Here is a 72089-nt window from a genome sequence, read left to right as displayed (position 1 = left end):
ATATCCACTTAGCCAAACAATGGCAGTAGCTTCCCCGAAGACCTTACAACCTCCACAGCCATAGGCATTTGACTAGGCTTTCACAACCAAGTTGATTTCCCTCCTGTGGAGTAGGCCTCAGATTAAATCAGAGAGCATATGGTTTGCCCCATAATAGACAGGCCACCATTGCACCCATTGGTACATTTTGCCTGGATGTCCAGCCATGTAGCTTAACTGGGACCACCGCTGGTTAAGACAAACAGTATCTTAATGCCAATGTGGAACATGAGGTGAGAATTCTGATCACAGCCCTGTGTATGTGTTCACCAGTCGTTACTTGAGGATCCTTTGGGTAGGTGAGGGAATGTCAACTCTGTGGCACTTCTCATCTCCTCAGAGGGCAGACAAAGTGGCAGAAAAAGTTGCTAGGTAAAGGATCACAGTTTCTAGCACTTACAAAACAAGCCCAGAAACACTGAGTGACAGAATAAAGTGTGGACTCTGCGGACCGCAGGCCTCATAGCTGATGGCTTTCCTTGAAGTCCTTTGCCCTGTTGACCAGCTTCTCTCCCTCTCTCTCAGTGAAACTAGACATACCAGAGAATGATGGAAGATCTTCCTTGATGCTGTAGGAAACCCATGAGCTCTACTTGAATAACTCATTGGCATCGTTTGTTCCTTCATTCTCTCATTTTTCTCTCTTTTGCTTTACTGAGATTGTCAAACGCCACAAATCAAAATGTATGTCTAAAATATATCTTGTCTCTTATGATTGGCTTTGATCATTCACACCCAAGGCTATTGACACCATAGTTTCTCTCCTGTCCCTCACCTCTACCATGTATGTAGTCAGCATATATGCACACAGAAGCTTATGTTGTTAATCCACCAGTGATGGAGGGTGTTTCACAAAGAGGGTTAAATGGCAAGGCCTACTTCATGAGGTTCAGAAACCACTTACATTTGGGGAAAAATTAAGATTGAGTTGTTTTTTCTTCATAAGGTTGTTAAGTTTTCCACATGCACATGCATATCAGATACATGAGTACAATAAGAAATAATAAAATTATACTTATTTCCTTCTGACTCATGAGTGAGTAAGCCTGAAGTCAAAGTAGGGTATGAATATGAAAACCAATGGTATTTTCATTATCATGTTCATCCTGTGACAGGCAGGATTTTGCTTCTGGGTAAATGTCCACTGATATATCCTGGAAAATTAAACATCACACTCTTTTTGTACAGTTTCCACTTGAGTAATAAAAACACATAGCCAGGAGTCATAAATGTTACGTAGCATTTCCAAGTCATTTAACTTCTCCAAGTCTTATTTGCATAAATCACATGGTTTCAAGGATTAAATGAGCTAAGGAACTGGTGAGGGTAAAGTTCATAGCATGTGACAAATACAAAAGTAGGAATCTGACACACATTGCTTCTCCCAGGTGAGTTTTTGTGAGACAATGCATTGAATCTCACAGATTCTACCGAGTTATTGGGGTTATCCACTGAGCGGTAATTCACATGGCTGATGGTCTACAAAGAAAGAGACATGAAGACCACAGAACACACAAGGAGGGTTTGCTCCTTTTATGTGTTTGCTTTAAGAAAATATCTAAAATGCATTTTGCTTCTCTTAACCTGGACATGAGTGGCTGGAATTCTTATGAAAATAATTTTCCAAATGCCTTAGCATTTATCCATTCATTTACTTATACAACAAACACTTATTTCATTTATGTCTCGCCGTGGTCCAATGCATGGCAAGACTCTACCTTGGAAGGGAACTGTAGACTGATGCCGTGTGTTCAGGCTGCATGTCTCTGCGGGGCATGGCCTGCCTCCCGCCTCCAGTGCTACTGCCTGCCCAAAGTATTGCTCACTGCTTTATTACTGACTAACCAGAACATCTCTATCCCAGCAGTGTCTGTCTCCTAAAACCGTTGTCAGCTCCACCATTCAGAAAACCTAGCCAGCAGCTCTCAAGAACTATATGTGCTTTAAGGGCGATGTAGTCACGGCTGATTGTATACAAAACCTATCACAAGGGTCACGGGGCTGCTGTGTTGAACAGTGTTCCAGTGATCTTGTGTTATTATTTGTTTTTGTCTTTAAATTAAAGATTTCTCTCCTTGTTTTAGAAGGAAGGATTGGAAGTGTCAGGAGGGGCAATACCAGAAACAATCCCAGAATAGCAATAAAGCAATCATTGTTGTAATGCTTTGCATCTCTGTGGAACTTTCTTCTTCAAAGGTCTTACAACATTTTTACAAATGCCTCCTTAAAAATTCAAAAGTGTTTATGAAGCAGGAAAAGCAAATACATTAGAATTTTACTCTGAAGTATAATTTAATGCACGCAAAGCAGACTTAGCTGAAATTGAATTTTTGAAACATGCGTGGCTAACTTAACAGCAGAGTTTCGACAAAGGCATGGGTCTTCAAGGAAAACCCTGAAAGTAGAGGCTAATAGATTTTCAAGTAATGGATAGAGGTGCAGGGTACAAAGTTCTTCAGGAGCAGACATAAAAATCAACATCTCCTAATTCTAGCCCAACAAGCTTCTGAGATGTATCTTAAATGACATGACCCCGAATGTCAATAAAATACCAAACCTTCCATTACTCCAACAGCAAGATAGGCTCGATGGCTTCAGGTAAGATGGGAGATGGGGAACAAGAGCCAGATCTCAAGACCTACAGTCTCAGATGGAGTAGGGAAGAGTTGAGCAGGAGGAGAGGCTGCGGCCACAGACGTCCTTCCCTCAGAGCCTTTAGATCTTGACAATTGCAAGCCTCGGGGATGCTGTAAACCTTCAGCAGACATATGCAAATCCAGACAAAGGTTGGAGCACAGTCATCAGAAAAAGGTCGCCTATGCTTTTCATCAAATTTCCTAATGCTCTCTTAGCCAGATAGGCTAGGAGATTCCAAACTAGAGAGACCTCTTTAGAAGTGAGTTTGGGATTACTCCTAGAAATCAATCCCAAATGTCACTTGCTTCCACATGGCTTGGCCCTTTCTGAAAGGCAGCAGAAAGACATGACAACATGGCAGACTTTGGAGAAAGGTTTTCTGAGATCAGATCCCCAGCCTTCCACTTTGTAATTACAAAAACGTCCTACATCAAGTTGAGTGCTCCAGGTATCTGGTGCTAAGCTCTCTAAAGTCTGAAGGCTACCAGTGAGTTTGTGTCTTCCCACCTTGGAGGTGTAAAAAGCCCCAACTTGATCTTCTCCCTTCACACCACATGTCATGTTCCTTCTTACCCCAGAGTCATTAGCTTTTCATTTACTGGAAAGTATTCTCTCCTCATTCTGCCCATTGTAACCACCACTCTCATAGAGCAGGCTCAGTTCAAACATCATGATGTTAGGAAAGTTCTGACGGTCAAGGCTCAGTTCAAGCCCCCTCTGTGATGCTCCTTGGAACCAGTTGGTGTCCTGGAGTTAGCATACCTGGACCGAAGCAAGCCGATTAAGTATTCCAGATTTTGTGTGGTAGCCATAGTTGATGGCTTGAAATCAGCCATTGTGGATATATTTACATCAAGGGGATCAGAAGATTCCTCTGAAAGGGACTTTTAAAAACAGTTGGTTTGGGCTGGAGAGATGGCTTAGTGGTTATGTGCTTGCCTGTGAAGCCTAAGGACCTCGGTTCAAGGCTCGATTCCCCAGGACCCACATTAGCCAGATGCACAAGGGGGCACATGCATCTGGAGTTCCTTTACAGTGGCTGGAGGCCCTGGCATGCCTATTCACCCCCCACCCCCCACCGCCTCTTTCTCTCTGTTGCTCTCAAATAAATAAATAAAAATTAAAAAAAAAAACAGTTGGTTTAAAGAACCAATATATGCAGTATCCTATATCCTGTCTCTTCACATAAGACACAATGTTAACTATGAGATCCTTTCATTGCTTATATAAGGCGTGCCTCCCTTACCAGGCTGGAGGTCCCAAGCTGTAGGTATAGATCTACTTGAGTCAACTTCAGATGAAGTTAATGGGTTATAAAATTGCCTGTGGCATGGTGACCAGGGCAGAGCAGAGTCTGCCACTCTGGGCACTTTGAAGCTGAGAGACGTCACCTGGTTGGTTGTGTTTGTCTGACCTAATGAATTAGGAAGACATAAAGAATAAAGGGTTGGGCTGGAGAGATTGCATAATGGTTAAGGCACTTGCCTACAAAGACTAAGGACCCAGGTTCGATTCCCCAGGACCCATGTAAAATCAGATGCACAAAGTGGCACATGTGTCTGAAGTTTACTTGGAGTGGCTAGAGGTCCTGGCATGCCCATTCTCTCTCTCTCTTAAATAAATAAATAAATATTTGGACTGGAGAGATTGCTTAGTGGTTAAGGCACTTGCCTGCAAAGCCAAAGGATCCAGGTTCAATTCTCCAGGACACATATAAGCCAGATACACAAGGTGTCGCATGTATTTTGAGTTCGCTTGCAGTGGCTGGAGGCCCTGGTGTACCCATTCTTCTCTCTCTCTCTCTACTTTTTCATCTTTCTATCTCAAATTACTAAGTAAAAATAAAAAATATAATAAAAGACAATAAAGGCTAGCTCAGTTGGAAGAGTGCTTGTTTAGCCTGCATGGAGCCCTACTTTTGATCCCTAGCACCTCATAAACAAGTCATGGTGGTGCATACCTGTCATCCCAGAACTCAGGAGGGGGAGAATCAGGAGTTCAAGGTCATCCTCCGCTATATACGGAGTTTGAAGTCAGCCTGTGCTGACTTTGTCTCAGCCCAAATGGCTTCTCTGAGCTGGAGCATCTGGGCCTGTCTCAACAGCCAGGCTATAGTAGTCTGAACATCTGAGCTTCTGCCCTCTGGGTGTCAGTGTTCCAAGTAATCTCCCCAAAGTTCCAGAAACTGATTGACTTCCTTTTCTGTCTGGAGTAGTCGACCTCTATAGGAGTGAGTTTCTGCCACCACTGCATCTCGTGGATCTGCGTAGGACAAACTGGCCCCTGCTACTGCCCAGGAGGTTTGGAAGATCCAGGTCAACTTGGAATGAATGACAAGCTCAGTGGGGTCAAGACAGGAAGCTGCAGCGCACAGCAAGTCATGTCGTCATTGGCTGACAGCTCAGGGGAGACTGAGCCCTAAAACAACCAGCATCTTGGCTGCAACCGAGCATCCTTACTCAACCAGGAAAGAGGACCTCCTGGACCAGGTCCTTTCACACTTCATCTTTTATGAAGTTTTCTTTGCATGTATATTGTTTCACTATGGGCAGGTGTGTATGCACTTGTAGAAACACGCGTGTGTGTGTGTATGCATGCATGTTGAAGCCAGAGAACAGCCTTGGGTGTCATCCTAGGAACAGTGTTCACCTCCTTTGACACAGGGTCTCTTATTCACTTAGTGCTCACCAATTAGAGTAGACTTGCTGGCCAGTGAGTCCCTGGTTTTACCTTTATTTCCCCTGTATTGGGACTGCAGGCACATGTCACTATCTATACCCAGCATTTTTATGTGCGTTCTGAAGCTCAAACTTAGGTCCCTGTGATTGCAAGCCAAGCCTTTTATACACTGAGTTATCTTTCTTTTCATCCCCTTTATGAAGTTTGATACATGGACAGGACCTGGCCCCAAACACCTCACCTTAGGACCCTCAAGTTCAAGGACCAGTTGCAGACAATCAAGGATTTCTAGAGTACATATCTGGAGCTTAGCTTATCCAAATGACACCCTGGAGACTAAGGAGTGATATAATTTTCTGATCATCAGACATTAGAGAATCCAAACAAGATATCCAAACCACAAATGGCTTCAGCCCTGCTGACCATGGCCTCATTTCATCCTCTTACTTGCTGAGCGTATGGGATAAAGCTCCAATCCTCTCCCAGGTGCCTGAAAGTGCGCCACCTACAGGGCGCTCTTCAAGCTTCAATGCGTATACAGGGGGACTTCATTCAGAGATGAAGTTGGAGACTCCACGTTTCTTCCACAGGTTTGGGGGTGTCAAAACTGCCAACCCAGGATCCACCCCGAGTGGCAGGCATCGGAGGTCACTGTCATGGAGATGAGGACCCAGATCCACGATGGCTCCCTGCGCCCTGTTGCGGGGTCTGTCTGTGCTTATAACTTTACTCACCACTGCCTTTTTCCAGAAAATAGAGATCATAATAAAGAATAGAACTCAGAGCTTTTCTTTCATAGCCCACCAGAAATACAAGAAAAAAACACTTAATATCTACACCAATCAGTTACTTTCTCACTGCTATCGGAAGCAACTTAGGGGAGAAAGGAGTTAATATTGGGTTGCATTTCAAAGGGTAGAGTCCACTTTGGCAGGGAAACCATGGCAGGAACAGGAAGCTGGCATCGCATGGTCAAGTCATCATGGAGGAAATGCACAGAGGTAACAGCACATGGGGATCAGGCTATAACACCCCCAGCCTGGCCCACAGTGACACACTTCCTCAAGCAAGGCTCCACCGACCCACAGGTTCTACCAGACCAGCTGGGTACCAAGTCGGAAGGTTCATCACAAACCACCACAGCGGCGTTACATTCGAGTCCAGAATGCTAAGAACTCCTCATTTGCGATAATCTTTTCCTAAGGACAGACAAGCGCTTCCTCATCGTCATCTCATGTCCCCGTCATTGCTCCATCAGACATTATGGTTATTACATGCCACAGCATTCTCCTTACCGGCTCCATTTTCTTTTCTTTTCTTATTAAAGTTATGGTTCAAATACAAGATGTGCGGGGCTGGAGAGACAGTTTAGTGGTTAAGCGCTCGCCTGTGAAGCCTAAGGACCCCGGTTCGAGGCTCGATTCCCCAGGACCCACGTTAGCCAGATGCACAAGGGGGCTCACGCATCTGGAGTTCGTTTGCAGTGGCTGGAAGCCCTGGCGCGGCCATTCTCTCTCTCTCTCTCTCTTTCTCTCCCTGCCTTTCTCACTCACTCTGTCGCTCTCATATAAGTAAATAAATAATGAACCAAAATAATTAAAATAAAATAAGATGTGCAGACACATAGCACACTATCCGCAGCCTCACTGAGAACTGAATTTTCCTTCAGCAGCCTGCCGGCAGACCTGTGGCTTGGCTGATCCGGGCCAGTGAATGTCAGGTGCTTTCCTGATGTTGATGCGGGTTTTCACTGGTGAGCTACATCTGACAGCACAGCCAGTGTGGGACCAAGGGGCCGGGGCGTTTTCGTTTTGCTCATCCCTATCAGCCAGATCCTCTGTGCTGAAGCCGAATTCCTTTCTTACTGCTCTTGGGGGTGCTGGCCAAGGGTGCCTTGCACAGATGGGGTTGCTCTGCTGATTCTTAGGTACTCAACACAGCCTAATTACCCACAGGTCTCTGAGTGAAGAGGCTGATGAGCAGTTCAAGTTTCCTGCATAGAAATCGCCCCAGAATAGTTCCAGTGTCGTTTCTAATTGCGATGGGCCAGCAGACTGGCTCATTAATCCTTCCCTAGCAGTGCCCAACTGGGCTGCACCAGAATAGCCCCGGGCTTAGTTCAGCCAACCCACAGACGGCTTTGGGGCTGCTGAGATTGGAGAAGGAAAGATCTTCTCAGGGATGGACACTCTGTGTTGGGGCAGGGGTGGGAAGGGGACTGAGTGAGGAACAGCGTATGGATTCTGGAGTCTTAGGTAAACATAGGAACATGGTGTGGAAAAGTGTAGGAAACCACAGTGGATTGGGTTAGGAGTGGTTCCCTAAAATTCCTAACATACCTGAAACAAGTCCTTGCTCTTTCTGTGTGAATATTTTCCTTCTCCTTCATTCTTGTTCTTTCTGTCTTTTCTGCCTCTGCTAGGGGTTGAATCCAATTTCAGTGGCTGGCACCTTAATGAGAATGCATCGTTCATGCTTATTTCTTTTGAGACAAGGCCCAGTCTGTCCTGAGCTCACTATGTAGGCCAGGTTGGCCTTGAGCTCAAAGAGATCCACCTGCCTTAGTCTCTCAAATGCTAGGATTATGTGTGGGGGCCACCATGCCTAGCTCCACTGGGAAGTGTGTACATGACTCTAGCTTTGAAAGCAAGCAATGATGATTATTTTCTGTTAGGCCCTCTCAGGAAACCTGAGACAAGCAAAGGCAGGTATTATTCCCACTCTACATGAGGGAACGTGGCATGTTCATGACAACCTATGGGTGTGGCTTACAAGGACCAGATTTTGGAAATCAGAGCTTCTTTTAGGTAGTTACGGGCCCATGGATCCTTGTTGCAGAGAGATGACATCTTAGTTATGGTCACAATGGTGTAGTAGAAGGAGAGTCTGAGATCAAACACATTGGGAGTTTCATCTCTCTCTTTGGGTAAGTTGCTTAAATATTTCAAAGCCTCATTTGTCTTGGCTGGGTGAAGTAATACACATAAATCAGAAGGAAAAACAAAAAGAACACCTTAACTCACTGACAACCAACCATGTTGTACTTTCCTTCAGGGAGGAGCTGAATCTTCCAGAGCACAGGTGAACATCTATGATAGACTGAAAAATCTTTCTTCCCTTTCTCTTTCTTGTTCCTCTTCTCTGCACACAACTATACTGTATGGCAGATACAGTAATTAGGAACTTAATTTTCCCAGAATCCCTAAACCTATTAACTATAATTAACTGTCATCCAGCCACCTCTACAGCATAGGGACAGGGGTAAAGAGCTGAATGGGAGAGAGGAAAGTTGAAGCAATTACTAGGCTGTGGAGCTTGTTAAGTGTGTGTGTGTGTGTGTGTGTGTGTGTATAATTATATTTCACATTCACAAAAACTTGCAATGAACCCTCACATTATGAAGAAAAGGGAAGTCTCTGAGATATTTGCTCAACCATGTTTATAGCTGCTCAATTCATAGTAACTAAGAACTCGAATCAACCCAGGTGCCCATCACTGGATGAATGGATAACCAAGATGTGGTATATGTACAGGGCAGAATTCTACTCAGCAGTAAGAAAAAAAAAATGACACGATGAAATTTGTAGAAAAATGGTAGAACAGATCATTCTAAGTGAACTCACACAATCACAGAAAAATGTTGCATAGTCTCACTCACCTGTGGCACCTAATCTAGATCAGCCCAAGTTGCTAACATACCTGAATGGCATCTCAAGGCTTGGACAATAGGAAGAGTAGGGCTTGGGGGAAGGGGAAGGGTAGAGGAGGACACAAAATTGAACTCAAATTGAACTGGTACATAGAATCCTATATCCTGCAAGTTAGACTAAAAGGTGGTAGAACCCTCAAGAGGACCTTATGGGGAGAGCACCTGAATCAAAGGGCCTGGAGAGGGTAAGATGAAACCTAACATTAAATTTCTCCTGTTTCTCTATTTTTCTCTTTTTCTTTTCCCTTGGCACTGGCCTGTAACTCCCCGTACTAGGATGTGGTCTATATCCACAATGAGCTGTTGATCAGAGAGACCTGCTAGATCTTCTAAAGCAAACAAGACAGACTTATGTCAGAGCACTTGATTACCTACCATAATTTAATGGTAAGACCCTACTGCTGAAGACACCATACACTGTCGGCAAGGTCCATGGTAGAAGAAGCAGGTCCCTATACAGTTAGCCCATCTAGTGCTGGAAGGCACTACATGAGCAACCGGGGGAAAGTGGCCAACATCTGTCCAAGGAACTCACAGTCTAAGCAACTCAGTAGTAAACAACCAGATGTGATGTTCACACAAGTGCAATAGTGGCACACAGCCATGGTGGATAACCAGCTGCTCTTGGATTGGCTAACAGATCTGCTCAGTGGAAAGGTAATTGTATCTAGAATGGAGAAATAAATGAGAATCATATCTAGATAATGATTCTGTTTTCCATTGTCAAGCTCCTACTAATCTTGGTCTATAAGAGGGTCTACAACCTTTAAATTCTCTCTAAATTAACAATGGTTATCCCATTTAACCAGTGCTGACTTCACTCTCCATTGAAGAACCTGCTTCTCTTTTTCAGATAGGAACTGGACCTGAGGAGATAAATGATCCAGCGCTCTCCACTCGGGCCCCAACTGAAACCACAGAGGAACTGGGGAAATGGGCAAGAGCGCTGCTTTCTTAGTGAACCTGATATCAGCACAAGCGTGAAGAAGAGAGACATGGAAGACTAAATATTTACCAAACCAGAGATCCAGAGGCTCCTAAGCACCCTAAGAAGACTTAAAAAGCTCCCAGCATGACTCGGGGAATTTTGCGGGAGAGGAGGCAGAAAATATTGTTAGAGCCACAAGGTGGGACATTATGCACAGAGACATTGCCTCTCCCCTGTAACTGATTCCTGACCCCATAATGCACGGCCCACAATCCCCATGGGGTTTACCTACATCCCCAGTGAGGAGGGCCTATTCGGAAAAGGGGCAGGGGCAGGGGGGAGGGAAAGGATGGTACCAATATGTGTGGTTTACATACTAAGTATGTCCATATCTAATAAAATAAATTTAAAAATTACCAAAAGTATATGGGTTTTTGCCTCAACTTACCATCCAATACCAGAAATGTGAAAAAAAGGAGACATATTTTTCCTAAGAATAAATAAATGGATGCAAATGGAAGTGGGCACATTATCTCTTGTTCCAGACTGCAGGAGCTTGGCGCCCTGTTCTCCCATTCATGAGACACCATGCTCCATTGGCCTACCAGGCCAACTCATGTGTCACTCAGCCATGGAGCTGAGCTACTACGAAGACCAAGTCAATGTGTATAATATTATTTGTAGATGCATGATACGGAACGAATATAAAACAGGTGTGTCTTTCTCACAAGTTAGGACATCATACCCCACAAAGATGTTTACATTTGTGGATCTAGATTTTAAATCTGGAAAAGCTGATCTAGAAATCCTGGGTGTATCTTTCAAAATTCTATTTAAATATTTAAAGCACTCATATACTGGCAAATAATGAGCAAACTGACTGAGGTCCCTCCCATGTCCCCTGATATGATGCACAGAGAAGGGCAGAGCATCTTTGGTTTCACACCCACTGATGCACAAGTCAGTCAGAGTGCATGACATCAAACACATCCAAACTGAGTCATGTTCCACAGAAGAACCATCTTGTGAGAGCTTCAACTATGCCAGGTCATAATACAAAGGCAGGCTGAGAAACCTGCTGATTAAAGCAAACACAAGAAGTAAAGCAACTAAATGAAAGGAATCATCCTTGAGTGTACACTTCAATGGGAAAGGTCTCAGCAAAGGGTCTTTTGGGGGCCAGTGGGCAAAATTTTAATATATATATTTAGTTGTGTAGCAAAGCTCATTGTTTTAAATTTTAATAATTATACTGCAAGTATATGTGGACCTTCCAAGGAAATACATGTGTAAATATTAATCTTGCTTTATGTAAATACTCTAGAATGACTTAGAAAATTGTATATATATGAGAATTACAAAAATATCCCATATATTTTATAATAATTATAAATAATTATAAAATTGTTTCATCTAATATAATGAATTATAAAATTTTGAAATTAAAATATAAATTATACAATTATTCCATATATTAGCCATAAGAAAACTAGTATAATAGTTATATAACTAATACATATGAGGAATGTGATGTATTATAATTACATATTACATTATATAATTGCCTGGAAATATGGGAAAAATTTACTAGATGTTGAAAGTGGATGAAGGACATGTGAAAGTATTTGCAACTTTCCTATAATTGTGAGAGAAGAATTTTATACAAGACTTCCATGTTAGCTTTCTGTTGCCATGGCAAAGTGACTGAGGCAAACAACATAAAACGAGGAAATAAATATTTTTTTTGTTCACTTGAGGTTTAGTTCCTGGTCCGTTGGCTCCATGCTGTGGGCCTTGGTTAAGGCAGCAGCTCCTCATGATGGGGAACTTCAGGGGAGTGCAGATGCTCCGTCTTGCCATCTGGGAAGCTGAGAGAGACAGTCTAGACTGGGGTCCCAATATCCCCTCCATGGGTGCATAGCCAATTAGCTTATTTCATAACATGAGGCCCCACATTTTAAAGGGAGCTGAGCTTCCCATAGGCAGGGGCAAAGCCTTTAGCACAGGAATCTTGGGTGGGAGAGAGGGGATTTAAGACTCCAGTCATTGGTTTTCCAATAACTGAAGGAGGTGGCTGGGTCCTCGGTGAGGTCCTTTGCCATGGTGATTTAGGTCTTATTTTAACTCTGACTCACTGAGCCTGATCTGAGAAGCCACACCCCTTCACTGCTCCCCAGTTCTTCCCCTAACAATCCAAAGTGAGTGATTTCCTTGGTGGAATCATGTGTCCACATCCCTCCCTCCTGTGCCAACTGAAAGCAACAGAGGCCTCCTGGGAACACTGGATGGTCCCTGATTGTCAGCTAGATTCACAGAGGCACACACCAGCCCCAAGTCAAGAGTCAACCCATTTCCAGATGGGTCATCACTACTGAGTGCTTGGACACATCCTGACCTAGCTCTGATTCCTTCCTGCCATCCATCTCTGTGTCTTTCCTTACTACACAGGTCCTTTCCTGCTCCAGCCATGGCCTTCTGCACCTGTTCCTAACTGGCACTGATCCCTTGCCTTTACCCACACTGCCTCCTCCAGCTGAAACACGCTTTCCCATCGCTCTTTGACCAGGTTTCAACCTAAACTGTTCTTCCCCGGGGAACTCTGCCTGCCTCTCCAACACCCCACCTCAATTTTTCCCAGACCTCTTTGTAAAAAAATCCTATATTTATTTATTTGAGAGAGAGGCAGAGAGAAAGAGAGAGAGAGAGAGAGGGATAATGGGTGCACCAGGGCCTCTAGCCACTGCAAACAAACTCCAGACACATGAGCCACTATATGCATGTGGCTTACGTAGGTACAGGGCAATCAAACCTTGGTCCTTCAGCTTTGCAAATTAAGTGCCTTAACCACTAACCTCTTTTTAAATTTCATTTTTATTTATCTATTTGAGAGAGTCAGAGAGAAAGCGGGAAAAGAGAGAATGGGCATACCAGGGCCACTGCAAAAGAACTCTGGATGCATGCACCACTTTGTGCATGTGGCTTTACATGGGTACTAGGGATTGAAGCCAGGTTGTTAGGTTTGGTTTTGCGTGCAGGGGCCTTAAACCACTGAGTCATCTCTCCAGCCCACCTTTACCCATACTTCTCTTAATAAACTTATGATGTTGCTTTGTAGCAGCCTCTTTATTACCTGTCTATAGCGCCCCCCCCCCAAAAACATGTAATACCTATCAGGTTTGTCGGTATTTATTCCGGGTGCCTGGCATATTCCCTTACAACCAATGGTGTTTTCATCAAAGTCTGTCGACTACACTGTAACTAAACTAGATGACTGTAACTATGAAGATAAAAGCTCCTATTTGCTGATTTTTATTAATCCTCCTCAGAATGACTCACCACTGTTAATAAAGTTTTTATCACATAGTTTAGGAGTTTGGAGGATAATTTATCAAAACGGTAATTGAACAGAATCCTAGAAAAGCAACAGTCAGAGATATGTGGTTTTAAAACACCGGTTTGTGATTGGAGCCAGAAAGCCCTGGGCCCCTGGAATGATTTTCTTTTTGGATGCCATATCACTATGTAACCCAGGATTATTTTAAATTCATGATCCTCCTGCCCCTGCCTTCTAAGCATTGAGATTACAGGTCTGCCCACCACACCAGGAAGCGTGGAATGATTCCCCCCAACCCCCAGGTGTAGGGTCTTGCTCTAACCCAGACTGAGCTGGAATTCACCATGTAGACTCAGAATGGCCTTGAGCTCACAGCAATCCTCCTAACCCTGCCTCCTGAGTGCTGGGATTAAAGGCACATGCCAACACACCAAACTGAGTTTTTAATAAACTATAAGGCCCTACCTATAGATGTACTGATTCAACTGTCCCAGGACAGACCCAAAGTGCTTCAAGGACACTTGGAGAACTTTCTGCATGCAGCCAGGTTGACAAAGTCAGTGGACAATTCCTGTGCATCACTTAAGAGCTGCTCCAGGTGAAGGGACACAGTCAAGGTTGAGACCATGCAGCTGACAGTGAGGGCAAACGTCAGGGTCTGAACTCACTAAGCACTTTTAATTGCCTTACCTTCTCTGCTGGGAACTCGTGCTTCCATCCCAGCAGGTTTATGACCCACTTCTCACCTGGCTGCCCAGGTGACTTATTGTTTTTTTTTTCTGCCATACTGAAACAGTTACACTTCATTGCTGGATGAAAGAATGTCCTAGGGTAATGTAAAGATTATGCATTTTTGGGCTAGAGAGATGACATTAGAGGTTAAGGCACTTGCCTGTAAAGCCAAAGGACCCAGGTTCAATTTCCCAGGACTCATGTAAGCCAGATGCACACAGTGGCACATGCATCTGGAATCCACTTGCAGCAGTTAGAGGCCCTGGCATACCCATTCTCTCTCTCTCTCTTTCATAAATAAATAAAAAGATTATGCATTTTAGAATAAAATGTACTATGTAAGGGAAGGATTATATTAATATGAGCCCTGGCTGTTGTACTATTAAAAATGTACATCATAAATCAATCAGCCATTGGATTTGGAAATTGCATGAACTGTGGGGTTAAAACTATTATCTCCCCATCAGTTTTGCAACCCTTACAAATATTGACATATTTTATTATGAAATATTTAAAAATGACATTTGTTCACATTGCCACTGATTCCTTCAGAAAATTATTTGAATACTAGGAATTTGTCAACTTGAATATTACAGGAAAAAGCCAATTTTGAGGTGAAAAATTTCTAAATTCTAATTTTTTTATTTGAAATATCAAACCTTTACTGTGCTTTTGGTGACAGGCTATTTGCATTTATGAGAAAATGCTGAAACAACAAAGTCAAATAAACATGGCCATTTGGCTAGTAATTCTTTCAAGTGAAAATCTACTAAGGATGAAATGTGTGGGCTGGTTTAGCTTGCAAATCAGTGTTAATGTTTGAAACCACCACAATACTTTGGTATTCAAGAGAATTTCTTGATACTTACTTTCATTTTGTTACATGAACGTGAAACAAATTGATTCAGAGGTTGAGATTTAATGGCACTCATAGCTTCAACTGGCTCATCAAGTGCTTGGTTAGATGAAATGGGGATGACAGTCGACAAAGTATGTCAGTGAAGAAAATACTAACAGCGGTTACATTCTGGTGCCAGTACCTTGGGCTTGTACTAAAGCTGAAGTTTTGCTCTATTAGTGCAAATGAAAATATAATGAAAAGGATAATAATGTCCTGGTGTTATTATGAAAGCCTTTTCTCCTAATGGACTATCTTGGGGGCCTCAGGGGCCTTTAGTTTCCTTGGGCCACTTTAACAACTTCTTTACAGAAACATCATTGTTATAGGCAGCTTCCTTCACAAAACTAGTAACAAAAGATGAAGTTTATTGTCCTGAAAAGAGATAGAGAATAAGAGATGACATTAAGCTATCAAACGCTCTTGGGATGACGTGTGACTGCTGCCTGATCATCTGTCACCCATATCCTGGGAATGAGCCACCAGATCCTACTAAAGTTTTTTTAAGACATACTTTCAGAGATGTCATGTTGGTGATAATTATGAACTAAACCGAGGGTAAAATTGTTTTAATATGATGATAAAACAAAGAGCATACCTGCCTATTTAGCACGTGCATGGGAGGGGGTGAGGCACGGGGTGTGTGACAAGGAGAGACGGACATGCATATCTCTGTGGAACCAAATGCGGGAACTGGGACATGAATCCATGACACTCATTGCTCATGTCACAGTGGTAAAGAAAACTGCATAGGAAGGGAATATTTGGAATGCCTTCTGTTATTCAGTCACCTCCAGATATCAGTGTAATATAAACTGGATAGAATTCCTTTGGAATATCAAATTGCCTAACAACTTTAATATGATATCATTTACCAAGCAAAATACCCCAAAAGCCTTTGTGAGAGTAAGATGGAATAAGGAGGACCCAAATCGATGGACATCTGAGTGGAGAGTTGGGATTTGTGAGCATAGCTGGTCACTGCTTAAATGGGAGTGACGTAATCAGGAACACTGTCCAGGGGCCACCATACCACTTCTCACCATTTCTGGGGATACTCAGTTGTCTCCACAAAATGTATGGTTGTTAGAAAGGGAGAAGGGTTACTTGCTAGGGACTCTACACATAGGGTTCACTTTTGCTTAAACCTCTTGGTTCCTCTTATCATCCACTGCTCTCTCCACCCAGCTGCTGCTGTACTGTTTGGCTGGGATTGTTGTTTTTTTTGGGGGGATGGGGTGGGTAGAAGGTAAGTTGTTGCTTTGGAGAGGGATAGGATCTTTGTCCATATGCATACTACAACGAAGTATCTGAGGCTGGGTAACTGGCTTTGACCTCTGCTCCTGATGACATTATTGTACAGAAGGAGTCTCTGTGTGAGAAAGATGTCACATGGAGACTTAGGGGCCAAAACGAGGCTTACTTTTCTCAAACATCCTGTCTCTCAGGACCCAATCCAGTCACTAGAGACCTAGCTCATTCATGCTGAATAGAATGAGGCTGTTCACCTGGGCAGAGTCTTGGTGTCCTAATTACATCCTATAAGCTCTGTGGCTTTAAAGTTCCATCACTCCAAAATCGCCACAGTGGGGGCCAATCGTCCAGCACAAGAATTTTTGGGGGGCCATACCCAAGCCATATCCAACCCACAGCAAATAGGATTGGGCAGGCGAGTCATAGCGCTGTGCCCTGCCCAGCGACCCGGTGTGCTGAATGCTTCCTCAATCTGCTATATGGAAGTTACTTTACCAGGAGAAGAGAAACAGCAGAGGCAGGTCAGCACATCACAATAGATTATTTACGATGTGGAAACAAAAGGGGACATGATCTGGCACTTTCCTCTAAGCTAGGATCTTAGAGTTAGTGAGCTACTCAGGTAAACACATCGTGAAAGAGTGGTGAACGACCAAGAACAGCAACCCCATACTCTCATCGGCTCCTTGGAATGATGACTGACATGTAAACATGGCTTTGTTTTTCTTAACAAAACTCTTTGTGTTGGCAATTTTCATACGTGTACAGAGTGTGTTTGTTTTGATCATAACACCCCCACACATTACTTTCTTTCGTTCTTCATATATCCCTCCAGTAAAGACTTTCCTTTTTCTTTGTTTTTTTGGTTTTGGAATTGGAAATTTCTTCATCACTGTTTATTTTTCTCTCCATGGAATGTAAAGTTAAAATGTCCATCCTAATTATTGACTGAGAGTCTCATTTATTAACCCCAAAAATGTTTACTTAGTGGCCACTGCGTTCCAGGCACGCTGCCCTCAGGATATGAAGTGACTGGAGTAGATCATTGTGACACTCAGTATGACTTGTTTAAGGCTTTGTCTGTGCATTTCTTGATCTTTAATCCTCTCTTTCTGCCTCCACCTTCAAGGAAAACATCAAGAGAACACATTATACCACCTAGGGGTTCACGTGACTTCACCAAAATGCCTTTCAAGGATATAAAGCCCCATTTCCGAGTAGGCAGTTCTGTAGAGTGTAGAGAACATAGAGGAAAGGCCTTGCTCCCTGGAGCAGCGCAGCCCCTCTCCTTAAATGGACTCCTGCATTTGTTGGCACAAGGTCAAGGTAATAAAGCCATCACCAAGAAAGGTGTCCCCCGAGGGCAAGGCCGTTGAGTCATCCTCAGCATCAAGTAAGATCCCAGGTTTGCCTTACATTTCTCACGTTCCCTTTCGCCTACCGAGAAAGCGACAGTGAACGTGACTGCACTTTTGTCCTTCGGCGGACACTATTGGCGCTCTTCCCACCATATGCTGCAGACCTTGGTGGAGCTAAAAACTTGGTGCAAAGGAGCTGGAAGACTTATTGCCAATTCTGTTATTATTTAGTGTCCATACTCATATCTTCAGTAGCCACTTAATAATGTGGGCTAACAGAAGCAAAATCCTATCCGGTGAACCTGGTTTTTTGTTGTTTTTTTTTTAATTTAATTTATTAGTTTTCTTTTCAGTAAATACAGGCAGTTTGGTACCATTATTTAGGCTCATCTGTAATCTACCCCCTCCTATTAGACCCTCCTTGTTATTGAAAATGGGTCGTGCATTGTGGAGTTATCCCCCAGTTATTAGTATGATAAATGTCTCTGAAAATCATGACCCAACATGTAACTGACATTCTTTACGCCCCCTCTTCCGCAAAATTTCCCTGAGCCATGTTGGGTTCATTTTTGGTCTGCTTCAGTGCTGAGGTGTTGGGGGCCTCTGAGGCTCTGGCTCTCTGATTTGGTAGGAGTTGATTTTTCTCTGCATTGATCTCCTTCCCCTTTGTGCTGGTATCCAGTTCACAGGAAAACATCACCCTTGCTTATTTCGCCAGTTGTCCTTAGTTTCATTTGGGCCCCTTCTGAGGTATGTTGGGGCAGCTCTCTTCTTAGGATCTGCATCTATCTGGAAAAGAGAAGCAGATTCTCCATCGGAGAGTAAGTTAGCACCCAGAAAATTGAGATAACACTTACTTTTTTGATAGACAGTTTGATAGGTGTAGGCCCTCTTATACCCCGTGATTGATGGTAGCTTGATATTGTAGAGTGGGCTTGTGTTTGGGTATGGTTCTGACTTAGTGCCAGAAGGCGCTACATAGGCGACTGGGGGAAGTGACCAAGATCTGTCCAAGCAACACATTGTTTAACCTAAGTAGCAACAATTAACCGGATGTGATACCCACACAAGTGCAATAGTGGTACACAGCCATGGTGAGGAATCAATTGCTCTTGATTTGGCTAACTGATCCACTCAGTGGTACTAGACCCATAGCTGGAGCTGGGAACCTGGGTTTTAACTAGATGCAAGCAAGTATGCGGACTTCACGTGCCTGACCTTGCATGCCAGTGATTTTTCCAGGGGTGGCCTGGACAGGGGGCTTCAGAAGTGGGGCCATGATCTCACAAGCAGCATCCCGCAGCTCCTTGCAGCAGGAAATGAGGTTGAAATGCCATACACAACTGTTGGGGTCCCAGGTGAGACTACTAACTATGCCAAAGTTTTGAAAACCCACCTCCCTTTGCCAAAGCCTTGACATCTGCTGAGAGAAAGAAAAATAATGCCAAATTCTGTTTGCACATCCCAGAGGAAAACCGCACCACTGTGTCTTCCTCTTTGATTTAGTTAGGGGTGTGTGCTGGTGGAGGAGGTCCAATGTGTTCACTAGACACAGGCCGATTGGAAAATGGGGATCTCACGGCAAGAAAAGCCGTGTGACCCTTGCTCTGACTTCTGGCTGCTGAGGGCCCAAATGCTACAATGGATTGGCATTCTCCTATTTCTTCTACTGACTGCTTGCATCCTACTTCATAAGAAAAAAAAAAAGTGTATTGGAAAATCTAAGTGTTTCTTACAATACAAACGAGCATGAAAAGGCTTCAGGGTAAATTACTATGTTAGAATGTGTAGTTGTGATCAACCTGACAAAATAATTTAAAAAGAGGAAAGGTTCATTCTGGCTTTGGTTTCAGAGGGACCAGTCCATAGTTGATGCTCCCAGCACTTGGCCAGACCTTCTCAGAAACGGGAACTGGTGGTGGAGGGTCATCTTCATTTCATGGTGTACAGAAAGCAGAGAGTGAGAAAGGGACTGGGGACCCGAAGTCATTTTTCAATGCACTTCTGTTCCATGATTTCTTCACCTACGCTCCATATTATTGTTCCTAGTATCTGAAAACCAGTGCTACCAGCTGAGGACCAATTGTTGAAAATATGACAAGGACATGTCATGTTCAAATCATATCGGCCATCATGCTGCTGTAGTCTAAAGGAAGTGTGTAAAGGGAAGGCATAAGATGTCTCCAGGTTTATATGTTGCTACACTATGGATGGAGCAATACTTTTTACGAAATTGAGAATTTATTTATGCTATAGACTATGATAAAATATGTTGGCTGATAGCAGGGGTTCAAAAGATGGTCAAGCAACAAGTCTAGAAATCATAACAAAAGAGAGACAGACACACGGAGAAGACAGAGAGAGAGAGAAAGAGAGTCTGTCAAACCATCTACTTGAAAGAGGTCCACTTTGCTATGGGGTGTTAGCTTTGAGTTTGAGGAGCAGATACTGTCACGCAACCGTGTGGGTATTACAGTGGAGAAGTCCTACAGGGCCATCCAGGAAGGGAGCCGAGAGATCGCAGAGCGACGGGTACTCAAGTGAGAGAATAGAATTTCTAAGTGAACTGGCCAAGGTTCACATATTTCTTAGCAATATGCATGAGAGCTGGTACCAGACTGACAACTCTATAACTACTGGTTAATAAAGGTGCCCGTATAGTCAACTGCTCACCCAACAGAGGTAGCTCTAGAATTTACACAGAGGAACTTAGTAGTTTGTTTGGAGGAGGGCAGCTGACTCACAACTTGAGACTGCATTTCCATAGTAAGAGTGAAGCATTAAGGGATGGAGAGATGACTTAGAGGTTAAGGCACTTGCCTGCAAAGCCAAAGGACCCACGTTCAGTTCCTCAGAGCCCATGTAAAGCCAGATGTACAAGGTGGCACATGGTCTGGAGTTCATTTGCAGTGGCTAGAGGCCCTGGTGCACCCATCCTCTTTCTCGTTTTATCTGCTTTCCTCACATAAATAAATAAATAAATAAAATATTTTTAAAACCACTATAGCATTTTACTAGGACTTGCATTTTTTTGAGGTGGTTTGGGTGGCAGCCGAAGACCATTTTGAGGCATCCCCTAAAGACTGTTCATTTACTTTTTGTGGCTATTTACTATTTTTATATCATTGTGTGTTTATTTTATTTTATAATACTCTATTGCCTTTCTAAACCCTGATTATAATGGTACTTTGAGGGAACTGACAAGTCCAGATAATTGGCCCAAGTGGACTCCACAGACGACTAGTGTGGTGATCATATTGTCTAAAGGAGAGAAAACAGATGAGTGACTTTCTGACCCAATGCTGCTTTAACAAGACATTATGCTGTGGTGGGCAAGGGAAGTTGTGTGCTACACAAACGGAAAACCCACTCTTTGAGCCTGCCTGGGTTGTTTTGTTCAGTAAACTCTCCAACACACACACACACACACACACACACACACACACACACACACACACACACGTGTTCTCGTGTTCTGGGATGGTCTCTACCCTGAAATCCCATGGTAAAGCACTGTGAACCCAGTTCTTCTAATTCTGAACCTACCCCCATCTCTGCTTTAGGTCACTGTCCCCTGGCCAGGGAATAGGGACTTGAGCCAGCTGGACTGCTTAAAGTCACGTCTCTAAAACTTTGTAATTAAGCAAGAGATGAGAGGTCAGCTTCGCTCTGGGAACCTGGATATGTACTGTGTAAATATGAGGGCATTGGTTTCTATGACACATGGGAGAAAAAGTGGTAAAGTAGATAATTCTGAAAGCACAGAGCAGAGATAAATTATCTTTGCTGCCAGAAGAATTTCAAAAGATGGTTAAGCAATCTGAGCAAGAGCAAGAGAAGGGGACAAGGAGGGATGGAGAGAGAGAGAGAGAGAGAGAGAGAGAGAGAGAGAGAGAGAACCCTTAATTGCAGTCTTGGTGGAGATCCTATGTGGAGAGCAGATATTGAGCAACCCGCCTGGATGGAACACACTAGAGAAAGGGCGACAGAACTTCTCCCACATCGTAGTTCCAGATTCCCACCCCTTCTCTAAGAGTACTATCGCTTTTATGGTTTCTCTGACCCATTATTGAACACGTACATTATACCAAACATACTTCTGTGGCTGGAGAGCTAACTCAAGTGGGTAAAGCGCTTGCTGTGCAAACATGAGGACCCGATTTTGGATCCTGAGAACCCACATAAAACACTAGCAGTGGTGATATGAGCCTGTGATCCCAAGGTGAGGAGGCTTGTTGCCTGGTCTAGATGAATTGGTGAGCTCTAGGTTCAGCCAGAGAGAGACTCTGTCTCAAGGAATAAAATGGTGAGCAAAACAAGACCCTCGTCATTCACCACTGGCCTCCCCACACAAATGTATACACACACACACTTACCCACCCTCACAGATATGAATACACATAAATGCACACCACATATACATGCACCTGCAAAAAATAGTATTTCTGGAGTCATCAGTTCTAATAATCATTTGTAACAACCGCACATTACAACATCCTGTGAATGCATATGCCATTCACTCCAACATGATGTATTGTTTGATAGTAACATGCTTCTACCTTTTTCATAATTATGAACATTCTTAGTGGTATCTTTCTACTTGAAAGCACAGCACGAGCCTTGACATTCCCTTTCCTCTGACTTCGCAACATTTTTGCTCATTTCTCCCATCCTATGTTTGTTAATTCCCTCATCACCCTGACTTCATTCTTGATGACTCTATTGTTTGTTTCTTAAACATTGATTATACTCATGGCCCTCAGCTCCTGTCCACAGAGTAGATGTCAGGTGGCGCCTGTCTGTGGGTGCCTCTGCTTGTTTGCTAGTTTATATTTTCGCACCAAAGGGCTTGTCATATTACTGAGCACATATTAAGCATTGGTAGTTGCTTGTAGAAGAGAGAAGGGAAGAGACAGAAGGAAAAAGGGCATGAGGAAGTATTGTTTCTTTGTTGTTGCTGTTGTCTGTTTTGTTTTATTTATATGCTTATTTAGTGTTTCCTTATATAACCCAAAGTGGCCTTGTACTTTCCATCCTCCTGTCTTAGTCTCCTGAGTACTGGGATTAGAAGCATGAACCATCATGCTCAGCCTCAGCTAATGTTGCCTTTCATCTTTTCCTTCCTTCCTTTATTTCATTTGTTCTTTTTCTCTTTCTCTCCTCTTCCTTTTTTCTTCCTTAAATCTTTATTTCTCCCTTCCTTTCTTTCTTTCTTCCTTCCTTCCTTCCTTCCTTCCTTCCTTCCTTCCTTCCTTCCTTCCTTTCTTTCTTTCTTTCTTTCTTTCTTTCTTTCTTTCTTTCTTTCTTTCTTTCTTTTTTTCCCACTAGGGACATAACTCAGGACCATGAATATCTTGGGCAAGCACTCTACTACTAAGTTACATCCTCAATTTTAGCCATTACTTTTTAACTCTGCTAAACTAAGTCATAGTCTTCTGGCTCCTGACTAATACTAATTTTATTTCAAATGTGGTATCAGTTATTAGTGTGTCCCAGCCTAGCATGCTATCCTTATTATTGTGCTATTGTGAACTTTAGTTCACTTTAGTGAGTGGTTTTCTGTCTCACCAACCTCTACTGTTCTAGCACATGTATTAGTGAAGCAATATACCACAGTCTTTCAAATAAAATACTTCATGAAAGGGCACTGAGTGGGCATTCCACCAAACTCTTTATCCAAGAACAAGTAATTTAATCCACATTTCTTCCCTCTGAGATTCTGAGACTGTCCATTAATTCTTGAAAATAAGATTTTCCTTTGAGTATTTTTCTTCTTTTATTTGAGGCTTTGTGCCTACTACAAAGACTAGGTGTTAAAAAGGCCACCAGACAGTTGCAAACATGTGTTTCAAATCTTGAGAAATCAGTGGCATTTTTGAAGAGAAACCACTAAATCCAATTAGCTGAAGCAGAATCAGAGAAAGAAAACTGCCCTCCTTACAATTAAATGATAATTCTATTAGTAGGGTTGCTACAGGGCCTAGGTTCTGAGTTTTCCTTTTCTTTTTCTACAAAACATTAAGTCTTAGGGTGGGAAAGGAAAGGAAGGCTCTGGCTCAGGGACTGTCTTGACAATGTTGCACATCCTCTCCCTCAGGTCTGGGCCTTGCAGCTCCCTGGTGACTTACCCAGGCGCAGGGCAGCCTGAAGCCAGCCCTATACTGGGGCCCTCATGACCACTCACTGCTGAGTACAGATGACTGTGATGTGTGGAGATAGACTGAATGAAGGGCAATTTATGGAAATAGTTATGATGAGTGCTGCTTTATAAAACCTAACCAAGTTTTCCAGCATTTTCTTTGAGTTAGGCTACTCGGATCAGTGTTTGTATACAGTTTCACCTACCTCCACTTACTTCACGTTCTCATTTCATTCATGAGCCTTTTCTTAGCACCTCCTACTGGATTGTGTTTATATGAACATGTTCCTCATTTTGGTACTATCACTCCAATAAATAATCAAAGAAACATAAAATAGTGGAGGGCACGCAAGAGTAAGGATTTGGGGACATGATAATCTACACATCCCATTTAGATTTTGCACCAGGAGGTCAAGTGATGGGAATAGAACCAGGCTCTCTGTATTCCTGCTCTGCTATACACTAGCTGGGTTGATTTCGGTTCCCTCTCATGCCCTCTGTTTCCTCATGTATGAACTGAGGTGATAGGAACTTACTTCAGAGAGTTTCTAAAAAGGAATAAATGAAATCATTTGGAGGAAGGACTGATTCATGCCAAGAAGTATGAAGTCTATATTGGGTACACATTTCAATCATGTTAATTCACCCTAACTACAGCTTCCATGTCAGAGGCCTGGATACTACATGCTGGAGCTGAAAATGTGTATAGGCCATGAAACCCAACCCCAAGCGGTTCACTGGGGAAGTGTTAGGTCATAACTGACTTTAAAATAAGAAGTGATGGCTTCTGTTTCAAGGATGGTATCTCATGCAGAGAACAGCAAATGACAAGAACAACAATATTGATGTCAAGGAGGTTCTACTACACAGGAGTTCTTCTTTGATTGGTTTTCTTTCTTAACCAAGATTGCCACTAGAAACATTTATCTGTGAAATTTGGACACCACTATAAATTGTCTGTGTCCCTACCATCATCTTTTTCTTAGCCATTTTCTTCTAATGATGTATTATCAAAAGGAAATATTTTCTCTACTGCTTATGTTGAGGGGATTTAAAATGGGGTGAATTTTTATCACCATGTAGTCTTTCTCATTAAGCAGAACATGGAAAAGACAGCAAGGTCATTTAAAAACCTGTCAACAGTGGGGCTGTAGAAATGGTTTAGCAGTTAGGGTGCTTGCCTGAAAAGCCTGAGGACTCATGTCCAACTCTCCACATCCCACATAAGCCAGACACACAGTGATATAAGCATGCAAGGTCACACATGTGCACAAGGGGTTCTATAAATCTGGAATTCAATTGCAGTAGCTAGAGGCCCTGGCATGTCAATTCTCTCTCTCTCTCTCTCTTTCTCTCTCTCTCTCTCTCACACACACACACACACACACACACATGCACATAAAAATAAAATCTGTGAAGCATAAATAGAACTTTGTTCATGGCTACTTTTACCCTGTCCATCTTCTGGGTCTGGTTGAGTTTCAGAAGCTATTTATAGGGTAGATTTCTTAGGGCCTCAAGAATCTGATCAGAAATGGGACATCCATGTTCTTTACAGATACATAGGGTCATATGTGATCTGAGACAAAGATGGAAAATCAGAGGGATCGGAAACCAGAAGCTGAAGAAAAGAGATACACTGCAAAGAGATTCAAGTAGTTTTGAATCAGAATTCTACTTAAGAGCAACTTTCTTAGCTCCCATCTTCCAAACATTTTCTGTTTCTATTTTTTTTTTATTTTGAAATAAAAACCCTAACCACATAGCACTCTCTAAACCAGCAAGTAGGTAACCCCTGTGCCAATGTCATCATCAGTTTGTTGGCTTAGCTGATCATGTTGGGGTCATTTCAGGTCAGATGACTACATCAGTCTTCTTGGGAAGACTGAGCCAGGTGTCAGTTTCATACAATCTCTTCCAGCCAGTGTTTCCCATTCTCTGCCATTGTTCTTAACACACAGAAAGTACCAGAAGCATAATAAACCAGGTGCAGAGCTTCCCATTTCCCAAGAATCTTCTTGCAGGTGACCACCATGGCCACTCTGGGTGAGAGCTGGGCTCAGTTCGGGATTGGTAGGTCTTTACCTGGGTTGGCAACAGAGATGAGATTAAATGATCCCATTTCTCTGGTAGCTGATCTGTAAGATGCTTCACACCTCCTTTTGCTGATGGCTCATGCCTGATGTGGCTCTGGGTGTAAACACGTAAACAAGACGAGAAGGTCACCAGTGAGCAGAGAAAACAAGTAGCCTCATCAACGGACACTGACTCAGGATTTGTGCACAAAGTCCTATCCTCTAGTCTTAATGCAGGGCAGTGTTTCCAAATTGCAAATATTTAAGACCCTCTTTTTTTTTCTTCTTCTTCTTGAGACAGTCTTACTATGTATTTCTGCTGGCTGACCTGACTTTAATTACGCAGTGCAGGCTGGCTTCAAATGCATGGCTTACGCTGTAACACCTTCCTGACTAGATTCTAAGTGTGCACCACTGTGCCTGGTGCAAGTAACTCACTTTGCAATAGCAAGGTGTGTTTAATTTTGTGCTATTATTACTTAGGTACATGGACAACTGTCACATCTAATGTGTGATTTTTAGTGCTATGCTATTGTTGAAAAACAAAAACCAACAACCAAAAGAAACCAAAGAGAGAGAGAGAAAAGAAAGAAAGAAATACAACTCTTTTTTTTAAGTAAAAAGTCTTCCAAATATTGGAATGTGAGAAGGTGACACTTTCAGAGGTTTATAGGTGGTTGATTGTCAGAGCAAGTTGGATCTGTTTTTTCCATATGTTCAAGTCATGCAGGTCTTACCCATTATCTATTAAGCAAGAGACAAAAAAAATCTAGAAACTAGAGAGAAGTTTCTCCTCAAACCTGTTAAATTGGAAGGTATAGACTCCAAGACACTCATACTATCTCACCCAGAACTTTGAAATCTGTGTTTATATCCTAAAAATATAATTAAATCAGAGATAATAGTTAATGAATCATAAGTCAAAACACTGTAAGAAATAAAAGGAAGCAAACCACTAACATATCCAGTGAGAGATGAGTGATTAAATAAACTGAGAATTAGCCCATTATTAAATACTACATATTCAAGGAGCATGAGCTAATGTTAACAAAAAACTTATAATGTGATTTTATTTGCTTTTAATTACTTAACTGTGTGTGTGTGTGTGTGTGTGTGTGTGTGTGTGTGTGTGCATGATGACAAAGTCTTGCCTGAAAGCCTGACTTTCAAGGCCTGTTCTTAGACCTGTGATCCTCTCACGTTGGGCTCATGAGTGCTAGGATTGCAGGAAATACAATTTCAAAATTTCTTTCCATCCCTTTTTCTCATTTTCTTCTTATTTTTTCAGTGTATCACTCTTCGGAAACATAGCAAAATGTTTATAGTTTCTTTTTTATAATTTCCCATTCTTTATTTCATTTTTAAAAATATCTAATGTATTTATTTGCAAGGAGAAGGAGGTGGGAAGAGAGAAGAGAGAGAAAACAATGTGTATGCCAGGGCCTCTAACCACTGCAAAATAACTCCAGATGCATGAGCCACTGTGCATCTGGCTTTATGTAAGTACCGGGGAATTAAACCCCAGGTTGTTAGGCATTTCAGGCAAGTCCCGTAACTGCTGAGCCATCTCTCTAACCAAAACATATATTTTTTTCTTCTTTTTAATTTAATTTATTTATTTACAAGCAGAAAGATACAGAGAGAAAGAGAGAGAGAGAGAGAGAGAGAGAGAGAGAGAGAGAGAATGAGAGAACAGACATGCCAGAACCTCTAGCCAGTGCAAATGAACTCCAGATGCATGCACCACTTTGTGCATTTGGTTTACATAATTTAACCTGGGTCATTAAGCTCTGGAGGGAAATGCCTTAACTGATGAACCATCTCTCTAGCTTTATTTTTATTTTAAAAGACTTCAAATGATTTCATTTAAAAGACTTAAAATAATGAACTCGTATCATGTTTATAATCAGAAGAAATTATACAGTGTTTACTTGTAAAATCTGTCTTTATTTATTTAGACTAATGGGACCACCAGACTTTGGATCAAGAACAGGTAATTTACTCACAGCTTCTATTTTATTATTATTTTTTTTGATTCTACTGTTTATTTGCAAGGAGAGAGGGAGAGAAAGAAAGAGGATGAATGAGCATGCCAGGCCTTCTTGCTGCTGCATAAGAATTCCAGATACATGAGCCACTTTAACGCATCAGGTTTTCATGGGTATAAGGCATGGAACTCAGGCTGTCAGACTTTGAAAGCAAGCACCTTTAACCACTGAGCCATCTCTCCAGTCTTGGCCATAGCTTTTTAGCAGTAATATTGTCTAACAACTCAATTCATTTTTGGCAGACATCATGAGGGCTGCATACTCCCAGCCTTTCCCTTCTGAACATGAATAGGATTTTTCCACTAAGAAGAACAGAGAGGGCTAGAGGTATTTCTTAGTGGTTAAGGCTTTTTCCTACAAAGGCAAAGGCCCCAGGTTCGATTCCCCAGGACCCATGTTAACCAGATGCACAAGGGAGTGCATGTATCTGGAGTTTGTTTGCAGGGGCTGGAGGCCCTAGCATGCTTGTTCTCTCTCCCTGTTTCTCTGTCAAAAAAATAAATAAAATATTTAAGAAAGAAGAACAGATAATTCTGACAACCTGAAGCTTACTGAAGATGCTTGTTGGCAATTACTTCCTACCTTCTCTGTCCAAAGGGAGGAAGGGAGGAAAAGAGAGAGAGACACACACACACAGAGACCTTTGCTAGTACACAGTATAAATAAATCTTCTGTGGAGAGAGAAGACCAAGGTCTCTAGGTTTTCATTACCCTTATAATGGAAGCAAATGGTTCTGAAGTCAATAAACCTTTAAATCTCTATAGAGCAACCTACCATTTCTGTTTTGAAGGTATGGCTACCATTCAATCATCAGTAACTTTTCCTAGAAATCCCTGACAATATGGAAACAAGAAACTATTCATGGGGTACTTTGTCCCACAGTGCTCCACTCATGATCACTATGGAATATTTGAAACCAGCCCAGCCTCAATGTAATCACCAGGACACTGACCACCATATTTGACACAACATGTTTAGATATGCAACAACCGGAAACACAGAACTATGGGAAACCTTTGGAGGACCAGTGAGTGGTGGGGCTAGCAAGAAATAGTGTACTCAGTGTTTGAGGAGATTTAAATGAAAATCAAAAATGCTTGAAGAGCTGGGTCCCAGAGGAGAGGAAACTTTAAAGGAAAAAATAGCTCCAAAAATGTAACTGGGAGTCCCCTTGAGTCATGACATCAAGATGAAGCTGAACTCTCATAGGATGATACTCTGAGCCACAAGCTGTGTAATGTCCAGAGCTGATGGAGGGGTGAGGGACAATCCATTTTACCTCAGCCACAGAAAACACTTTCTAGAAAGTTCAGAATGAGTAGCTAGTCAAAGAATAAAGGCTTCCTCTAGACTCGTCCTAATAAAATTTAAAAGTCACACTGAAAGGCTGAGGATACCTGTTAAACAGAATTTAAAATTTTGTTTTTAATTTTCTTGCTTTAAAGACAAGCAACAATGGGAAATAGGCTAGGTGGCAGATTGAATTTTTAAAATATTTTGTTTTTATTTGTTTATTTGAGAGGTAGAGAAAGAGGCAGGGAGACAGAGGGAGGAAGGGAGAGAAAGAGCAAGAGCGAGCATAACAGGGTCTCCAGCCACTGCAAACAAACTCCAGGTGCATTTGCTACCTTGTGCCTCTGGCTTACAATGGTTCTGGAGAATCAAACCTGGGTCCTTTGGGTTGGTAGGCAAGTGTCTTAACCACTAAGCCATTCTCTAGTCCTAGGATTTATTCTTATATTAACATACATTAACTATACATATTAAAGGGTCCAATGTGATGGTTTCATCCATGTATAACAACAGTGATGGCTCAAATTCAACTACCTTTTCCTACTTTCTCCCCCTCCCACACCTGCAAATCTCTAGCAATGACTATTCTACATCAAGAGTGACTATTTTTCAACATCCATAAGAGAGAACATGTGGGTCTTGTCTTTCTGTATTTTGTTTATTTCACTTAGCGTAATGACCTCCAGGGCCCTTTATTCTGCTACAATGGCATGATTTCATTATTCTTAGACTCCTCTAAACAAAGAAATATAAATGGCCAACAAATTTATGGAAATATTTTCAGTATTATTATCCATAAGGGAAATGCAAATGAAAGCTAACAATGTTATATTATCTCAGCCCAATTAGTATGGCATTATTTAAATTAATTTATTTATGAGAGAGAGAGAGAAAGAAAGAAATACAGAAATAAAGAAATACATAAAGAAAGAAAGAAAGAAAGAAAGAAAGAAAGAAAGAAAGAAAGAAAGAAAGAAAGGAAAGAAAGAGAATGGGCTTGCCAGGGCCTTCAGCTACTGCAAATGAACTCCAGATTCATGCATCATATTGTGCATCTAGATTATAGGGCCCTGGGGAGTCAAACCTGGGTTGTTTGACTTTGCAGGCAAACATCTTAACTACTAAACCATTTCTCCAGCCCGTATTATGGCATTATAAAAAAATAATAAATATTGGCAAGTTTTGGAGAAAAAGGAACTCAGACACCATTGGTGGGTAATAGATTTTTGACAAACGTACCAGAGAAGGTGATAGAAGAAACAATATTTTCAATAACTGTGAGAATGACAGGATGTTCATTTTGAAAGGGTATAAATTTCAAATATTATTTTAAATATATATTATATATTATATATGACACAGACACACACACACACACACACACACACACACACACACACACACATACATATACTCAAGATCTCAAGATACAGGCCTATACATGAGAACAAACATGTGGCATTTCTAGAAGAAAGTAGGAGACATGAGAAGTTGCACTTCATAAAAATTGAAAATGTTCTTTGAAAAATTAAGCCTTAGACTGGAAGAACATGTTAATTGTACATACATAATAAATATCTCATCTCATGAAAATATAAAGTACTCTATAACCCAATAAATTATGTGACTACATAGTTCCAGAAATGAGATCTTTTACTGTTATAGTATTTATTTACAATTTGTACTTTTCACACATTTACTTAGTGTATTTTGGTCAAACTCTACTTCCATTACCTTCTTTTGTCTTCCTCTACCATTCTCTTTCCACTGATCCCCTTCTTTTCCTGACTGTTCCCTCTTCTCCTTTGATTTCTTTTTTTGCCTTCCAAGGTCTGTGGAAGAAAAGAGATGAGGCCCATGTTGTGCAGGTCACATGCAGTAATGACAGTATCTATGAGGTCATGCATGCAATGATCACGTCATGTCCAGAAGACAGTGACCCACAGCTCTTCTCCCCATCCTTCGGCTTTTAGATTCTTTCTTCTTCCTTTTCTACAGTGTTCCTTGGGCCTTAGAGGGGAAATAGAATCAACTCACTTAGTGTTTAGTACTCAATAGTCACTAATTCTTGGTATATTGATAAGTTTTGAGTTGTCCCCTTCTCTGACCCAAAGTGAGAGAAGCACTAATCTATGGGCATAACTATAAAGTATTTAGAAGCAATTTCACAGGAACAACATATCACTTTAGCAAAACACTAACCTTTCTAGACATAGGGTTTTGACCAGGTTTTTAGTACCAGGCATGAATTGCCTCCCATAAAGTAGGTTAAAACAAACAAACAAAGATTTTACACACACACACACACACACACACACACACACACACACACACTCTCTTTCTTTCTTTTCTATATATTTTATTTTTCTTTATTTATTAGAGGGAGGGAGGAAGGGGGAGAGAGAGAGAATGGGCATGCCAGGGCCTCCAGCCACTGCAAATGAACTCCAGGCTCATGTACCACCTTATGAATCTGCCTTATGTGGGATCTGAAGAAGCGAACCTGGGCCCTTAGGCTTTGCTGGCAAGCACTGTAACCACTAAGCCAGCTCTCCAGTCCTATATCTTCTTTCTTTATGAGAGACAGAGAGAGGGAGATTGATAGAGAGAATGGTGTGCCTAGGCCTCCAGCCATTGCCAATGAACCCCCGATGCATGTGCCCTTTTGTGCATCTGGCTTATGAGAATACTGGTTAATTGAACCTGGGTCTTTAGGCTTTGCACGCAAATGCCTTAACCACTAAGTCATCTCTCCAGCCCCAAACAAAAGTTTTTTAGTGGACAATAATTCTCTATATCACAAACACAACTTAAAAGAACATTGAGATACTTCATTAGTCATTGTTCAACTCAAGATAAAAACAGCTCATCAGGAGAAAACATTTATTTTGGCTCCCGGTTGCAGAGGTTGCATCACTCTGCCTCTGTGCTGATGGGGGCAAAGCGTCACTTCCGGGAGAATGCTGAGGAGCAAAGCTGCTCCCCTCACGGTAGTCAGAACTCCATAGAGAGAAAGGAAGTGGCTAGCATCCTGCTTACTCCTCCCACAGCACATCCCCAATGACCTAACTTACTTCCACAAGGCCCCGGCACCTAAAAGTCCCATCCCCCTCCAAAATTACCACAAGCTGTTGAACAAGCCATTAACACACTGACTTCAGAAGATATTTATACTGCAAATATTGTCCCCACGTGTTCATAATGCCCCCAATTTTATTACTCAAAAACAAGAATAACCTGCCTGTCTTTCACATGATTATAGATGAGTCAAATCTGGCCAACAATGGGGCATCATTTGGATACAAAAATGAGTGATGGGTTAATCGCACCATGATGTGGATGAACCTTGAGCCATTAAGCTAAGTGAAAGAAACGAAGCCCAAAAGGTCATGTGGTGCATGATCCCACTCACATGAAAATATTCAAATGCAAATCCCAAGATGCAAAGCACGTGGATGTCCTGCAGCACTTGGGAGAGGGAGCTGTGGCAAATGACCATTAACTGGTCAGAGGTTTCTTTGGTGGTGATAAAATGTCCTGAAATTAGATAATGCTGATGAGTAAACGACTTCCGCCTACATGATAACTAGTGATTGTACATCTTAAAGCAGTGAATTTTATGATGTACCAGGCAATGCTATAATGTCACTTTTTGAAAACACTGACACTTGCAACTTCTCCTTGTCTGTACATGGGGAATACTTACTTTCTCTTCTGCCCAGTACCTCAGAGTAATACAGAAGACTGGTTTCGGCTCATTGACAGCTGAACCTGAAAAGGCTGCCAGAGCATTGACAAGGGACTACTTCTGCAGACACTTACAAAGCATCCCGAACAATGCTGCTGTGGGACGAAGGCAAGGCCAGTGGTCTGGCCCTGCTGCGCTCACTTCTGGTAAGGTTTCAGAGACTTACAGGGACACTTTTGTTGGCTTCTCAGTCACCTGGGATCTGGATGACATGCAGACCCTTGCTGAGTAGGTGTGGGATGGGCTCTCAAGTCCTGTGTCCCTCAGGAGTTCCTTGACAGCTGCCGTTGCTATTCCAGAGGGAACACCTACTTGAATCTCAAGGTTTAGGGCAACATAACAACAGGAGGAATAGCAAGGACTGGACATACAAAAAGAGCCAGATGCTTGTGACTGGTTTTGCATCTGGCTGACATGGGTGGCTGGGAAACTGAACCTGGGTTGGCAAGTTTTATAAATAAGCACCCTGAACCACTGAGCAATCTCCTCAACTCTGGGTCTAGTTTTTTTTTTTTTTTTTTTTTTTCTTTTGAAGTAGTATCTCACTCTAGCCCAGGCTGACGTGATGATTTGGAATTCGCTATGTAGTCTCAGGCTGACCTTGAACTGACAGTGATTCTCCTACCCCTGCCTCCCAAGTGTTGGGATTAAAGGTGTGTGCCACCATGCCTGGCAGATTTTTTGAATACTCTCTCTTTGAAATGTGATTGCCAATCCTGACTGCACATAGAGATGACTGGAGAAACTCCTTCACAACATTAACTGTGGTCTGGTGTAACACAAAAGGAAAGTAACATTTTTACAAAAGGTCCTCAGTTGGCTGGACTGTGAGGCACCTGCTTTCTGGTTTTTATCCGACCTGAACCTTGCAGCAGGCTGATGAGAAAATAAATTACCCAGCTTCTATGGCTCAGAGCCCAAGGCTGGGGCAGTCTCATAAATTCTTTATAAATTACTACCTTGCCCGACGGAGTTCATTAAAATGTGCTCTAGACTTACATAGCAGAGCTCCGTGACTGCCTGCAAAGCCATGAACAGGTCCACTACTCACAAGGAATCTTCACTCCATGAAACTCATGCTTCCCATGGCCAGAGAGGATGCTGCCACTTTATCATAAGGTCCCAGGAAATAAACAAACCTAACATTTTGGGAGAATGGATGATTCCATCCTTTCAAAACCATTGGATGCTTATTTGCTTTGAGACCATTTGGAAAGGCTTTTTAGCTCAGGTCAAAATCAAATGTCTTTCCCCAATTGCTGTTCACTTTATTCTTTGTGCCTTGCTGAACCTAGAGATTTAAAGTTCTAAAGTTTTAAAAAGTGAACCAGGAGCTCACTAATTCAGCTGGGATAGCCAGTCAGTCAGCCTGAGAGGTCCTCTTTCTCCACCTCCCAGCACCTGAATGAAAGGGAGGCACCACCACAACCTACGTTTTATATGGGTGATGGAGAGCCAAACTTGGGTCCTCGGGTGTATTTAGAAAGCCTTACACCCACTGAACCATCTCCCCAGATCTATGTCTTTTTAAATATTATATAATATTATGGATTCCTCACATTTTTCTCTTTTCATCTGTTAATTGGTGTTTGGCTTCATTTGGGTTTTGAAACTCTTGTGGATAAAGATGTTAGCGATCTGCTCACAAAATCTCTGCATGAAGTTATGTCTTCATTTCTTTTACTTGAATAATTAGTAGTGCAATTGTTAGGATACATGCTATATAGGTTCTTTGGCTAATTCTAAAATCTCAGGTCGTTTTCCCAGCTTTGTTGTCATGTTGGATATTCCCAGCAGTGACAGATGGGAGCTCCAGTGGCAAGCTGTCTTTACCAACACTTTTCAGTCTTTGACTTATCCTGCTTGATTGGCTGTAGCACCTCATTGTGACATTACATTCCACTTCCCTGGTGACAGAAAACTTTAAACAAATGTCAGTCTATACCCAAGCCATACATGAAAACTAACTAGGATGAATTATCAGTGTATATATTAAAGGGAGCTAAAAATATGAAATGTTTATGATGAAACAAGAGAGAAGCGTGTGACCATGGGGGTGGGCATGTATTTCTTATATAATGCGTACAATGCAGTTGGCCATGAAAAGGAAAATATTACCATTTCTATTTCATCAAAGTTTAAACCTTCACTGCAAAAACTCAGCATTAGTCTTTTAAACAGTCAGTATTGCAAGTCACAGGCCAGGAGAGAATATTTTCAATCAGCCCACACAGTAAGACATATCTAGAGTGTGCAATCAACTCACACTACTCAAACATGTTTAGTATGGGAATAGGTTTCTCTGTGTTAAAATTTATCTTTTTTATACAAATCTATGGCATGTTTATTGACTTTGGGTATGACATCTGTTGTGTGATACCATTTTAATATATCATATCAAACATTTAATATGATAAAATCTCATTGTCCTATTTTAATATGGTTAACTACTTCCCTGGCTACTTACAATTTTTAAATCGTAAGATTCAGTTTAGGTTTCACTGTACTTGCATTTTCTGAAAAACGTCCAACAAAATTTTATAATTTAACTTGTTACATTTAAATATTTATCCAAAGTTGAGTTCTGAATTCAGGGTTAGCCAAGGTTTCATTTTTTCCTCTTCCAGATGAAAAGTCAAATACGCTGGCCCCATTTCTTAAACATCCTTTCTCCTCTGGGCTGAAATGAATGTATCACATCATACATTCACTGCATGTCCCACTTACAATAACTTATTCTACTTTCACACCTCTTTTATTCACTTATCTCACACCGAACTGAATGTACTTATGTGGGGGGCTGATGCCTATGGGGGTAAGAAGTCCTTCCTTAACTGTCTTCCTGCTGTATTCATGCTTCTTTGATATTAGCTCAATATTTGATGCTGATACTAATTTTAATAAAATCTATATTGTCTTTCCCTTAAAGAACATGATGTATCTTTAATATAAAAACTTAAATATAAAAATTATTAAATACTTCCATAAGGACATGTTATACTGATATCAATATGATGCTATGTGGGGTGTTGTAGAATGTCTATGTGTAGTGTGTGTGGTGTGGTGTGTGTATGTGGCATATACATGTGTGTGTGGTTGTGTGTGTCTCATGCACACATGTGCAGAGGCCAGTAGAAATGCCTGCTGTCCTCTGACACTCATCCTCATGTGTCCCTGAGACAAAACCTCTCACTGACCCTGGAGCTGCCATTCTTGGTCACACTGGCTGATCATTGAGTCCCTGCCTCTGATTCCCATAGTACAGCTTTGCATGACCTTGCCAAGCTGTTTACATGGGTACTGTAGACTGAACTTGGGTAGTCTCATACCCACGTAGGCCCTCCTGCTGGTACAGCAAGTGCTCTTACCCACTGACCCATTTCCCCAGCCGCCATTCTTGTGTCCGAGTAATGCTTTGCAGTGCTTTTCATACGGGCCCTGCAACCATCTCACTAACTTTACTCCTAAGCACTTTATGGACTGTGCTACTGTGAACAAAATTTCCCATTTCTGGTAAACAGAAACTGCTTCTTGCCACTTTTGATTTCTTTGTACCCCAGCCAGTTTTTAAAAACTATTCTGACAGTCTATGTCAAAATGTCTTGAGTTTGGATTGATACAAAGAGAAAAAAAATTCTTCTTGCTGGAATTGATGGTTATTCCTTGTAGTCCCAGGACTCAGGAGATTGAGGCAGGAGGATCATAAGTTTGAGGCCAACCTGGGCCATACAGCAAGACCCATCTCAAACCAAAATAACAAACAAAACACAACAAAAATGTTTATTTTTCTTCTTCAGTGTTCCTCTAAGCTATTTTATGTTGTCTTATTGTGTTAAAATCTCCAGGAAAATATAAAAATTAATGAGATCTATAGTTATAACTTCTGTGTAGTTTTGCTTAAATATTAAAACCAGTTTAGCTTGCTTTTCAGCATAATGTGATATTTTTTAGGTGTACAATAGTTGTTATAGTAAAACATTTGTGAGCCAGGGCCTTATTATGTTGCCAGGCTGTCATGAAACTCAAGATCCTCCTATCTCAGCCTCTTCCCTAGAGCTGGTTCAAAACTCTTCTTTTTATTCCTGTCTTATGTAAAGTAGAATGGCTTGTACCTTTCAAATTTCTTTTTACACTGAGTGTCATTATTTTCTACTATAATATCTCTACAAGTGGTTGGCACTGATACACTTCTTGGTTTTGGATACTTTTGCTTTCCTGGAATATATCCTGTCTTATGGGATGTCTTTGTTACAAGGTCAAGTAGGTTTCTATAGTAGGAATGCTTAGAATCATTTATAAGCTAATGATCCTGTTACTGCTAAGAGGAGCATTGAGTAGGAATTTTCCCTAATGATTTCTTTAAACCAATTTACTGAGCTATGATTGGCATGCAAAAAGATTAACATTTAATGATGATTATATTTAAGATGTACATGATTTGCTGAAGTTAAGGATAGCTATACCCCTCCCTATTATGGCCTTGGCAGATCCAGTGTCTCCCAAAATTTTTCCTATGCCTTTTATTATCTTTGTGTATCTGTGTGTGTAATAACACTTGTATAAGATCTGTACTTCTATAGAAATTTAAGGATACTATATCTGTGATTAGTTGGAGGCATTATTCCATACAAACAGGTCTCTAAAACTTCTGGATCTTATATAACTGAAACTTTTTACCTAGACCTAGGTGAATTTAATTTAGAATCAATCCCCCCCTCTCTCTGTCTCTCTCTCTCTTTCTCTCTCTCTCTCACACACATACACAGAGAACCTGTCAATATTTCTCAGAATATTGTTTGAAAAAGACAGTACAGAGAAGTGTGGTTGCTACTGATAATCCCATCTGTATGCATCGACTGGCATTAGCTCACATGTAATGATCCAGAAAGAGGCACCTGTATCCATTCCCAGTAGAAATATCCAAGCCTCCCAGAGCTCTTCCTACAAAGGTCTTTCTCCCTAATATGCTATAGCAAAATACATAATGGTGACAATAAGAAATTATTCATTTTCCAGTATTACCTATAGAATCTTAAAGTTATTTGGGGGCATAATTTAGAGGAGGCATCAAATGTTAAATAATCCTCAAATCCCATATGCAACCTCCAAATCCTATAACTAAGAGCCACCAGAGGCAGCATCAAATTTGCCTGCATCAGAGTCCTTGCCACATGATTTCCATGCTAAATAACGACAGGTTCACCAATTCTCACAGGGAAATTAGCAAGGGAAACCCTGGAAGACCCATTTCATCTCTCAGGAATTACAAAATGAGATTGCTGACACCATCAAATGTTTCTTCCCACCATATTCTCATAGGGGACATACCAAACAGACATTAAGAGTAGGTACCATCCATGGACAGGTTGTTTAATCTTTACTCACTATTTGACTAAGGACAGCTTGTTTAATCTTTTGTATCTTAGTTTCTTCACTTATTAGATGAGTACAGTAATCATATATACCTCTTTGATTTGACTTGGATTCATTGATGTACCACTGAAAAGACTAGAGGAAAGTCTGCCATTGAGTTATGCAGGTAATTTAGATATCATCAACACCACTCTTGTTGGCTGTAACCTAGTAGAGGCATGACAATTGTCAAGTGACAATAGACAGGAATGGAGTTCTCCTCTGCGCATTACACTCCTAGCTAGGAAAGACAAATTTGTTCATTCAGTCATTTGTCATATAATAAGGATATGAGACATTTTTACCTTTCAGTTTGCTAGTAATCTTAAAAAAAAAAAAAACAAAAAAAAACAGAGATTAGAGGCTGTAGGAGATGTCTTAGTGGTTAAAGAATTTTCCTGTGAAGCCTAAGGACCCAGTTTCAATTCCTCAGTACCCATGTAAGCCAGATGCACAAGGTGGCACATACATCTGGAGTTTGTTTGCAGTAGCTAGAGACCCTGGTGCACCCATTCTCTCTCTTTGCCTCTATCTCTGTCTCTCTCAAATAAATACCCTTAAAAATTCTTTAAAAAGACATTACTTGTAGCACAGACAAAAGAGAATAAAGCAGAGTATACAAATAACTGACTTTCTTCTTTCAATTCTTTTGGGTACACAGAAGTGAAATTGCTGGGTCATATAATTTATTTTTTTTAAAGGAACAGCTATATTAAAAATATTTTTATTTATTTGCAAGAAGAAAGAGAGATATGGTATGTATGCCAGGGCCTCTTACCACTGGGAACAAACTCCAGACACATGTGCTATTTTGTGCATCTGGATTTACATAGGCACCAGGGAACTGAACCTGGACCAACAGGTTTTGCAAGAAAACACTTTTACTTCTGAGCCATCTCCCAGCCTACTTTGAAATATTTGTTTATTAATAAACATACCTAGTTTTGGTGAACCCTCCCTTTTCTTCTCCTGTGGCCCATTTCCCATTTCCTTCTACTCTTCTTTTACCCTCCCTCTCCTGACATCCCCCTTTTGACTTTTTAAACAATCACTTAAGATCCGATACTTTCTCTCCTCCTCTCCCTTGAAGTTTTATTTACTTTCACTCTTATGGACTCCTTTCTAGTTCCCTGGCACCTGCTGCCTTGTGCACAATAGCGCATATGTGTAGTTTAGAAACTAGGATCTGCATATGTATCACTCTTTTTTCTCTTTTTTCTTTTTAGAGTAAGGGTCTTATGTAGCCTAAACTGGCTTTGAACTTTCTATGTAACTGAGAATGACCTTGAACTCTTGATCTTCCTGTCTTTACCACTCAAGTGTTGGAAATACAAGAGTGCACCAGCTTTCAAGTTCCTTTTCCTCTATAAAATATTGTTCAATGAGCTGGAAAGATTGCTCAGTGGCTAAAGTACTTGCCTGAAAAACCTAATGACCTGAGTTTGATTCCCAAATACCCACGTAAATCCAGATGCACAAAGTGGCGCATGAATTTGGAGTTCTTTTGTAGTAGCTGGGGGCCCTGACATGCCCATTCTCTCTGTCTCTCTTCTTTCTATTTCTATCTACTTGAAAATAAATAAATAAAATTATTTTAAAAGTAATGTTCAAAAATGTCCACCAAATCCCACAGTAAGTTTCTCTTTCCCAAATTATTCAAGAATACATTGCTGTAACCATCCAGCTTGTACTTGGTCATTTGCTATCCTCTATTGTTATCCGTATCAACATATATATTAAACAACATTCATTGGGATTTCTATAGTTCTCCATTACCTTCCCTTCCCTCCCCATCCAACCTATTGTCTAGTCCATGAGATGCTTGCTGGGTGTGTAAGGCATCTTGGGTAGATTCAGGTTAGGTGCTGTAGATGAGTGAGACTATGTGGTGATTTTTTTTCTGTGATTGGGTAAGTTCACTGAGAATGATCTGTTCCAGGTTCAGCCATTTTTCCTCAAATTTCATTGTATAGTTCTAAGGGTGAGCAATCTTCCTAACAACGCTGGACTTAAACAAATTGTTAGCCAGGCATGAGGTTACATGCCTATAATGTCAACTCGGAAGAGGCTGAAACAGGAGGATGGTGAGTTACAGGCCAGCCTGGCTACAGAGCAGTACCCTGTCTGAACATTATCCAATCAAATAAATAATCCACCTCCCAACAGCTCTGACCTGATAGTCTGCCTACCCAGAAATCAGTTAGGATCTGACTTGAGAGAAGCTCTGGTCAGTGAGGATAGCTGAGATGCCTTTAACACGTGGCAGAGGGCTGTGCTCCCAGAGCGATCACTTAATTCTTTCTGGAAGCTCAGCAGCACCCCAAGCAGACCAGGGCTTTCCAGCCACATGACGCAGGGACCCTGCCCTCAGCCTCCTACTGGTGGGTTGTGCATTCCCACCTATGCTGATCCATGGCTTGGAGGCTGGTAGAAGGCGTCTCTGTCAGCCTCCATTCGGGGAAGGGCCAGAATGTTTCTAGAGTCCTGTTGTAGCAGGACTCTCCACTAGTGTCTGGCCTTTTCAATGTGCCAGATGCTCAGGGAAGCAATGGGAGGGTTTGTTGATCCATTCTGTGGCTTCTGCTATGACTTGGAATCTGTAATAAAAGGGCACACTTTCCTCTCTCTCAAAAGTTAAATCTAAAAAGCAAGTATCTGTGGAATTTGGAGGTACCTCTAGCCTTACAGCAAATTATAGAGTGAGCATGCTTGGGGCAGGAAAAGAACTGGGAAATACTGAGTTCATGAGACCATCCTTTTGGAAGCTCTACTCTACAGGGAGAAGAGGGAGCAAGGTTGTTGAGAAAGTTCTCTCCCATCCAGGCAGGAAGTTCAGAATCTCTTTCCAAGCCACTTCAATCACAAACAGGCTGAAAAGGGCCAAATGAAATGATATAATCAAATCTATCCCACAGCCAGCTGAGGAGCCCATCCAAAATGCAAGAACAAATAAAATAAAAACCTTTTGGCAGAGCTAAAAGGAAAAGGACCGCAATTCAAAAGGGGAATGGAGATTCCTCTTAATAGATCTTTTTAGAGCTGCTGAGTCCTCCATCCCTCAACTGTCCATAGTATTTACAGTTTTGGCTGGAAGCCTTGCTAAATCTTCAGTGTTTAGAACCATGCGACCTTAATGTTATAGACTGCAGCCGAGTCTACGGAAAGGAAGCCTTGCTCTGGGTCATTCCTCCCGCAACAATGTGGTTTTGTTTTTCCTCTTGCCTCTTGTTTATTTATCTTGGAAATGGGAAGAGGTATCTGTCATTTTTTGCCTTTTGCTCTTAGAACTCCCTTTCTGAGATGGCCATATTGTACTGATCAAAACATTCATCTCATAGATTTAAATATGAATTCCTGCCAGCAAAGCCTACCTTAGTATATTTTACTTGTAGTTAGTAAATCCCAAAACCTGCCAAAAGAGTCATCCCAGACATTGTTGGGCCTTGCTGACAGTAGCTTGCAGTTGCAATAAAGATGTCTCTGAGTGCTGTCATCTGGTCCATGAAATGTCCCAAACAGATATTTGTGTGAAATTAGAACTTGGAATCCTGGGGAAATGGCTCCGTTGCTAAAGTATTCACCATGTAAGCATGAGAATTTGTGTTCAAATCTCCCAAAAGTACATAAAATGCCAGATGTGGCAGCACACACCTGTAAACCCAGAGCCAGGAGGCAGACTGGAGAGTCTCCCGAGGCTTTCTAGCCGGCTATGTTAACTGAACTAGGGAACTCCAAGTTCAGGAAAGATCCTGTCCTGAAAACAAGGAGAAGAGTGATTGGAGAAGATACCCATATAAACCTCTGGCATCCACAAACACATGTATCCATGGGTACCCATGTACAGATTTGTGCCCACATGTACATGCAACACACACACACACACACACACACACACCAGCTACTCTTCTTCTCTGTAAAATCAGCAGATCAGACTATCTTTTAATATTCCTGCCATCTCTGACAGTATATAATATTGTAGTTTAGAAATCTGTGGCATTGCTTCTCTTTTAATGAGTATGAAATATTGTCTTTAGGTACACACAAGGATACAAATGACATGTTTCTTTCAATCCATTAAGAATAATCCCCCTGTTGCCAAACTACTGACATGGTAAATAGGAGTTATGACATTCAATGTCTTTCCTTGGCCTGCACAAGTCAGTAATCAATCCTAGCCTTGAATAGTATATTCTTTTTTAAAACAGAGACACTGCCAGTGGTCTAAATATAATAAATAAATCCAGGAAAGATGAAAGGTTTTCTGTAGTTGTTGATTCCTGCTTTATATATGCTGCTCAATAAGCAGGACATTTTCTCGAGGCTACAACAAAACCGTATGACATGAGGCAATGGCAAAGTCTAAATCTGTCTGTCTGTCCTTCATCTGTCTCTTGAATGTGTCACCGTCCCTCTTATGTCACTGGTCTTTAGTCTCATGCTGGATATAATGCCAATTCCTCACCTAGGAAATCAATCATCTGATCCTGGATATTGTAATTCATATCCTGGGTATTTCCAATTAATGTAAGAGCATCAATTCAACTATGGAGCCAAATACTGAGTAGTATTTGGCTTGTTTAATGTGGTGGATCCAGGGAGAAAGCATAACCTCTTTGACATTTGATAAAAACTAAAGGGCTTAAAATGAGTTCCCACTAAATAATGATACATTTTTATTGTACAAGAATGTTACAGAATTATAGGAAACTGAGTTAAATGATCTGATGTCCCAAAAGTCACACTGAGGAGAAATGTCATGTTCCCTTTGGCAATGTGGCTTTTCTACCCAGAGATTTGGGCAGAGTGGCAAGAAGTGGGACAAGCTGAGGTCCAGGCAGCATGGACTCTGGAGCACAGTGGAGGGACCCCAGGGAAATTTCTCATGTGGTGGACAAAGTAGGTAATAGGAACAAGGAATACACAGAAAGAGGATTTTGACAGTGAATCCTGCCAAACAAGCTTATGAAAAAACTGTCAAGTTAGGCTACCATAGCACATAGGCATGAATCTATCTATCTATCTATCTATCTATCTATCTATCTATCTATCTATCTATCTAGAGATCTGTGTGCTCAGAATTCCTCAGGACAATGTGGAAGTGAGATAAAGCCTAATGATCTGGGTTCAATTCCCTAGTACCCATGTACAGCCAGATGTACAAGGTGACACATACATCTGGAGTTTGTTTGCAGTGGCTGGAGGTCCTGGCGAGTCCATTCTGTTGGTCTCTCTTCTCTCTATCTCTCTCTGCTTGCAAATAAACAAATATTAAAAAAAAAAACTTTTGATTCAAAACTATTTCTGAAGTGCCCAGTAAACACCAAGTTCATTGTTAGACCCAGGAAGCAAAAATAGGAATGTACCTGGAAGTAGGCAGTACCTTACCTGGTGTCCTGTAGGCTGCGCCGCATGCAAATGGCTGTTCCACCAGGAGGGATTGTAGGCAGGAATGGAGACTCAGCCACTACTTTATATGTGTAGCCACTAGAAGCTCCTGTCCAGAGGGAATCTTCCTGCCTCTGAAGGTTTGTGGTCTACATTCTCCACCTTTGCTCTGCTCTTGCCCAGGGTCCAGTTACCCTTTTCTTTCGTATCTTCACGAGGCGCTCCTACTTGCCCCTTAAGACTCACCATGACATTTAGTTTGCTCCAGCACTGTCAGGGCTCACCCACTTTCCTGTGCACACCCAATACTATCTTTGGGGGACACGTCATTCCCAGGTGTTTAGTGCTTTATGACTGAATGTCAGGAAACTTGGCTAATAGCAGGCAAATCATCTTAAAGCAGAAATTGCTCTATTGAGCCACATGCTTACCCTTTTTTTTTTTTAAGATGTTACCTTTAGCATCTCAGTATCATTTTAATATACACCAAAGGCCATGAATTGTTGAATTGGTATTTCTTACTTGATCAACTCATGTTTTAATCTTATCCTCAGCTGAATCATGTGGAAATTGACTTTTGGCAACTTCTGTTAAAAATCAGCAGGAAGGTTTGGTCAAGCTAACATTTGATACTTTGACAATGGGCCTACATTCTGCTTGGCAGAGATGTGCCAGCTCATTGCTTTGAAATTTCTTCTATCTGTTCCAAGGAATTTGGCATTTTCTCCTTTCTTCAATTGCACCACTTAGGGAGATGGCAATCCCTTTTCATGCATAGCAGGAACAAAATGTAACACAGCTTCGTCTATTTGGAGACAGATTTCTTTCTTAGGTCCAGTAAAGCATTTGGTGGCTGTTCTGCAAGAAAATGTAGAGCTGTCGTTTTTTGTCTAATGAGGAAATGTGCAGCACTCATATAAATGAGCATCCCGATGATCTATTTCCATGCATTTCTGCCTCCAAAATAACGATGTTTCAGTGCTAAATTATAGAGAGAGCTTTCTGATGACAGTTTGAATAGCAGCTGGCAACAATACTTGTACTGCAAGTGAAGTGGTCAAAGAATGAACAGCTATAATCAAGCATGTGCAATGACAGCCACATCATGAATGCTTCCAGGCCATTGGGATGGTCAGATGCCATGGGCATTATATGATAAATGTCTGTCTCAAAGAAGTGAAAACATGAAAAACCTGCCCCGTTCTGGGGCACTGATACTTGGCCTTTAACTCACTTCCAAATATTTCTACATGACTATGCTAGTTTGAATGTGTGTCCACCCCAACACCCACTGCCACAGATGCAGGTGTTTTGTTTTATTAAGCTTGTAACTTGGATCTATAGCAACCTGACTGGAGAAGATGTCACTGGAGCACAGATTTTGAGGTCCATTCCTAAGGTGTGCTTGGGGTGGATCTGATTTCTAGCTCAAAGGTATGCAGAGAGGTCTGAGTTCTGCCTGGGTTCCTGCTGTTTTGTTGCTTTTGGTGTTTTCTAACTGGTGATGGTTTTAATCTGTATTTTTTGCTTGTGTTTGTGTCTGCATGTTGGTGTGTGAAGGTGTGTGTAGTGTGTGTGGTATATGTATGCGCATGTGCCCTCATGGTACCCCATGCACTCGCCTGCACTCAAAGGTGGGGGGATCACCTGCAGTAGGGGCTCTTGTTTGTGGTTGCAGGAGCAGAATATTGGGTGTCCTGCTCGATCACTATTCTATTCACTATTATTAAAGCCAGACTTTCTTATTGCTACCAGAGCTTTCTGTTTTTCATGACCCTGGACAATTCTCTGGTTTCTGCTCCCCTTTGAAGGACTTGGATTACAAGTGCATATGGCCACTGCCAACTATTTACATTGGTTCTGGAGATTCAAACTTGGGCAGTTTCCCTTGGGTCATCATACTGGCACAGGAAGTAAAACTATCTTGCTAGCCCTAAATCTATTAAAATGACCACATGATTTTTCTCCCTTCACCTAATGTATTTAATTCACTACTCTTCCATTGCCCTTGCATGCATAGATTCAGCTACATTTGTGGTGTATTAGAAAATTAATGAGATTTAGTAGAGACTTATACAAGTTAGAAATTTTCTTATAAGAAAATTTGTAATGCAAACACTCCCTGTGCAACAATTAAGGGGAAAGAAAATGATCTACTTAGAAAGGTTACAGGAAGAAATATGGGGAAATTCATCAATGCAAATCCAAAATCAGTACAACCATTTTATTCATTTTGTATTTTATACTATAATTATATTAGATATTACGGACATAGAATAATATCATCTGTGATAAGTTTCTTGTGTTGTCCCTCCCCAGTATCTGTGACTTTTCTTTGTGTCCTCTTGTCCAGTTGCACTGGCTAGCATGTGGCTGGCCTTCTGTTAGGAATGTTAATCTCTTAAACATGTTTATTTTTTTTCCAATTTTCTCAGAATGGTTAGTAAATCCTGGACTAGATGTGGAATTGAATCAAGGGCCCTTTCCTTTCCACATCTATGAAGAGCATCTCATGGTTCTTCCCTTTGACATAATGATATGACCCATATTGTTGATTTCCTACCATTGTATCTTTCCTATATTCATGGAGTTAGTTACATTTGTCATTGCTTTTCAACTTGTTAAAACCCAGCTGAACACATTCCGCTTATGAAGAAAAATGTTCAACATTAGCAGCATACATTTGAATACATTTGCTTTGCATGTTTCTGGGATTGATAACTGTCTGAAACTAAGAGTTCCTGTATTTTTCCCACTTCAACTCTAAACTCCCACAGTTTAAAGCGTAGTCCAACATAAGCATACAAACCATGCAGTACAATCCCAAGATTGGACAGTATAACAGAACAGTCTAAAAGAGACCACATATGATAATTTAGTAAACTCTTTTAAAAAAATGAATATTTAAGGCACTGGAGATATGGCTCAGTGGTTAAAGGCACTTTCTTGTAAAGTCTGACAGCTCAGGTTCAATTCCTGAGTACCCACATAAAGCTAGATGTACAAAGTGACACATGTATCTGGAGTTAATTTACAGTAGCAAGAGGCCTTGATTTGCCATATTCTCCCTCCCTCAAATAAGTAAATAGAAATTTAAAAATGAATGTTTAGAAGAGTGAGCTAGGAATGGAATGGTTCTTAATTTATCCTGTAGGAAGTAACATTTCCCACACCACTGACAGTTCCAGGTCCCTCTGTTTTTCCTGTGATGTCAGCTACATGGATGGAGATGCTCAGTGGAGATCCCCAGGAGCTGTGCAGGTCAGAAGAAGGAAAGATAAAGAAGCTTTCTAGGCATAGACATTCATCTCCATTGCTAAAGTTAACTCTTAAGGAACATCTCTTGGTGGGCGTACTTTGACAATAAACATCATGTAATGTTTATTTTCCTTCTAATGGGAAGTTGAAAGAATTTATAACTATGGCCATCTGTCTCAAACGATTAATTTTATTCCTATCAATAAGATAAGTTTTATGTTTTCAGTAAGGGACTATTTATAGAAAATTGACAAAATCCCTTTGAAAAATATTTCTTTTCTGAGAAGCTTACCTGGATTAGTAAATTTATTTGCTGGAAAGAAATGACCAGAGTGCTCAGTACTGTAATATCTGTATCACATCTTTCAAGGCTCAGGGTCTATTGTGGAAGAGGTGGAAGAAAGAATGTAAGAGCCAAAGGAAGGACAGGGCTTCTTACAATGCACCCCCCAGACACAAAATGGCCAGGATATCCATGACTTCACAGTGCCTGACACTACCTACATAAGACCATTATAATAGGGGGAAAATATCATGACATCAAAATGAGAGACTGATTTGGGGAAGAGATATGATGGAGAATGGAGTTTCAAAGGGGAAAGTGGGGGTGGGAGGGTATTACCATGGGGTATTTTTTATAATCATGGAAGTTGTTAATAAAAAAAATTGGAAAAAAAGAAAAGAATAGAAAAGAAATGGGCTGTCTAGAGAAAGCTGCTGCCAAACAATGGAATTATGGGGGCTTCCTTGCCAGCACCATGTGGGACTGACTGCTGCCACTTGTCTAAGCAAACACATACACATTAAGGCCAGGCGGGCATCTCAAAGCTCCTTGGGTAAACATCTCTTCTAAGCAATTATAAACAAATGACTTCATCTGATACTCACAAAAGCCACTGTTGTTGGATGCTATGTCATCTCTCTTCCACTTCCTTCTCCCTTCCTAGCTCTCTTTCTGGCTCCCCTTTCTTCACACACACTTTCTTTTTTTTAAATGTATGTGTATATATATATATATATATATATATATATATATATATATATATATATATATATATATGTGTGTGTGTGTGTGTGTGTGTGTGTGTGTGTGTGTGTGTGTGTGTGTGTTTATTTATTTATTTGCAAGCAGAAAGCAAGAGAGATAGAGAGAAGAGAGACAAACACAGAGAAAGAATGGGCACACCAGGGCCTCTAGCCACTGCAAACAAACTCCAGAATCATGTGCCCTTTGTGCATATAAGCTTCTGGCTTATGTGGGTCCTGGGGAATCAAACCTGGATTCTTTGGCGTTGCAGGGCAAACACCATAACTGCTAAGCCATCTCTCCAATACTTCCCACACACTTTCTAAATGCTCAAATAACATATTTTTTTCTCTAAATGGAAATAGTTTAGCAAGAATTATCACTGGTGTATGAAGCTTAAGTACCTAAATTGGCTGTTAGAGAATTCTGGATATGAGATACTTAGTCTAATGAAAGACAGTAGGGGCAGTAAGGGTTACATAAAGAACGAATCCATCCACCCTCTTGTGGAATAATTCTCATTTGATAGGAGTTAGGATTCTTGAGACAAACTAGATCAAATGTTATGAAATAAGATGAAAGATTGCACTGTCAGGATGGAATCAGGACAAGCCTGTCCCAGCCTTCTTCCCTTGGGGGCATTGGACCTGCTGAATCATGATGAAGCCGTTTAAGATGGTTTATTCCATGAACAAACATTAGGCCCACCCAGTGCCATGGTTTCAATATTGTTTGTCCCCTAAGGGTCATTGATCTACTGTGGTAATGTTAAGGGGCAGCGGGAACTGCAAGGGGTAGGACCTGGGGGGAGGTTGTTTGGTCATAAAGGACATCCCACTTCAAAGGGCTTGAGTTAGCTCACCTGGAACCTGGAGGTAGTTCCTGCTAGAGATATGTTATACAGAGAGTAAGCCTGGCTCCTCCCCTGCTATGGCCTCATGTCTCTCATGTGACCTTCTTCTTCTTCTTTTTTTTTCTTGCACATGCTTCTGTGATGGGTCATCTGCCATGAGGGGACACAGTCCAGCAAGTCCTTGCCAGCACTGGCACTGTGATGTTTGGCCATTTAACCTCTCAAACTGTCAACTAAATCTTTTTAAGTACCCAGTGATTTCATGGTAGTATCAGGAAAAAGAATTATATACTAAGTTTCATTTGTAGTTAGTTCTTAGAAATTCTTATCGAAACTATAAATTGTATCTGTTCATCAACTAATTACTCTCTATATCAATTACTTTCTGGTTTCTGCCACAAAATCCCCAACCAGAAGCTGCTAACGAAAGCGGAAGTCTTATTTTTGGCATACAGTTTCAAGGGGAAGTCTATCAAGGTGGGGAAAATGTGGTAGGAACAGTAAAGAGGAGTCACATCATCATGTCAGCAGGAAGGAGAGAGAGAGGGAGGGAGGGAGAACGAACACCAAGTAGGCCTGGGCCCACTCCCAGTGACTTCCTCCAGCAAGGCTCCATCTCCTAAAGGCACTGCCCCATTGGAGATTAAGTATTCAAACATGCCTAAGAAGGTCATTGCCCATTCAAACCTACCACACGCATGCTCCCCTCAATAATTTTTGTTTTAAGTTGGTGGGGACTTGCCTGCCTGCCCCATCACTCTTTCCCTAGAAGCATCTGGCACAGAGTGGGTAGACTACATTCATTTACCAAAGAAATTATATGCAATTTATAGATCAAATATTCTTCATCTATTTCCGACTTCGCCAGCCTGTTTTAAACTCCTCTTGTTCGTCTGAGAGTTATCTGTGGGGTAGCACGTAGTGGACACATTGCACTGGACAGGATGGTGGTCTACAGCAATCCACACTCAGGAGAGAAAGAGTCTTAGATCTCCGGAATTGTTCTTCCAGGACTAGTCCACCATGGAGGGGAAGTGTACCTACCACCCTGCTCCAGTTGTTTCTGGTTCTTTGTTTTCCTGTTACCACCCCAAAGCCACATGCAATCTTGCAAAGATTACCTAACAGAGTGCTAATTAGTCTCCCTGCTCCCTTTCTCAGTTGGTATCACGTATTTTCTACAGAATCTGGGGACACGTCTAATCGCAGGGTGCCATGTTCACTCCAGGGCACTTGCTTCCACTGCCCGTCCTTCTTGTGATCTATCACCCAGGCCCCTGGAATTCTCAGTATGTTTCAGAGCCTTCCCACGTCAGCACACTTGCTATCTTGTTGCCTGTGATTTGCAATATATAGTTCCTTGGAATTTTTGGGTAGCCATTGTTACCTCAATTTAAATGTTATCTTTACAGAGACACTATATTTAACCATTCTAGCTTAAGTAGCTCCATTTTTCTCTGCTATATTCTAGAGTTCTATATTCTAGTCCTCTGATAATTTTCTTAAGTCCAATGAGTTATGGATATTTTTTGTTTTCCCCATTTCTCTATCAGTTCCATGAGAGTTTGTCATAATGCCTGCCACAATAATTGCTTCATCCCCAACACTGAGCACAAAGTAGTTGTTCAACATGCAAAAATTTTTCAGTGAATGACAGGAAAATATGGTTGAATGAGTTAATTCTGATGGAAGCCAAGATCCCTGGCTACAAGTCTGTTAGAGAAACAGTTTTGTTTTTAAGATAGCATTTCATATAAATCATGTGCTACGTTGTAGCTTGGGATAGCCTTACAATTCTGATCCTCTTGCCTCCATGTCTTCAACACTGGGATTGTAGACATGTTCCTCAGCCCCACATAGAAACCCATGACATGCATTTTGTCTGAGTCCTGGAAATAACTCTCTTTGACCAAACCCATGTCAAGCTCCCTGAGCTTTCCTTTCAATTAAGTTCCAGTTTTTTCATTTACAAAATATTCGTACATAATATGTCATGTACCTTGAATTTTATACCTTGTGTGAATGTTTCCTGCCATTTGGAAAAGATATTTTGTGGTTAAATCCTAACTTGGGAAAAATATTTATAAGAACAAAAAATATATACTTTCCACAAATTAACTGTCATTTTTTCTGCTAAATTGCTTTGCCAAAACTTTTTTTGCTCGTAGCAGTGGATTTGGGTATGGGGAGGGTCAGAAGGCAGGAGAGAAGAGCCCTGTTTCTTCACATTGTAAATTTCATAAAATAACATCACTATCAGAGAAGGACAAAAACATCACAGAAGATTATCAATGTTTCAGGCTTAGTACACAAAACAAGGTATGTGAGACAAGTTCACATTTAGTCTCAATATTATCAGGCCAATTATTATTATTATTATTTTTCCTTTTGTTCATTTTTTTTCTCACATCAGGCAGGTTATTTGCCAGAGCGTAACAAGGTTTGTGGGAGGCACACGTCACACAACAGCATGAACACCCAATCATCATGCTTATGAAAAAATAAAAGGATCTATTTTTATTTTAATAAGAATTACACCCTATTGGGGCTGGAGAGATGGCTTAGTGGTTAAGGTGTATGCCTGGGAAGCCTAAGAATCCAGGTGCAATTCTTCAGGTCCCATGTAAGCCAGATGCATATGGTGGTGCACACATCTGGAGTTCAGTTGCAGTGGCTGGAGGCCCTGGAACACCCATTCTCTCTCTCTCTTCCCCCCATCTGTCTTTAAAAAATAAATCTTTAAAATAATTATACCCTTGGGCTGGAGAGATGGCTTAGCCTGTGAAGCCTAAGGACCGCAGTTCGAGGCTCGATTCTCCAGGACCCACGTTAGCCAGATGCACAAGGGGGCGCATGCATCTGGAGTTCGTTTGCAGTGGCTGGAGGCCCTGGCGTGCCCATTCTCTCTCTCTGTCTCTGTCTCTTCCTCTCTCTGTCTGTCGCTGTCAAACAAATAAATAAAAATAAACAAAAATAATAATTATACCTTAACCCAAAGCAAAAACACATGTGTACATAAGAGTTTGAAAGACCAGATATGACTAGTTTTATTTTCAAACATTCCTTTTGGTTGAGCTTCAAATAAGAAGTGATTTGGTTTAAAGTGACACAGCGACAAGGAACTGGGTAGAGGCTCTGAGACCCTGACGAGGAGAAGCTGAGTACCAGAGTCGTGTGGTGACATTAGGGGAACTTTACATGACCATTGCCATAGTAAGAGGCTTTTCATGAAAGTAAGACAAATATTTATATGACACAGAACACTCGTATTTCTAACAACAACAACAACAACAACAACAATAATAATAATAATAATAATAAAAATAGACCTAAAACTGCTGCACTGATATTCTCCTATAGCTAATAGAACCCTTTTAGAGACTCTCTGTGCTTTTTCTTAAGTCCTGTAATAGTAAGCATAGGGTAAAACTGGTACCCAGCTTATTTTTAACTTTTAATTAGTTTTTTTGTTGACTACTTCCATAATTATATTCAATACCCCATGGCAATTCCCTCCCTTGCCCCACTTTCCCCTTTGAAACTCCACTCTCCATCATATCCCCTCCCCATCTCAATCAGTCTCTCATTTTGATGTCATCATCTTTTCCTCCTATTATGATGGTCTTGTGGGGGTAGTGTCAGACATTGTGAGGTCATGGATATCCAGGCCATTTTGTATCTGGAGGAGCACCCTGTAAAGGAGTTCTACCCTTCCTTTGGTTCTTACATTCTTTCCACCACCTCTTCCACAAGGAAGCCTGAGCCTTGGAAGGAGATATTTCAGTGCTGAGCACTCCTCTGTCACTTCTCACCATGGTGTGTTCTGAGTCATCCCAAGGTCACTGCCATCTGAAAAGAGAAGGTTCTCTAACCAAAAGTGAGAGTAGCATTAATATATGAGTATGAATGTTAAGAGAAGTGCTTACTGGGCAGTTTGGTGAGCATAGTATATACATTTAGCCAGACACTGGCAGACATTACACCCCTAGGGCTTAAGAGTACTCCTGTTGTAGGTTTTCAGTATCAGGGATGTACTCCAGTCCAATTAGAGAGGGGTTGGTTTCCCCCATAATGGACATGTCACTATTGCATCTGTTGGCTCATTTGGCCTGGTTGACCAAATTTAAGGCTTGCAGTGTCCCCTGTTGAGTTTTTCCACTGGTGATTTCTCTCTCTCCCATAGAACTGCATGGAGTGTAGCTTTTTTCCAGTATTCTGTTAGGTAGTCTACATGGAGGAGGTTAGCTCAGTTCCAGCAGGATTTCTCAGTGGCCTTGCAGCACAAGTATGAGGAGTTTTCAGCAGTAGGATGTTACCATTTATTCCTGGTGGGAAACCAAGAGTCTTGGCAATAGCCTGTAATGTTTGGGGGGGGCATCAGGGACCTCCCTGGCCAACAACTCACTGGAAGGTATCCCTTCCCTGGCACTGAAAATTAATTTTCTAGTATTAATCTATGGCTTCTGAGTGTTCTGTTGTTCAAGAAAGTAGGTTTCCATAAGACTCATTTACATCCTCTTAGATCTTGATTAGCCATCCCCCCACCTTTCCTTTACTCACTCTCTTCCCCTGACCTCACTTAGGTCTTGTCATCCCCATTAATCTGTTCTTCTACTTACATATATACAATACCAGCCTATTAAGTCCTCCTCCCTCCCTTTCTAGCCTACTTACTTCTGTTACTGAGTTTTCTTCTTACTCACATAGAAATGCAATCATTTGTAGCTAGGTTCTGCATATGAGAGAGAACATACGACGTTTGGCTTTCTAGGCCTGGGTTACCTCACTAACTATAATCCTTTCCAGCTTTTTTTTGTAATTTGCATGTGTCTGTTTGCATGTGTTTGCATACAAGAGGTCAACATTGGGTGTCTTCCTCAACTTCTCTTCACTTTATTCTTGGTGACAAGGTCTGTCATTGAACCTGTTGTATTTGCTTAGAGCAGTTAGCCAGTGAACTCCATAGATCTTCTGTCTCTGCCTCCCCAGTGCTGGGATTACGGGTCCTCCGTGTGTGTGCACGGAGCACTTTACTCACTGACCATCTCCCCTGCCTGGTGCCCAACTCTTACAAAGAGGATAATGATTTTCAAGGAAGCTAAGTGTGCTGTCCAGTGTCATATAACTGAGGCATAATAGTTCCAGTCCTTGAACTTGGCTCCATCTGGTTACACTGCGTCGCATCATACAAGTAGTAGGCGGCCAGGGTTTTCTAACCTTGTTTTACTCTGTGCAGACTCTAATATGACCCATGGCACTAGAGACAACATCTAGCTTGCTAAATGTGTCCCTGGGCTCAGAAGAACTTTGAACACCTAGTACAGGCTTGACAAAAGTCTGTTGAACTAATCCTGGGGGCCATTTCTAATGAGAAACTATCCCATTTACATAAGCACAAACAGCAATTCTTGGGCAGGACTTTACATTTAGAAACTTGAAGAAGCAGAGAAATAAATGCATTCAGAATTATATCACAAAAACTCTGGTTTGAAACTAAACTTAGGTGTATTTATAGACCCACAGAGCATGGAATGCAGCTAATCACTTGTGGTATGTGCAAGTTGCAAATATTAAAATGGAATCACTTTTGCCAAGTCCTAACCAGAATTTGTACATAAAGCCAGAAGCTTATGGAGGAGGAGATCTCATTCATCTGTGCTTAATGACAAGAATGAGTCACAGGACACTACCAGGACCACCACCCTGCACACTCACAAAAACAGATTCTTCAAGGGCATCTGGCCAGCAACTGTCAATTCAGCTGCAGACTGTTGCCTTCTACACTATGAATCCTTGCAGCCAGGATTATTGTTTCAACATGGCTTATTTAACCTCTGCATTTCCCCTTTGGAAATTTCCCCTTGCCTCGGCCTCATAAATATACATTCACGGTAAAAAGAGCATGTGTGTTCCCACTGTCAGGCTTGGCTTCCCCAAGTAAATGTTCTTTGGAGATTCACACACACACACACACACACACACACACACACACAGAGAGAGAGAGAGAGAGAGAGAGAGAGAGAGAGAGAGTCTAAAATTGAGATATATTCCAGGACTCTCTTCTCCCTCTCCTATGTAGCTCAGACTTGCTTAAACTCCCTCTAATTGCTCCCTCTGACTGTCTGTCTTGACTCCAAAACTCTCCACAAGGGTAGCCCATCCTCCAACCTACAACTCGAGTTCTTCTTCAAACCATTCATAAGCCTTTGCTACTGCTGCTGAATGAAGGCCATCAGGGTCACCAGTGGCCCTCACACAGGCCCCTGCAATGACCAGGCCTTGATCCTCATCCCAGCAGCCTCACAAGCAGCCAAGGATGTGGCTCTGTGAACTGATGTCACCCAAAGCAGCTGCCTCTAATTCAAACAAGGCTGACTGATACGGACTTCTGTGATTGTTGAGAGATTAGGTGTTACAGGCTCAGAGCCAAACAGTCTCAAGCTCTCTTGGGTCCCTTCATTAGTCGTTTATTGCTCATGTCTGTGTTTGACCTAACATCCCTGTAGCTGTCAAGTGAAACCGTTCAGAATGTACCACTGACTTCCACCAACTCAAAGGTTAAGAATGTCATCAGACAGTATCTGAAGCCTGTAGCAGACATGTCCCCAATTTGCTGTAACTCATTAGCATGAGGTTTCCACCAACATGTTTGAAAAATGTCCTAAATTATGACTTTCTTTGTTCTGTTACTATAAAAACTTCATGAAACTCTTACAAACTTGGGACATGGATTTGGGGGTGGCAAGTCTCTACTCCCAGGCCATAGTCACTGATATGTCTTTTCCCCTTTGAGGTGAGAGCTGTGGGTGGTTTTTTGCTGTTGTAGTTGTTGTTGCTTGTTTCATTTTTTGTTGTTTAAGTACTTTTTTTCTTTTTAAATTTTTATTAACAACTTCCATGATTATAAAAAACATCCCATAGTAATACCCTCCCTCCCCCCACTTTTCCCTTTGAAACTCCACTCTCCATCATATCCCCTCCCCATCTCAATCAGTCTCTCTTTTAATTTGATGTCATAATCTTTTCCTCCTATTATGATGTTTTTGTGTAGGTAGTGTCAGGCACTGTGAGGTCATGGACACCCAGGCCATTTTGTGTCTGGGGGGAGCACCTTGTAAGGAGTCCTACCCTTCCTTTGGCTCTTACATTCTTTCTGCCACCTCTTCCACAATAGATTCATCTTTATTCATTTATGAGAGAGAGAGAGAGAGAAGAGAATGAGAGCACCAGGGAGTCTAGCCACTCCAAACAAACTCCAGACCCATGCGCAACCATGTGCATCTGGCTTACATGTGACCTGGAGAATCAAACCTAGGTCCTTGGGCTTTGCAGGCATGTGCCTTAACCACTAAGCCATCTCTCCAGCCCTGTTTTGTTTTACCTTTGTTCAATAACAAATCTTTCCATCTCAAGGCACTTTTGCCATGTGGCTTTTCTCACATTAATATCATGTTCCTAAAAGCCTTCATATCAAAAGCAGTGAAACCTTCTTGAATCTTTTTCAGACTCTACATGCTGCTAACATGGAAAATTGAATAACAGCTTCAAGCATGGTGTTCTAATTTATTGGCCAATAATTAGCCATGTGATTTGTGAAGTCAGGCTCCCAGGACTGGTTAATACATTTTCCAGGAGTGCAGCCAACATGTTGAGGTTCTTTAGCAGAGGTGATGATTAAACTAAAGGTATCTGTTAATTCACAGAATCTTTCCAGCCACTGTGTGAGCTCCTGGCCACCCATATTCCTGGAGGAGACTGCCGGGAGCTTTGCCTCATAAGGCCAGCTAGGAAGGGATTCAAATGCAAGCAGGTGGAGGAGCTGGCAAGGCAATTAATGGGTAAAAACTGAGTGGAATTATCTACCTCAGAGCACCAAACCCCTTCTAGTGCCATGCTTAATAACAGCGGGGACATGGCATACCTGCAAGAGAATCTGGTGCCCTGAGTTCTTGACCCACCTTTGCCTCTAACTCAATCTGGAAAATTGGAAAAGTTGTTTTTTAATATTTTTTATTAACAACTTCTATAATTATAAACAATATCCTATGGTAATTCCCTCCCTCCCCCACTTTCCCCTTTGAAACTCCACTCTCCATCATATCCTCTCCCCATCTCAATCAGTCTGTCTTTCATTTTGAAGTCATCATCTTTTCCTCCTATTATAATGATCTTGTGTAGGTAATGTCAGGCACTGTGAGGTCATGGATATCCAGGCCACTTTGTGTCTGGAGGAGCACGTTGTAAGGTGTCCTATCCTACCTTTGGCTCTTACATTCTTTCTAACACCTCTTCTGCAATGGAGCCTGAGCCTTGGAAGGTGTGATAGAGATATTTCAGTGCTGAGCACTGCTCTGTCACTTCTCAATTTTAAATCATGTGAAATTGAATTTCTTCCTGAAAAAAAAAACACAGTAATAATCCAGTAGTTTGTGTCTTTTGGAGCTGTGTCCCACCCTTGGACCTCTATCAAGCTGTGTCTTTGTGTACTGACTTGTATCAGATGTTCGATTTCCCATGAAGCCTCATCAATCAGATGCCTCTCTGAAGTCTGTGGCTCCTACAAGCCTTTCAGGATCTTCCCTACTCCATACCATGCACCACTTAGGCAGAGCTCTTGGCCTCTATTTTTCGCCTTTTGTGGATAACAGAATCATGTAACACTCTCCTTCCTCCCCACACTGATAGTATTGCCTGATCCAGTGATCAGGAATCCACCAGACACATTTGTGTGAACCTTCGAAGCATCTCACATCCTCATAGCTAACGCTGGGCAGACTACTCCGGGTTTGTCCTGGTCTCTGTGACTGTGATTGATGCTGTCCTCCCTCCTCCCAAGATACTTGACCCTCTCTATACCACAAGCCCTGGTTGGGCAAGTTTGTAACAATAAAAGAACCTTGTGTTGACATGAGCAGAAGTGATGAACCCTTTTGGGCACCAAGAAAGATAGGAAATGAGGAGCCAGGCTAGAGCCAGAGGGTCATTTCTGAGTCAGAAAGAAAGTCAGGCAGACACTCCCAGATTAACAAGTGGGGTGCTTGATAATCTAAAGCAATTGAATCTTCCTCAAAACTATCCTATGATCTTGTTACTGAAGTAAGTACCTTTAACTAATGTGATGTAATCTGCTTTTCCTCAAGAACATTTTGGCAAATGAGTTGCCTCCCTGACGTAGTGTCCAATCCTTTTCTGAGTGGAGAAGAAGAGACAAGGAAACAGTTCAAAGCTGGGATATCACTGAGGGTCATTTTTCTAGGGTAGAAAGCATGTATTAGTTTTAAAAAAAATTTTTGAGTCCTTCTCTTGGAGATCCTCATGTCACTAATTAACTTAGGAGCATGCTTCGGCTGCCAAGCAAGTACTTGCGTTTACTTAGGACTTTACAGATTGTCAAGTGCTTTTATATAAAGTCTATTTTGATCCAAAGAAAATCTTTGAGAAGTAAGAAAATAATCATCACCTGTTTGCAAGTGTAAATCTTAATTAAATGTTTTTGTTTGTTTAAAAGTTCGTTAAAATCCATTCTTGACTCAATAACACCTTAAGGAAAATACTTAGGAAAAAATACTAAGACAGGAAAAGGATTCTAATGGTTCAATTACTCTTTGAAACTGAGAGTGATGGATTTCAGCCTTTGGCTTAACATATTGAAAACCATAGATATCTGGGACCCCTTGAGAGGTTACCCACAGTACCCTCTTTTTGAATTCTATAATGTCTACTTTATTATCCTGAAATAAAATATACTATAACTTATGAGATTAAAAGTTGGCATAACTGTAATGTAAGCAAGAAATAAAGTAAGAAGATGACAATTTTATGGCTTCAATAAGTATAATATAGGCTGGGTGTAGTCGCACAGTCCTTTCATCTACTTGGGAGACCAAGGTAGAAGGATCACTGTGAGTGTGAGGCACCTTGAGACTAATTCTAAGTCAGTCCAGGCTAGAGTGAGACTCTACCTTGAAAATCCAAAATAATAATAATAATAATTAATAATAATTACAACAGTAAAAGTAAAATATAACTGAAGTCAAAGAAGAAATATACTTTGAGACCCAAGGCAAAAATTACAGATTACACAGGCAAGCACAAACTCTTAAAAATAAACATGAAGCTAGAACAAGAGAAAGCAGTTAGATGCTCAACCTGTGCGGGAGCTGTGCTAGAAGCTGGCACACAGGTAACGTGTGGTCACTAGCTGATGGGTTCCTTTTGCATTGATCATGGTTTTAAATAGTGGTGAATACCTGACAAGGTTCTAATCACACCAAGTAATGGCCACTTTGAAAGCCTTGTTCCTAGAACAACAACAACAAAAAAAAATCAAGGTATTTTGATTAAAGAATATGCTGGGGCTCAGGATATGGTTCTGTGAGTAAGAGTGCTTGCTGTGTAAGCATAAGGGCTGGAAAGAGCCTGAGAACACCCAAGCTTGATTCCCCAGCAGTAACATTAAAAAAAAAAACACCCAGAATGGACATATGATGTACATATGTAACCCCAGTTCTGGGGTGGATAGAGACCAAGGAATTGCTGGCTTCACTGACCAAAAGGCAGCCACTTGGAGGTTAGTGAAAACTTCTATCTCACTAAAGCAGTCAGGTGATTGATAAAAGGACCTGTAACTTTCTTTTCTGCCCTCCATATGTATGCCTGCTGGACATGTCCATCTGTGAACACATGTGAATACTCCCCCCTCTAGCACTTCACATCATACACCAAACCACATATACCACACACACACACCAGAAAATGTTCATGTTAGAATTAGATATTGGTAAGTAAATTTTCAGCATATAAATGATGAACATTTCTTATACAGTACAGCCCTATATATGGCAAAGCATCTACTTATTTCCAGATCACCCAGTAAATGTCATTCACATTGCCTAATCTCTTGAAACAATTAAATATATCTCCACATGGCTGGGAGTGTGGTTCAGGGTTAGAATGCTATATTAGTATGTATAAAGTGTTAATTCAATTCCCAGAAGCATAAGTATACACACACACACACACACACACACACACACACACACACACATAATCACTACAAATGTGTAAAATATCCTTTAGTTGCAGAGGAAGGTTGAATATCATTTGACCATATCATAAAGAAGACAGGAAAAAGGAAAATCCAATTGGAAGGAATTGTTGAGTTCTCAGTGAAAGTAATGTAACTTTCATTTGAGAAATCTTAATAGTCTCTTCTTCACATTGGCCTATGGTTGGGAGTTACATTAGGTGCATGGCACAAAAACTTCATTATGTAAGATCAGCTTATAGTGGTTGCAAGTTGATATGATCCCTACTTATGATGAAAAAAATACACTGGAGAAATATTGTCTTAAGCTATGCCATAAAGAATCCACAGTGCAAAGTTACAATGGTTTGTGGTATAAAAATAAATTTTTTAAAACTCCACCTGGTAAAGCAAGGCAGAGTGAGTGAACATCAGGAGAAACCATAAACTAGAGGATTAAACCCACAAAGTTAGCATATGCTAGAATAATTATATAAAAAAGTAAAATGAATATGTCTTTAATATCTTTAAGATCATAAAATGATAAATTTAAAGCATGACTAGGGCTATAGAGATGGCTTATCAGTTAAAGTGCTTGCTTAGGAAGCCTAAGGACCCATGTTCAGCTCTCCAGATCCCACATAAGCCAGATGAACACAGGTGAGGCAAACTTAATGTTGTACATGCCCACTAGGTGGCGCAAGCATCTGGAGTTTGATTACAGTGGCTGGAGGCCCTGGCTGGCGGATTCTCTCTCTCTCTCCTGCTCTTGCTCTCACTGTCTCACATAAAATAGGCCACTCTGTTGAGCTTACCTCAAAAAAAAAAGAAAGAAAGAAGAAAGAAAGAAAGAAAGAAAGAAAGAAAGAAAGAAAGAAAGAAAGAAAGAAAGAAAGAAAGAAAGAGAAAAAAAGAAAAGAAAAAGACTAAAAACAAGACTGCCAAGGAAATGACATGGCAGATATGAACATGACACAAACAAAATTTCTATATGCATCTAAATTACATATGAGTGCTCTCTGTGAGTGTATATAGATGTATGCAGAAACTTAAGACTAACTGAATGAAAGAAGCAGTCGAGATCTAGGTGGATGTATAATGAGTTCAGAATGACAAATAGAGGGAAGTTTAATTAACTGAGATATTCAGATGCAATTAGCTTCCAAAGGGAGAGAAACAAGAACACAGTACACGATATTCAGATATATAATGTTTGGAAGATGCCAATTTTGGGATTAAGGAAGTGTAATATAAGTGAAACAAAATAAATAAGACATCTATACTGAGACATGTGGCAAAATTACAGAATATGCAAGGCAAGGACAAGTTTTTACAAATAAATACACATGAAGTTTGACCCCCTACACAGGAATATAAATAATATTTATACTGCTGAGAGCAACAAGATAAATTAGAAGCCAGAGGAGCAGAACCTTCAGTATTGAAATAAAACAAACATAAGTCTAAAATTATTTACATTACAAGCACTTTTAAAACAAATCATCAACAAAGAGAAATTTTAAAAGATGTACTACAAGAAGAAAAATAACTTATTTGAAGAACTGAAATGCAGAAAGGAAGTATATGTGAAATGGCATGGGCAGGTAAATGTAAAGAAAACCTGAGCATGTGGTGAATAGCATCATTAATTTGTGAGTTTAAAAGCTCATAGAAATAAAATTATGAGCGAGAATTTACATCAGTGTGGGCTAAAGCTATAAATAGAATGTGCAGGTTCTGATATCTTTGTCTTTTTATGAGAGGATAAAGATATTAATTCTTCTTATATTTGTGTTAGCATGTTAAATTTTCCAGGGCTGCTATGACAGACACACAGTATGTAGCTTCCAAGCCAGTACAGAATTAGAAGTGAAATGAGAAAGCCACCACCTTCCTACATACAATGCAAAAAAAGTCAAGAAATTGAGGAGCATTTTAAAACGAATAAACAAATGTTTTCATAGCATGCTCATGGCTTTGAGTTTAATCCTAATACTATATAAAAATAATATAAATACCAAACAACAAATAAATGAAAAGTATAAGCTAAGTATAAGAACCAATGGAAATTTGAAGACTATGAAGCATTCAAAGCATATGGGATGAAGCTTTCATTTCAAAAATTAAAAACCAGAAACATATTTAATCCCAGCACTCATGAGAATGAGATAGGAGGATCACCAGGAGTTTGAGACTAGTCTAAACTACAGAGTGAGTTCCTGGTCAACTTGGGCTAGAGTGAGACTCAGCCTTAAAAAGAAGAACAAGAAGAAGGACTAGGAACAAGAGGAGGAGGAGAAAGAAGAGGAGGAGGAAGAGGTGATGAAGAAGAAGGAAGAAGAAGAAGGAAGAAGGAAGAGAAGAAAGAGGAGGAGGAAGAGGAAAAACAGTAGACAGAGTTGGAAATGTCCAAGACAAGATAAAGGCTTCAGTGCAGAAAAATTGTCAAAACAATGAGAGACTGAAAAATCCATACCATAGTAGGGGGCTTTAAACACATTTAATTCTCAGTAGCTATTGGATTAAGATGATGAAAACCAGATAATATACATTGACTCAAAAAGTACAATTATCCAGGGTGGTTTCATGGACACATACAGAATAAGCACTAAATGTGTTGTTTACATACTAAAATGTCCATAACTAGTAATAAAAAAAATGCACTAAGTAAATGGAGGTTGATAATAAGCTAAAAGACCTCAACACATCTTATAAAATCTTGTATAAATATTGCCTTTCTGTTCATAAACTAAGTTAGAAAATAGCAAGAAGAAACTTAATCCACTCCAACTTTGCAAATAAAAAGTACACTTTATAAAACTATACTCATCCTCTTCCTTGCCTGCACTGTCATTTGTGAGTTTGAGTTTGGGCATACTTCAAGTGACCCTTCCTTCCCACACTGCCACTGCTACTGCACGTGATGTAATCAGGGTCGCATTGCTGGCAGAAAATACCCAACCAAGAGCAGCTTGTGCGGAAAAAGGGTTTATTTTGGCTTACAGACTCAAGGGGATGCTCCATGATGAAAGGGGAAAATGATAGCACAATCAGAGGGTGGACACCATCTCATGGCCAACATCAGATTGATGATAGCAACAGGAGAGTGTGTGAAACACTGGCAAGAGGAAGCTGGCTATAACACCCATAAGCCCACCCCCAACAATCCCCTGCCTCTAGGAGGCTTCAATTCCCAAATTGCCATCTTCTGGAGACCTAGCATTCAGAACACCTAAGTTTATGGGGGACACCTGAATCAAACCACCACCTAATGAAAGTCCAAGGACATTCATGGAGTACGTAAGCATTTGAGTCCACTCTCCCACTTTATGCATCCCTCCCCTACCCACACTGCTAGTGCTGGTGCAGGAGACTAGGTATTATGTTCTGCTCAGTGTACTCCGTTTGCCACCTGTGCCACCCTCCACAGCTGTCATGGATGTGAGTCTTGGTGCAGTCTGTCCACTCCACATGTGCCTCACAGAGCTGATCACCATTCATCCCATGTGTGACTTCAGCCTAAGCCACCTGCTCTGCCTTGTCTTCCCCTCACCCGTCCATGTGACTTGCATAATGCACCTACCCTGGCATGAAAGATCAGAAGGTATGCATGCACTCCCCACTGAAATGAGGTCACCTCATCTACCTAATCCACAAATCAGCACTAACTATTTCCACAAGTGAACTTCAAGGAACACTGAGCCAAACAAAGACAAGCTAAGACAAAGGAACACCAAGTACTGATCCAAACACTCACCTGACACAGGTGTTCCAGAAAGACCTGGCCAACACAATACTTCCAGATGGGCAAGTCTCAACCCAGAGCAAGTAACACAAAAAGCCAAAGCTATATTTTAGACTCCACGATTTCCCAATCCCATAATGGACACCCCCCTCACCCATGAGGTCCATTTAGAGGAAACCCCAGACAAAGAATTCAAAAGCACAATTATAAACACACACGAAGAACTCAAAGAGGACATGAATTAATACATGAACGAGACCCAAGCAAACACAAACAACTGAATGAATTCAAAGATGATGTGAATAGATTCTTGTGAATGAGCTCTAAGAGAAAACAAATAGCTAAATAGAATGAGGAAATAAAGCCAGTACAAGAAAATGGACCTCAATAAAGAGATAGAAATGCCAAGGAAAAACCAAACTGAAATGACGAGGAGAACAAAAAATCTAAGACATCAAATAAGAAGCTCTGTGGAAATCCTCACCAATAGAATGGACCATGTAGGAGACAGATGATAAGGCTCAAATCAAGGTAGAAGAAATAAATCAGTTAGTCAAAACTCAATGTATGTTTGTTATGTAGCAGATATCCTGAGACTGAAGAGAGAAAGGAGGCTCTGAGGATTCAGGAAGTTAAGTCTGGGAGACCTGAATCTTAAAGGACACACAACCACTCCCTAAGGTTATGTTATCTAGAAATGAAATATCCCTTCTTGAGGAGAGAAGAACCAATCCTTGTGGTTAGAGATGTAAACATAGATATTACAACAGACACCAGTGAAATCAAAAGAATCATAAGGAAATATTTTAAAAATCAATATTCTACCAAATGGCAAATAAATGGATAAATTTCTAGTTGTATAAGACCTACAAATTTATGACAAGATGAGATAAACTATTTAAAAAGGTCTAAAACAAGCAACAAAAGTCCAGGTCCAGACAGATTCTCTGCAGAATTCTATCACTCCTTTATGGAAGAAGTGAAACCAATGCTTCTATAATTGTTCCAAAAGACTAGTAAGGAATGAAATGCTACCTAACTCCTGTCACAAAGCCTGCATTACACTACTAGAAAGATGAGAAAGTGACACAAACACAACAAAACAGATAAAAAAGAAAGACAGAAAAAGAAGACTGCAGAATATTATTCCTGATGAAAATAGTTGAAAAAAATCACTCATTAAAATACTTGCAAATTGAATTCAAGAAAATATCTAAAAATATATCGGTAATGTGCCAGGATGCAAACACACACACAGAAGTGAGTAGCCTTCTTATATACCATTCTTATATAGCCTTCTTATATATCATTGAAAGCATACTAAGAAATCAGAGAAACAGTCCCATTAATAATAGTCATAAAAGGTTAGATACTCTACAATAAAATCTTTAAAACACTGAGGAAAGAAATTGAGTGATACCAGAAGACAGACCAGTCCTTCATGTTCATGGATTGGAAGAAATGATACAGGGAAAATGGTCATCCCACCAAGAGCAATCTACAGATTCAATGCAGTCAAAATTTCAGTACCATTCTTCACAGAAATAGAGAAGAATAATCTTAAAATTCTCATGGAAGCACAAAAAATCCAGATAGCCAAAACTATCCTTAACAAAAAGAATATTGCAGAAATATGACCATACCCAATTTCATGCTATATTATAGAGCCATAGTGATAAAAACAGCATGGTACAAGAACAAAAATAGATACATAGATCAATTTAATAGAAGACACAGCTATAATTCCATGTAACTATATAATTCCATGTAACTTTTTATTTTTGACAAAGATTCTAAAAATACATATTGGAGAAAAGGCAGCAACTTTAACAAATTGTGCTGGGGAAATTGCATATCCACATGTAGAATAATGAAAGTAGACCCTTATCTCTCTCCCTTTATGAAAATCAGCTCAAAATGGAGCAAGAACTTCAACAGTAGAGCTGAAGATCTGAAATAGGTGGAGGAACAAGTAGAGAATGTAGTTAAATATGCAGGCATAGGGCAAGACTTTCTGCAGAGTGCCCTGTTTGACCAAGAAATAATGCAATCAGTCAACAAATATGACCTCATGAAACTAAATATCTATTGTACAACAAAGAAAACTATCAGCTGACTTGAAAGGCAGCCTAGAGAATGGGAGAAAAATTTTACCAGCTAGACAGACAGAAGATTAATATCTAGAATGTATAAAGAATATAAAAAGTAAGTATCAAGAAAATGAGCAACCATTCAAAATGAAGACTATGGAATTGAATGGGAAATCATCAAAAGAAGACATATAAATGGCCAACAAATATTTTTTAAACTATTCAATACCCTCAGCCAGCAGGAAAACATAAATCCACATGACTTTGAGATTCCATCTCACTCCTGCCAGGAAGGCAGCCATCATGAACACGAACAGTTGTGAGGATGTGAGCAAAGAGGAACCTTTTCCACTCTGATGGGAGTGAACTATCAGTGACTATGAGAGTCAGTGTCCTCTAAAAGTTAAAAATAGAACTGCTGTGCGACCCAGCTATGCTTCTTCTCAGATTATACCCAAAGAATTCTAAGGCCTACTGCAGAAATACTTGCACATCCATGTTCATTACTGCTCTATTCCAAGTAACTAGAAGTGGTACCACCATGGATGTCCATCAACTGATGAATGGTAACTGAAGATATGGTACATAAATACAATGGTGTTTTATTATGGTTAGAACTGGATGATATCATATTGAGTGAGGTAACTCAAGCTATAAAGACAGACACTGCATTTTTTTTTCCCTTACATGAAGAGTCCATCTAACATTGACTCCCCAGGCCAAGGAGTACAAATCCGGTTGTCTGCAGTGATCAGGAAATTAGAAAACAGGTAAAAGGGCTGGAGAGATGGCTTAGAGGTTAAGGCATTTGCCTGCAAAGGCAAGGGATCCTGGTTCAATTCTCTAGTACCCACGTAAGCCAGATGCACAATGGAGCACATGCATCTGGAGTTTGTTTGCAGTGGTGTGCCCATTCTCTCCCTCCCCCATCCCCACCTCTTTCTCTCTCTCAAATAAATAAATAAAATATATATTAAAAAAAGAAAACAGGTAAGAGGGGAAAGGGACATTAAACTGAAGAGATAATGGAACACCAGTGATATGAAAACAGTGGGGGTGAAACACTGTGGTTAGAAATTGTTAAGCAGGGACAAAGGTGGGGGAAGGCTAACCAAAACTTCCATAAGAAAGCATATTATTAAATGAGCCTTATAAAATATATAAATAGAAAAATAATCATAATACAATGAAGGCTCCCTACACGGATGCATAATGCTGATCCTCTTAGTAGCCATGGACTATCAAACAATAATATCTATGCCAGGAATGGGTACTACTCAATGAGTTGTTGGTCAAGGAAGTCTCTGAGCCCCCCTCGACTTATACAGGCCTCATTTTCATGCACAGATATTCCTTTTTTTGTTGTTTTTTGGTTTCTCAAGGTAGGGTCTCACTCTGGTCCAGGCTTACCTGGCATTAACTATGTAGTCTCAGGGTGGCCTCGAACCTCCTACCTCTGCCTCCCCAGTGCTGGGATTAAAGGCATGTGCCACCATGCCCAGCCACATGGATTACATTTTGATGATATATACCCTCAATACCCTAACTCAGTCTTGCCGTACTTCTTTCAGTTCTGGTAGGCAGCCAAGAACCATGGAAATGTCAACAAAAAAAATGTAAATGCACATTTTTTTAAATTTTTGTTGATTTTTTTTTATATGTACAAAATGTATTTTGCTCAAGCAACCCTCCTGTGGTGGTTTGAATTGGGTGTCCCCCACAAACTCATGTGTTTTGTATGCTTGGTTCCCAGCTGAGGGCAATTTGGGAGGTGAAGCCTTGCTGGAGGAGGTGTGTTGTTGGGGGCTGACTTAGAAGTGTTATAACCAGCTAATCCTTGCTAGAGTTCAGCTCATTCTGTGGCTGTTGTTAACCTGATGTTGGCAAAACAGTAATGTCTAGCCTCTGCTCTGCCATCTCTCACCTGTATTGTGGAGTTTCCCTATGAGAATATCAGCTAAAATAAATAGCTTTCTTCCCATCATCTGCTTTTAGTTGGGAGCTTTGTCCCAGCAATGCAAAGGTAACTAAAACACTTCCTATCCTTCTTTCTTGCCCCCAATTCTGTGTGCCCCTTCTACTGAACACCTCCCTCCCTCAAACCAATCTATCTAGTATTTTAGTATCCTTGTTTTTGCCTTCCTTCATTATCCACGATGATATGCTGCTGGGCCAAATATTGTGCAGTTTCTGACAGCCAGTGTGAGGTCATATATCAAACAGCCTCTATGTGTCTGAAGCACAGCTTCCCAAATCACTTTTCAGTTCACATACTTCACTATTGGTTAAGACTGGTGATGAGTTTCCTTCCCCCAGCAGCCTGTAAAGTACTCATTAAGACCATTGAAAACCTAATAGCACTATAACAATTAAATAATTTAAAATTAAAATTAAAAACCCACCAATTTTCACACATAAAAATTGTTCCAAACCTAGAGAGTTAGTGGACATGATTAACAAGTGCTAAGGAAAATTTATGTCCAAAATCTCGCACAATTGTTTTCAGAATATAGAAAAATAAGGAATAGTCCTTAGGTCATGTAATTGTGACTATTACAAATTTGATGCTGAAGTCAAATATAGTAATAAGAATACCAACAAGGAAATTTCACTCAAGGCTTTGCATCTTGGGGCAAGGGATATGGGTCAGTGGGTAAAATGCTGATTGCACAATCATGAGAATTTGAGTCCAGGTCTCCAACACCCATGTAACATTCTGGGCATGGAGCTGTGGGTCTGTAATCCCAGAACTGGTGCAGTGGAGACCGCAGGACCCCCAGGGTCTGCTGGTAGCTCATCCAGCTTCACCAACGAGCTTTGGGTTCAGTGAGACCTTATTTCTATAGATGAAGTGGAGGATGACTAAGGATGGCACTCAGTGTTGACCCCTGGCCTCCACACTCACAGGTACACACATGCATGAGCACTCACAAACATGTGCATGCCCACACACATTCATCCATGCACATACACATGCACACACACTACTTACACATGTTAGAAAAAAAGATTATATGGTTTAAACATTTGTGAAACCACTCTGGAAATATGTAACATATTATACAATCTATTAGAAAATTAACTATTATCATCCACTGACCAGATTAAAGGAGAAAACTTCCTAAAATGATTTCAAAAGATTTAGAAAAAGTACATCCCAGTGTTGCATTTTGGATCTGGGATGTGATGTTCCCTAAGAACCCGTGTGTTCCCAGAGTAGTGCAGTGGGAAATGGTGAAATATTTTGGGGGTGGGGCCTAGTGAGAAGTCATTAGGTCATTGGGGGACATGTCCATGAAGAGGACTTGGGGGATCTGTTCTCTTTCTCTCTCCTTCCTGGCATTTGTCCTGCCTGTCACTCCAGCCATGATGAGCTGCCCCCAGTTCAAGCCCCACGGACAGCTGGATATGGACTGAAGCGTCTAAGAGTGTAAGTCCAAACAAACCTTTAATCTTTGTAAATTGATATCTCAGCTCTCAGCTATAGACATGGAAAGTTGAGGAATGTACAGTTATCACTGGAAAGGATAATTTTGTGCCAAGCAGGAACTGATTGTTATTTCCTTAATCTGATAAAGACTTTTATGTAAAATTTTAACAGGTCGTATCATTAATAGTGGAATATTTTTTCAAATTTCTCTTTAAACTCAGAAAGAAATTATGAATTTTCAGGATAATTTCTGTCTAACATGGTTTGGGAGATCCTAGCCAGAGCTATAGACAAGCAAATAAATAAATGGACACAGAAGTATAAGTCATAGGAAAAATGATTGAATATTAAAAAGAAACTGTGAATATTGTATATTGGTTATATAATTATTCATATTGTTTTACACTTAATCAGGAAGTTTAATAATATGGTACTATATGATATTAATATGCCAATTCAGTACCATTTCTACACACCAAAACCTAAAGATTAGAAACCTGCAAATGCAAACATATATGGTACCTAATAATTACCTTGTGAAATAAGTTATAGAAAAATGTTAAATAATTTTTGAAAGATGTTAGTAAAAATTAAATTAAATAAATCATATAAGGGAAAGATTTATCATTGTAAGTGTAACTCTGGTCAAAATATTCTATGAATTTAAGCAAAATACATTAAAAATCTCAGTAACTTTCCCCATGAGAACAGATAGGCTGATCCTGAAAGTTGTAATGGAGGAAATGAAGCTCAAGAAAAGCCATGACAATTTGGAGAGGAAGCCCTATTACAGCATGTGCCTTCCTTTCCTGACACACAGGGTTGCTTTTCGCCAGGCTAGTCTATATGGGCATGGGGACAAGGGTGCTGACTGACTGAGCAGGACGGGGTCTCAGAACCAAAGCCAGACTTAATGGCATCTTGCTACTCGGGAGAAATAACACTGTGAGTCGGGGACAGTATGGATTTACCCAGCAAATGAGGTCAGCCTCTGAATTAGTGATCACCCTGTTAATCAAAGCTCCTTAAAAGTTCATTGCACTGGGGCTCCCAGAGTGAAGCAGATTGAAGAAGATCAGGTTGTCAAATACCTGGTTATGTGCCATTCCCAGAGGGCAAGAGTGGGCACCAGAAGCTGTCTGCCCGCGGGTATGCAATAAAGGGTGCATTGTCTATAGAAAATAACAAGACCATAATAAAACTTATAAATGTTAGTCTTTGATCTTCACCTAGTGCAACCAGGCTAGGTGACTAAAAAAAAAGTCAGTGACACAGTATCTTTATTTTCAGTGTGTGTGTGTGTGTGTGTGTGTGTATGGTGTGCATGTACGTGTGTATTTGTGTGTAGGTATGCAGGCATGTCTAGGTCCTCACTGGCCTGGAGCTGACAAGCTCAGCTAGATTTGCTGAGCAGAGATCCTAAGGAATTCCATTGTTTCCACCTTCTCAGGACTGGGGATACAGGCCCACCACTTTTAGATGGATACTGGGGACCTAACTCAGGTCCTCATGCATGTGAGGCAAGCACTTTACTAACCAAGCTATCTCCTCAACCAATAAATATATCTTCCGTGACTTTTTCCAAAGTTCAAGACTACTGTGTGGTGACTGGGTTTTAATAATGGATACGCAAGTTTCAAATCAGCTCAATTTTCTTATTAATTCTAATGTGACCTGAGTTACTTTGGAGAAATCCTTGCTGTAAAATCAGCAGTCGACCATGTATGAACTCAGGAGAATATGTTTAGAAATGCTAAGTGCAGTTTATTTCCAACCTGAGGACATAGGACTGTCCTGGGCTGATTAGAAAAACAATGATGGTGCAATGCTTGTTAAAAACATGAATGAGGGCTGGAGAGATGGCTTAGCGGTTAAGCGCTCGCCTGTGAAGCCTAAGGACCCCAGTTCGAGGCTCGGTTCCCCAGGTCCCACGTTAGCTAGATGCACAAGGGGGTGCACGCGTCTGTAGTTTGTTTGCAGAGGCTGGAAGCCCTGGCGCGCCCATTCTCTCTCTCTCTCCCTCTATCTAGCTTTCTCTCTGTCTCTGTCGCTCTCAAATAAATAAATAAAAGAAAAGAAAAGAAAAAGAAAAACATGAATGACTGAGGTTGCCAGTTTAAGTGACCACTTGAAGATGTTAGTTGTGCTTAAAGTTTGGGCAGCCACTGGCAGTCTATCAGCACCCCACCTGTCCCTAAAGCCAGACAGACCATCTCAACTTCACGCAAAGGGCTGCTGTAAACTGGCCACCAACAGTAAATGAAATGCAATCTACTTGCTTTCCCATGCATTGACCTTTTCAAATTCTAAAATCTTTTAAAAAATAATAGCTCAAAGTGTTATAATTTTGTGTTTATGAATGTGTATGTATGCATGTTTGTGTGTGATTGCAGAGCATGGGAACCACAGTACAAAGGTAGAGGTCAGGGGGCACCTTTCAGGTGTCCATCCTCTTCACACCTTGTCTGAGGAGGGATCTCTCTTTCTGTTCCTGTGGCGATTCATAGCTACACTTGCCAGATTCGCTGCTATGTGCTTCCCGGAGATTCTCCTTTCTTCACATCAGCATACTGAGATTACAGAAGTCCACCAGGCTCCTGTCTTCAATGACAAGTCTGGAGGTCCAAACTAGGGCACTCTGATTTGAGGGCCAAACACTTTGTCCAGTGAATCATCTTCCAAGCTTCAAGACCGTTTTATATATCTTTAAAAAATATGTTACTTATTTATGACAGAGAGAGAGGAAGAGAGAGAGAGAGAGAGTGGCAGAGTTGGGGGTGGAATGCACACATCAGGGCCTGTAGCCACTGCAAACAAACACCAGACACATGTGCCATCATGTGCTTCTGGCTTTATGTGGGAACTGGGGAATTGAACCTGGGTCCTTAGGATTCACAGGCAAGTGCCTTAACCACTAAGCCACCTCTCCAATCCATTTTTTATATCTTAACTGATTCTTTGTGAGAAGGAAATTTGGGGTGACATGGTTTT

At 40.9% G+C, this 72089-nt stretch overlaps 1 non-coding gene across 1 annotated transcript; it reads right to left on the bottom strand.

Annotated features, from left to right (window-relative positions):
* Positions 1-51214: 51214 nt before the first annotated feature.
* On the bottom strand, positions 51215-51318 carry LOC123457947. Its single transcript, XR_006635295.1, has one exon. It is a non-coding gene; the product is annotated as a small nucleolar RNA U13 (small nucleolar RNA).
* Positions 51319-72089: the final 20771 nt, after the last annotated feature.

This window comes from Jaculus jaculus, chromosome 1, assembly GCF_020740685.1.
Source record: "Jaculus jaculus isolate mJacJac1 chromosome 1, mJacJac1.mat.Y.cur, whole genome shotgun sequence".
NCBI classification, from domain to species: Eukaryota; Metazoa; Chordata; class Mammalia; order Rodentia; family Dipodidae; genus Jaculus; species Jaculus jaculus.
Note: the sequence above shows the minus strand (reverse complement) of the source record. Positions and strands in the feature narration are given on the sequence as shown.